Below are 72,089 nucleotides of genomic sequence, written 5' to 3'. Positions count from 1 at the left end.
AGATTGAGTGACACTGACATAGGAAGCAGCTTCTACCCACTTGGTGAAATAATCGATGGCTACAAGGATGAAACAATGACCATTCGAAGCCTTCGGATGGATTTGCCCAATAACATCCATGCCCCACATGGAGAAAGGCCATGGTGATGTCATGACATGAAGCGGATGAGGTGGAACATTTATTTTATCTCCGTAAATCTGACATTTATGACATTTTCTAGCATAGTTGATGCAATCACCTTCCAGTGTGGACAAGAAATATCCGCATCTCATTACTTGTCTCGACATCATATGTCCATTTGCATGTGCTCCACAAACTCCGTCATGTACTTCTTCCATTATCATTTTTGCCTCTTCAGCATCGACGCATCTTAACAGAACTTGACTATGGCTTTTCTTGTATAAGACCTCCCCATCAAGAACGTAACAGAACTTGACTATGGCTTTTCTTGTATAAGACCTCCCCATCAAGAACGTACCCAGCTGCCATCCTTCTAATGGTTCTTTTATCGATTTCAGTGGCTTCATCTGGATAACTTCGATGCTTGATATACTGCAAAATGTCGTAGTACCAAGGCTTAGTGTCTTTTGTTTCTTCAATCTGGTAGCAATGAGCAGGGTACTCATATGACTGCATCTCGATTGGCATCATTTCAGATTCCCCGCCAAGTTTGAATGCGGCTGCCAAGGTAGCCAAAGCATCAGCCATTTGATTTTCTTCTCTTGGCACATAGTGGAAAGTGACTTCATCGAATTCTTCGAGCAAATCCAACATTAACTTCCGGTATTCTATCAATTTTGTATCTTTGGTTTCCCATTCTCCTCGGAGCTGATAGATTACTAATGCTGAATCTCCGTACACCCGCAAGGTCTTTATACTTTTCCCCAGCGCAGCTCGAATTCCTAAGACACAAGCTTCGTATTCTGCCATATTGTTGGTACAATCGAAGTTCAGTCTGCTGGTAAATGGGTAGTGACTTCCTTCCGGAGAGATCAATATTGCCCCAATACCATGTCCTAATGCATTGGATGCCCCATCGAAGTACATTCTCCAGGAACTGTCTGTTGAAGTAATTGTTTCCTCTAAAGATAAAGCCATCAAGTCCTCATCTGGGAAATCAAAGTCTAGTGGCTCATAATTCTCGTCGATTCTGCTTGCTAAGAAATCCGATATGACACTTCCTTTTATGGATTTCTGGCTCACGTACTCAATGTCGAATTCAGACAATAACATCTGCCATCGGGCTAACCTTCCAGACAGAGTAGGTATACCCATCATGTATTTTAAAGGATCTAACTTGGAAATCAACCAAGTGGTGTGATACAACATGTATTGTCTGAGTCTTTTTGTAGCCTAAATTAAAGCATAACAAACTTTCTCGATAGGCGGATATCTGACCTCGCAATCAGTGAACTTCTTGCTCATATAGTAGATGGCTCTTTCTTTTCTTCCAGACTCGTCATGTTGGCCCAGGACACAACCCATTGAGTTCTCGAATATGGAAAGGTACAAGAATAAAGGTTTGCCTGGGATGAGAGACATTAAAATAGGGGTATGAGATAAGTATTCTTTCACCTTCTCGAATGCGATCTGACAGTTTTCATTCCATGCCCCAGGGCTGTTCTTTCGGAGAAGTCGAAAGATTGGATCACACTTATCGGTTAACTGAGATATGAACCGTGCTATGTAATTTAATCTACCCAGAAAACCTCGGACCTCCTTTTGTGTTCGAGGTGGAGGTAGATTCTGGATAGCCTTAACTTTGTCAGGATCAACCTCAATGCCTTCTCTGCTGACCACGAAACCTAACAGTTTCCCGGATGTTACCCCAAAAGTACACTTGTTAGGGTTCAGTCGAAGCTGGAACTTCCTTAGTCTCTGGAAGAGCTTTCTCAAATGTTCGACATGTTCGTTTTCGGTTTGTGCCTTGACAGTCATGTCGTCGACATAAACCTCAATTTCTTTGTGCATCATGTCATAGAACAGGGTTACCATGGCTCTCTGATATGTTGCCCCAGCATTCTTTAATCCGAAAGGCATCACTTTGTAACAGAAAGTTCCCCACATTGTGACAAAAGTGGTCTTCTCCATGCCCTCAGGGTGCATCTTGATCTGATTGTATCCCAAAAATCCATCCATGAATAAAAAGTAGTTTCTCCCGGCTGTATTGTCCACAAGAGTGTCTATGTGTGGCAGAGGAAAGTTGTCTTTGGGACTTGCCTTGTTAAGGTCCCGGTAATCGACACACATGCATACCTTCCCATCCTTCTTCGGCACAGGCACTATGTTGGCCACCCACTCTAGATATTTGGCCACTTGAAGAAATCCGGCATCAAATTGTTTCTTGACTTCTTCCTTGATCTTGAGGAGCATTTCTGGCCGCATCCTTCTCATTTTCTACTGTACTGGTTTGCATTATGGTTTAATTGGAAGTTTGTGGACCACCATATCTGTGTCTAGTCTAGGCATGTCTTGATATGACCAGGCGAACACCTCTTTGTACTCCTGAAGTAAATCTATCAAGTTTTGTCTTGCTTCAGTCGAAAGAGTTGTACCGATTTTAACCTCTTTTCGATCTTCCTCAGTGCCCAGATTCAAGATTTCGATTGTCTCTTTATGGGGCAGTATTTGTTTATCTTCTCTTTCTACCATTCTCAACAATTCAGTAGGCAAGTTGCACTCCTCTTCAGTGTTGTGTTCATCAAATTCCCTGAGACAAATGGCCGATTCAAAATCCACCTCCGGATCAGGATCATTAGTGCCTACATTATCGTTATCTGGGGATCTGAAAGATGGGAAAATGTGCATGTGTGAGAGGAAAATATCCCACACGAAATAATCAAGAATTAAGTTTTTAGGGAAAGTGGAAATGAGGTTTTGAAATAAAGAGGATAGATAATGAATTCAAAAGGAACTAAAGGAAAATTTGTTTGCCATGAAAAGAGGAAAAAATGCATCTTTTATTGAACTTAAACCTAATATTTATTCACCCTTACAAAAGATCACCTATTACCCCGGGTATAGGCAAATAGGGACAGTTCGAATATTACTCTGAAAAATTCTTGTAAAACACAGGTAGTTCTTCGACCGTCCAACTGCTAGGCACGAACCCAGGTGGTAAAGGGCATATCCCAGATCTAACGACGTCGTCAGCATTTCCAGTGGTTACGACATTGATGCTCAGTTCTTCCAAATCCACCTCTAAATCTGCTGGGGTGGTTTCAAACACATATCCACCTGTCTTGAATGTGTGGCAAAGAGGCGGGAATGTCATGGGCTCCCATTGAAGTTCACTTCCAGTCAACCTGGCTAGTCTTCTTTCTCAGTTCTTCTGAACTTCTTTCCTCCTTTCATGGTAACTAGGCTGAAAGCCGAGCCCAAACCGGTCTGGCTTTGAAATGGGAAGGAGTGGATCAATCCTCCCTTGCAGAAATTTCCCAAAACCTCTTCCAGTCTTGGCACATTATCCCAATGTTTGCATGATCTCCATTCTGGTACACTTAGAAAGTCGGGGTCTAGGAATCGTTTTTCCTTCTGCTACAAAGGTGGCATTCACAAATTCCAAGGAGCGGAATGAACACTCAACCGCTTTCTCATCCACCTCGATGTATGGGGCCTCCGTGGTCACACTTGCCACAATATCTTCCTCAGCATTGATAATTACTAAGGCCCCGTCAATAACAAATTTAACCTTCTGGTGCAGTGTGGATGGTACTGCACCAGCTTGATGAATCCATTGCCTTCCTAAAAGACAGTTGTAAGAAAGCATAATATCTATCACCAGAAACTCAATGTTATAGGTGGCTGGTCCGATGGTCAATGGCACCTCGATCTTGCCAATTACCTCTCTTTTGGTTCCGTCAAATGCTCGGACCACGTTCTGGCATGCCCTTATATGAGAGGTATATATTGGCAGCCTTTTCAAAGTGGCTAAAGGCATTACGTTCAGAGCTGAGCCATTTTCAATCAATACACTTGGCAGAGCATGCCCCTTGCAGTAGGTAGTGATGTGCAATGCCTTTTTTCGGCCTCTTCCTTCGGATGTAATCTCATCATCTGAAAACGAGATGAGATTATCAGCTTGAATATTATTCACCAGTCGATCTATCTTACTGACTGGTATGTCCTGTGGCACGAATGTTTGATTCAAGACTTTCAACAGTGCCTCCCTATGTTCTCCCGAGCTTAATAACAGTGCCAACATTGAAGTGCGTGTCGGCAAGTTGTGGAGCTGTTCTACAACACTGTACTCACTATGCTTTAGAAATTTGAGGAACTCTTTAGCTTCTTCCTCCTTGATAGTTTTATTGATAATCAATACATCTTCCTTGAAGGGCTCTAGTTGTCTTTGCCCCACATTGTTGTCACATCCTTCGGAAGTACTCACTTGGCATCCGTACTTCCATGGCACTTGCCGATTGTCTTTGTACTCAAAAGGTCGAGGGGCCGTAATCACCACCTTTGTTTGTGGAACTACTGTTGACATCTTCGCCTTAGGGGTAATGATCAAAGGACTACCCCTGCCGAATCTCTTGTCTGATGCTCCTTCAGTAGCACAAATGTCTGCTTCCGGGGAATCCTGAACTTCTTCGTAAAACTCCAGCTCCTTATGGTCCATCATGAGCTGGACTAGTGTCCGAAACTCGGAACATCCTTGCACTTTATGCCCCTCTTCATCGTGGTAGCAACAATAATTACCACCTTCGTTCCTTGTTGGACATGACTGCGGTGTAAGAAGCCCTGCCTTCACCATTTGGTTCCATACCCAGGCCAAAGGAGTTTTGACTTCTGAAACATTGGTTTTGACTCTCCTGCCATCCCGGTGGTGATTGCATTAATTACAGTCTCTAGGTGATTAGGCAAGGGATTCTGGGCGACGTTCGGTGTTTCAGAGTTGAAAGTGATCAAATTTTTGTTCCGCATTCGTTGTACAAGCCTCTTGAATACGAGACAACCTTCGATCGAATGTCATTGCACACTGCCATGGTATTCACAGTTTGCATTCTCGTCATACCATCTCGGATATGGGGGTTTCATCGGATCCATTGGGTAAGGCGACACCGTATGAGTATCAAAGAGTTGTTGATATAACTCTTTATATGTCATGGGAATGGGATCGAACTGCTCTCTTTCCCTTTCTTTCCTTGGTTCTCTCTGAGCTTGATTAGAAGTACCAGATGGTGCAGCTGTAGTGGTTTTTGAGCTTGAGACCGTAACGCCTTTGTTGACGTTATAGGTGTTGACATTGTTGACCTCTCGATCTTTGTTCTTCATGGGAGGCTTTTTACTAGGGTCTCCTCTCTCAATTTTCCCTTGTTTAATGGCCAACTCAATCATTTCGCCATCCATAACTAGATCTGAAAAACCTCCTGATGTAATTGCCACCAGGTGCCCGAAGTAAGGTGTCTTCAGAGTTTGTACAAACAACTTTCTAGTCTCTTTTTCATCCAAGGGTGGATGAACCTGCACAGACAAATCCCTCCACCGCTGTGCATATTGTCGGAAACTCTCGTTGTGCTTCTTCTCCAGGCCTTGTAGCATAACCCGGTCTTGTCTCATATCGTTGATGTACTTGTACTGCCCCAGGAATGACTTAGCTAAGTCTCTCCATGTCTTGATATGAGTTTGGCTGAGCTGGTTGTACCACCGGACAGCCGAACCGGACAAGCTCTCCTGAAAACAGTGAATCAGGAGTTGGTCATTCCCTCCATACCCTGTCATCTTCTGACAGAACATAGTGATATGGGCTGATGGGCAGCTGTTCCTATCGAACTTCTCAAACTCAGGAATTTTAAACTTTGGCGGAAGCACCAAATCTGGAACTAGGTTCAGCTCTCTTGCGTCCACTCCATAAAAGTCATGGTCTCCCTGGACCAACTTCACTCGATCTTCTAACATCCTGATCTTTTCTTCTATCTTTTTCACTTTGTCATCTTCATCGAAATCTGGGATACCGTAATCATCTGGATGATTATCAGGATTAGTTGTGGAAGTTTGCACCTTTACAGCAGATGGTGTTTTTCTTTTGACAGCAGAAGAGTTCTCTTGTGGTATTGGTATGATCTTGGATGAGATAACCACCTGTGGGGCTGGTGATATGATTACCCCTCCGGAGGAACCTCCCTCTACTGCACTAGCTTGCTGTAATCCAGATAACTTGGCCACAATTTGATCAACCAATGATTCCTGGTTCTTCTTGATGGACTCCAGGGTGCTTTGACTATTTTGAGCCATCTTGTCTTCCAATTCTTTTTGCAGTCTCGTTATGTTCTCTTCGAGTTTTTCCATTCTGGCCTCCATTTGTCTCTTCTTTGCTCGGGTATTATGTGGATGCTGCGTATTTAATGTCTGTAGTGGTAGACTTGATGTTTTCTCTTTCGCTTTCTGAGACATGTTCTGTTTGTTAATACGAATGTAAAAACATGGAAAATATAAAAATAAACATGAAATATAGAATGCAAAATATGCAATGCATGATGTATGCAGCTTAAAGGCACTGATCCAAAAAAAAGTGTTCATTATTATAAATAATCTTTATTCAGACAAAAATATATTATCTTGTAAGAGACATAAAAACAATCAAAGGTACACTCGGACTAAATCCTCTAAACCCGTAATACTTTCTAGTAGAGTGACAAGTCTTCTGCCTTCATCCGTCACTGGTTGAATACCTTGTCGAACCACTCCGGCTTCCCTTGCCAGGCCATGAAGATGACAGGCTGCCTTCTGTACTTGATCTAGGAAGTCTCGGATGACTGCGTCTCTGGCCTTCACCCTTTGTTGTGCTTGCTCCCAACGAAAACGCCACTGCAGACCTCCATCAAAGGGCACTATCTGAAGCTCGGCTGCTTGCTTTTTGAATCCATCTACGATAGCTTCTAACTCACCTATTGTTTTTCCATCTCTCTCACGCTGTTTCTCCAGATCAGTCATCTGGGTTCTCAAGAATTGGTTTTGATGTTGATTGTCTGCTAAGCGTTTCTGAGCAATCTTCATCTTTTCCTTCCAGGCTCTCTCATCAGGCCCCTCAAACTTCCTTTTCAAGCTGTGAGCTTCGTCTTTCCAGTACTCAGAGGATACTTTCAACTTGGAGTTATCCTTGACAGCATCTTGATACCCTTTTCTTAAGTCTTCAAGCTCGAAACGGACTCTTTTATGTTCCTTTTCCAGTTTGTCTACTTTATCTTTCTGAGAGTCGGTATCCAACTTCCACTGATAGCGCTCAGCCTCAAGTTCTTTTATCCTCTGCCTCAGCTCATTATTCACAGCTTCAAACTATGTCTTGGCTATCTCAAGTTCAGAAGGGACAAGCCTGAGATGTTCTTCCATAGTTCGGGTGTCCTCACAGTCTGGCACCGGAATATTGTCATTTTTCCTCAATCTTCGCCATTCCACATAATCCGGGGTAAGCATGTTCTTGGCAGCTACAATGTCCATTCGGAATATTTTTTTCCAAGAATCGGCTGCTTTCTTGATCATCTTCTTATAGCTGTTACCGTGATACCTAAACTCTGATCCAGATAGTTTGCATGTTATTGGGACAAACTGACGTGCCCCATACTGTCTCAGTGCTAACAATGGAGCATACCCAACTGCACCCCAAAGTCCTAGTAAGGTCATCGTGTCAGAGCCCTCACACCGGAAAAGAACATCACTGAGGAACAACCAGGGGGCTCTCCAGGCAATATCTCGGTCCTGAAGATGAGTGAAGACTTTCATCCACTTCTCTTTTGAAGCACCTTCATGCCATTTCATGGTGATGAACTCTCCCAAAGGTGAATAGGTAGTGCTAAATCGACGGTAGGCAACCCCGTTGGTCTTCCAGAAATGGCTGTGAATCCATACTTGAAGGAGCTGAACACACCCAATGAATCTTTCTCCACCAACTCTTCTGCAATGATTAAGAGAACGAAAGGTTTCTGCTAAGATGGCTGGTGCTGGGTTGACTTGTTTCGGTAGTTGTTCAAATAATTCCACCACGGCTGCGTCAATGTACTCCAAAGCCTTCGGAAAAATAATCAAATCGTACAGACCTAGTGCGAAAAGGTCTATAGTCTTCCACTCATCAGTGTGGTTCTTCATTAATTGCCTTATGTGGATCCATTCAATTCCTTCCCCGCTGCCTCTATGCTGAGTCTGATCATTTACCCATTTCTCGTATACTCCCGCGACTCTGGCCAGTGTACTCTTGAAAGGATGACTTTTGGTGTGCTTAATGTAGACTCGCCCTAGTTTGATGTTTTCACAGTGTAGCAGTGTAGTGTATTCTTCGATAGTAGGCACCATGTCCTCCCAGTTAAAAGTGAAACAACTATATCCCGGGTTCCAGAATTGGACCATGGCTCTGATCAAGGGCTCATCAGTCTTAACATGAAGTAAAAGCGTAATGTCACTGTACCGTTGGCTGAACTTCTGTTTCCGATCATCCTTTCAACTGTCCCAGATATCTCGAAGCTCCTGCACATTGTTCTTTTTTAGGCTGATAGATGCGTAGCTAACCAGCTCTGACACATAGCTTCCTTGAAGGTTATCTCCCTTTTCTTTCTGAGTCTTCTCGGACCATAGTTGTACCTCAGGGTTCTTAGTCTCTTGTATTACAACACCTTTGTCAATAAATTCAGATTATTTTGTGTAATAAACACCTTTTCAGGGATCAGTAACCTCTTATTATGATGCAAAATGCTATAAAACAAATACAAAGGCAAAAAGGTTAGTAAAATAATAATATAAAAATAAATAAGTAAAATACATGAAAAAGACAAAAACAACAAGGTTAAAAAAAATGCCATAGGTTTCAGAATGTGGTTTCGAGGTAGGCTTAATTTCTTCATAGTCTCCCAGGTTAGGTTCTAAAAAACGGTACCCGAGTTCTCCTTACTGGTGCTCCCTTGGGCCTGCCAAACCCTTAGTCCTAAACCCGTCACAGGCTTGTGTGGACTAAGTTAAACTCGGGAGGATACATTCCCTTATGCCCATACGGAGAATAAATTCACACGAAGGCATAAGGTATATGAATCCCGAAGGCTACTTGCTAGGCTCATACGGTGAATAAATTCACACGAATGCATCGCTTTCACCCCCACTTAAAACGGGTTTGGAGCTCGGGTTTAGAGCCTTAGATGAAGAATCTTTAGGGGCTGAAATCATTAGAAAACGGTTAGTACAACTATTTACTCGAAAAAAAATAATCAAAAGTAAGCAATAAGGATCGAAATGTTACCTTAAAATTTAAACTTACCCTTTTCGTTAAAAAGACAACTGGAAATTACCTTAGTCTGACTCACTTACCTGTGTCCCCAGCAGAGTCGCCAAGCTGTCGAATCCGTATTTCGGTTGGGCCCCGGAATTGGGCTTCGACTTAAAAAATATGGATTAGAGTCGCCACCGATTATTTATTTAAAAAAAATAAATAGGTTAATCGGATACCTTATATCTTACCTGATCCGTGTCTTACCAGAAATATGTCGGGCTCGGGGGTCGGTTACGGTCAAAGAAGGATTAGCACCCTTGAACCGCCCTTTCGGTACTACGTAATTTCCAATTGTCTTAATTAAGGAAATTGTAATTTTAAATTAAAAGGTAAAATATCGACCCAAAGTGCTTACCTCTGATTGATCGAAAATATACACTTTAAAAAGTCAAAAATATGTTAGGAAAAAAATGAAAATAAATAATAAAGAAAATACAAAGCCGAATGAAATAAATAAAAAAATAAAATAAAGAAACCCGATGACAAAAAGAAACAAGGTAAGGGTAAAAATGAATACAACGGATAAAGCTAATAATAATAATATACATATAGATACACATGATAGATATAAATAAAATAAAATAATGCACATATAATAATATAAAAGAAATATATAATAATATGCATTAAAAAAATCAATTTAAAAACTTATATATATCTATATAATGGTAATAATATAAATAAATAAAATGACTACGAAAAAAATAAAGGACTAATATAAAAGAAAAAATAAATATTGGGGCCAAATTCAGAATAAAACGGAGGAATTATATTGATTTAGGGACTGAATTGCATAGTTTAAAACCTAGAGTACCAAAACGCGAATCTTCCTCTTCTTGTTAAAAAAACACGCGGGTTAGGAGATGACGTGGATCGGGTCGCACGGGTTACACGGTTTTAGTATTTAAGTTAATTTTTTTTATGAAATTCATTTCTCTCTTCTTTTCTATGCGAAATCCTCATCTCTCTCAACTTTCTCTGTATTTTTCATGCGTGTTCTTCAGAAATGAAGAACACGCCGCCGCATAAACCCAAAAATGGTTGCCGGCCGCCGTTCATCGGCGGCAAAGTATGATTTTTTTTGTTTTTAGAAAGCCCGTTTCATAATTGTTTTAAAAATCTGAATGATTTTTCAAAAACACACGTCTCGAGGGCTAGATCTACAGAAGTAGATCTCGAAAATGCCCTGTGTTCATCGGCTAAAAATGCCTCCTTTGAGTTTTGATTCAAACCGCAATGATGAGGAAATATGCATGCAAGGTAGAATGAGAAATGTACGAAATTTTACCTTCTGTCGCTTTCAATAATATTGAAAAGATGCTTCGATTTCAACCCAATATTGCTCGTAGACTCTATGAAATTTGTGTTTGTATTTCGTATTAATCCCGAATGTGCTACTAGAAGAAAATAATCTCTGCAAAAGTTTACTGGTATTTCGTATATATTCCGAATGTGTTACAATGTTAAAGATTACATCTTTTTATAGCCTTAGATCCGGCTGTTTTCGAGTTCTATTTGGACTCAACAACTCCTATTCTTTTAACATTTGATTCCTACTAAAACATTGCTTGCTAATGGGTTTATTTTTGTGGCCGAGGGTCTTGGTTGCTGGAGGCGAAACGTACGGCGTTGGGGCTTGCTTGGCGTGAAGACTCCTCAGCAGGGAAGGCTTGCGGCGCCGTGGAGACTTGGAACTCTAGGGTTCTGGAAATGTGGCGCTAGGGTTTCAACGTTTGGGCTGTGTATTTGGGTGCTGGGCCACTGGTCACTCGGTTCTCATATATTGGTCATTTGAAGAACAAAATTTAGTGTCTTCAACATGCACATAATAAAAAGAATAAAAGACACTTGTTATATATATATATATTATTATTTAAATATTATAACATATATTTATAATGGAACGTATATGCATATATATATACATACATAAGGTATAATTATAAAAGATCTCGATGTAACAAGTGCAAACATAGCCACTGAAATGAAAATTGCAGCAAATAAAAGGGCACAATGTCAATAATGAAAAATTAAAGTACATTAAACTGTAGGACTAAAACAAAATAAAACAGTAAGTAAGTTGCATATATAAAATATAAGGGAAATTAAATTTTAGAATTTTAAAGATTAAAGGACCAAAATAAAACAAAACAAAGTTGATATGCCGAATTCAAAATAAAAATAGGAAATTAGTGACCAAACAGTAAATAACCGGCAAAGATAGGGGATCAAAGAGGAGATATAAACAAAAATGGGAATAATTAGGGAAACAGTCCCTAATAGTGACTATTTTGCAAAAACGTGGGAAAGCTTGGGAGACCAAAGAGTAATTAACCCTTAACTTTGGCGCCAAAAACATGAAACATACTCAAAATGGAGGACTTGAAGCATGATTTACACAAAATATAAAATAAGAACTTCTTTTCTCTCCCAATCTCCATTCTGCCCGAAAATTCCTAACTTCCCATCTCTTCTCTTCTTCCCCTTTTTCCTTGCTTATCACTCCCACGACGGCTGAATCACCGATAAAACAGAGTCGCCTCGCCTCGGTCACCCTATATGGGTGGCCATTCTACTCCGGCTGAGACCTACAAGATGTGGGAAGCACTACTAAATCCAACATCACCACCTACGACACTTCCCTCCTTGAGCGAGAATCAAGCACCAGACCACCATACGCGATGACCATTCGACCTCAAATCAACACCGACCATTCGACCCCTCCCCGACGACACTGCTACCCCGACGAAACCCAACAGAAGCAAGGTACTCTCTCCCCTTTCCTTTATTTATTTTGATTTAGAAACCGTAAAAAATGCATGAAAATAAAGAACAAAATTACAAACTAGACTATGTTTTGGTTACATACCAAGAAATTTACAAATAAACAAAGCACGTAAAAAAGCTAGAATACCTTTGAACATTTTGCTTTCGATTCTAGTTTTGGATTGCTAAAAAATTGTTTTTCATTCTTATTGATAAAAATTTGTTTTCTCTTTTACACTGATTTGGGGTTTTTATAAAACCCATTACATATAAAAAAATTAATTTGTTGTTGGTGGATGTGTTGGAGCAACAGGGTATGGGCAGCTCAGTTGGGAATGGTGGAGGCATGGGCACGGTATGGTTGCTGCAGCAGTGGTTGCAGGGTATGGGTATAATAAAAACCATGTTTGGATCGGGTGGTGCTTACAAAAACCCCTAAAACTTTCGAGTTTATTTGCGTTAAACCCCCTGAAACTTTTCCATGTTTTTGCAGTTTGGTCCCTATAGGGACCAAAACTACTATTTTACCTTTATTCTATGCATGCTTTAATTTTTTGGTTTATTCATTGTTTAGTTCCTCTTATTTCAATTTTTACATTTTAGTCCTATATGAATTGTTTTGTTATTTATCCCTTTTTATGATTTTTTTTATTTTTTAGGGTTAATTTTCTTTAGGTCCCTATAAGTTAGGCATGTTTTTTTACATTTTAGTCATGTATAGTGACTATTTTTTTAAAGATATGTGGATCGATCCTATAATTTTACCTTTTTATTTAACATACTACTTTTTAGGCTTATTAAAAATGAAAAAATTACTCTTAGGTCCTTGTAGATTACGCGTGTTTTGTATTTCAGTCTCTTAGGTCCTTGTAGATTACGCGTGTTTTGTATTTCAGTCACTAGTTTGTTTGTTTTTATTTTATTTTAAATTAAGCTTTAAGTTTTAATTTATTTTAATTTAGCCCCTTACATGTTTAATTTTAGTTTATTAATTTAAAATGTATGCAATTAGGTCCTTGTACTTTTGTTTTTTTTTTACTTTTTTTTATTCATTGTTATTTTATTATTTTTTAATTATGTTTATTAATTATTTTGATATTTCATAGCTTTATTTCATATATTTAGTTTTAAATTATTTTAGCATTCGAATCAAGCTTAGCAATTAGGACGACACTCTAGTTTAATTAGGGAGCAATTCAAGTCGAGTTTTCGCATAAGATGCCAGATTACTCTAATCGATTGTTCGATTCTAAAATCAATTAATAATTAACTTTTTCTAAAAAAACTAAGTTTAGTAATTTAGATAATAATTCGGTTTTTAATTAGCCCCTTAACTTTAGAAATTATCAATTTAGGTCCTTAGACTTTTAAATCTTTTAGAAAATGATATTTTTAGAATTAGACCCTTTTAGTCCTTGAACTTCGATTAATGTTTTAATTTTGACATAATTAAATAGGTTAAATAGAGCCTCCACTTTTAGATAGATTTTAATATAGCCCCCTAATTTAGGGAATTATCCGAGTCGGCGCCCGCATAAATGCTCAAGGGACCACCTTGGTTATTCAATTCAATAGTCGGTTTAAAAATTAAATATGGTTAATATTAGAACCTACACTTCTAGGTTTGAGCCTTTAGGTCCTTTAACTTTCATAATTTGACACTTTAAGCTTGAAAAAGTCTTAATTTAATTTTAGTTTAATTAGGATAAATAAAATTTGTTTGATCGCATTTTATTTTTAACCCTATGGTAATGTTCACTTATTAAGGAATTAATAGTATATCTTCCACAATCGTGCTTAGGGAGTGACTACTGGTGATTCTCGAAATAAGTCGACATCCTTTTCAAAACCACATCATGATTTTTAAAATTAAGGCAATGTCCAGTTATTAGTCACAATAGCTGATCTCCCGCGTTTATGCTAGGGGTGAATACTATCGGCCTTAATAAACGAATACCCTTTTCAACTTTGTGTGGGTCTGATAAAGTACCTCTGGAAAGCATCCTAAGTTGTCTATCCAGATATCAAATCCGAGGTACGCTTTTAGTGGTGTGATCCCCTGAGCTGAACCCGATTCACAAGTCTATAATGGGCCAGAATCGGGATCAACCTTAGAAAGTTGTAAAAATTGCTCAGGAACATTTGCTAGAACCTTGCCACATATGGAGAATTTAGTAAACCTACCCCCTAGAGTCATGTGGATAACCTAGAAGAACTAGAGAACATGCGGTTAAGATTTTAATTTTCTTTGATTATTTTACATCTTATTCTTTAAATTTTTGCTATTTATTATTTTACTTTTTATGAATTATTCTAATGTTACTAACTTGTCGCTTTATTTCTTGATTGTATGATCATTTTCATATCATTGCATAGAAGGTATTGATTCCTATATTACCTAGTTATTGTAAAAAGAGCTTAAGGCAACAATATCTTCCGATGAGACTGAGAACGTGATAAATGTTCAGACCTGGTCTGAGTATGGGCAGACACGATTTGGGGACATTATTACCACTACCAAAGAGTTAGTTTTTCCAGAGAAAGTGATTGTTAGTGTCAAGCAGATGCATTAGTTTGAGTTATCGAGAATTTGGGCCAGCTGGGATGATAATGAAAAGATACTGTTCAGAGAGGTATATAGTGACATCGTCAAGTTGCTGAGGGTACAGATAGATGCAGTGGTGGTTCGAGCCTTGGCCGAGTGTTAGAATCCGGCTTACCGTTGTTTCATTTTCAGTAAGGTGGACATTACCCCTATTATGGAAGAATATACAGCGCTATTGAACATCCCAAATGTTAGGAGGCATTCCCTTTACACCAAGGTAATCTGACCTAAGGGGTTCACAACCAAGATGATCACACTAATGGGAAAGACCAATGAATAAGTTGTCTAAAGAAGCAACAACCTTGACGGTTTTCGTAATCCCAAAATTAGGGAAAGAGCGACATATTATAGGGTTAATGATAAAGCTCGAGAAATTAGGAAATAGGGCTAGATATTATATTTAGTTCCTTGTGGATGTACTCTCTTTGCCTAAGTGCTTAGGCATTGTTTGTTATGAAAACTTTTTGTAGGAACTTAGTTGTTTTGGAATCAATATCGGTTGCATTTGCATTTTCATGTTTTTCTAATATTTAAATCTTAATGCTTGCATTAAAACAATTCATTCATTTAATAATTTACCAACTAATAAAATACAATTTTTGATCATTTGTAGTGATCCTGGCATACACCTCACACCCATACGGTACTCGTAAGTCAACCAAGAAAATGGAAGAAAGATTAGCTCGAATTGAATAAGACCAAAGAGAAGCACAAGGGGAAATGAGGGAAAGATTAAGGTGGTGTTTGTTTTTGCAGAGGTAAAAGGTTTGCAGTCTGCGGACCACATCTACAGACATCTACAGCAGAAGAGGTGGACCAAAAGTCTGCAATCTGCAAGAAGAAGACTGTTTTTTTAACGTCTGCAGACTGCTAAAATAAACTGATTTTTTAAACTATACTCAAATAACCATTTTTGCTATTAATTTTTTAAAAATTATAAAATGTCATTAAATTTAATGAATTATTTCAAAATAGTCACTATAATGTTGTAATAAATTATAAAAGTTCGATAATATAATAATTATTTTATAGTATTTAGATAAATTTATTAATAATTTAATAATCTTTTAATAAGTATTTTATAATTTTTTAAACTTTATTGACGAAAATGATCATTTGTATATAACTCAACGATATCTAATATACTTTATTTGAATAAATATATTAAATATATCAATACTCGATTTTATAATATCATTTAAATCATCTTAATTTATTCGAGTGGTACAATCCGATTCTAGTAACATCAAAAAATATATATATAATATATACTCCATATAATATACATCAATTAGTATTTTTCTATTTAGAAAAAATATATTATTTGTTTTTTATTTATTTATTATGTATAAAGGGACTTTCGTACTTTACCAGAATTAAATGATAAGAATCATATTTTTCAATAGTGTGAATATGTTTTATTAAAACATTTATTTTGTCTTTTAATGCTAATAATTGTATGTCCCCGTGATTTTTTAAGTTTTTATATAAAAAAAAAGTTTACTAAGTTTAATTGTATAATATTTTTTACTAAGTTTAATATATTTTTTCAAATAAAGTATATTAGATATCGTTGAGTTATATACAAATGATCATTTTCGTCAATAAAGTTTAAAAAATTATAAAATACTTATTAAATTTATTAAAAGATTATAAAATTATTAATAAATTTATATAAATACTATAAAATAATTATTATATTATCAAACTTTTATAATTTATTACAACATTATAGTGACTATTTTGTAATAATTCATTAAATTTAATGACATTTTATAATTTTTAAAAACATAATAGCAAAAATGGTTCTTTGAAGAGGTTAGAAGAGCTTTGAAGACATAAGTCCATGTCTGCACCAAGAAGAGGACGCACAGACGTTAGAATAGCTTTTGTCTTCTAAAAAACAATTGGTCTGCGAAGCCCAAAGTCTGTGCTTGGTCTGCGCGACACATACATAAGAGCTTTGAAGACCTTAAACAGTGAAAACAAACACCACCTAAGTAAAATAGAAGCGAAAATGACAAGCTCACAACTCGGTCTACTGCAAAAAGATCGAAGACATATTCAAAAAGCATTATATGACTGGAAAGGCTACGGTTGACCAGCCAGTTTCATCTGAGCAAGAGTCCTCGCATCCCCCAGGTTTTGGACCTGGATCGTCGCATCCTGCTGGGTTTACATCCGATCCCAAGCACCCACCGGGATTTACACCGGACCCCTCGCATCATCCCGGTTTCACACCAGTGCACATTTCTGCTAGATCACCATCTCCACAAGAAACTTGCCTTGGAATCTACATGGCTAATCAACAACACCACACCGAGCCTGCATTCCAAATGAATTAACCATATGTTGCTAGGGTAAGGCCTATCGAATCAGGCGTGGAGGAGCTTCCACCCGACTTTCATGAGATAGCAGAAAATGAAAATGCTAATAGCGAGATAACCTAGCAGTTGAAAAGTCCAGAGGAGAGGGTGAGGTTAGTAGAAGTGGAGCTTTTTTACGGAATGGACGTAAGGGAGCTAAGTTTGGTTCCTAATCTCATACTATTGGGCCACGATGCATACAAATTGTGTCTATTACGTAAGAAGATAACATAAATGCCAGATATATGCAGATAAAATTCAAGCACCGCCTTCACCTTTGCACGTCATGAGCTCACCCTGAATGTTCTCTATGTGGGGCATGGATGTCATTGGGGCAATCACACCGAAAGCTTCAAATGGGCATCGATTCATCTTAGTAGCGATCGATTACTTCACAAAATGGGTAGAAGTTGCTTCCTATTCCAGTACCACGAGATCTACAGTTTGCATATTCATAAAGAGGGAAATAATCTGCTGATTTGGATTGCCGGAAAGAATCATCACAGATAATGCTACTAATATGAACAACAAGATGATGGATGAACTCTGTGCGCAGTTCAAAATAAAGCATGCTAACTCTGTTACCTATCGCCCGAAAATGAATGGGGCAGTAAAAGCAACAAACAAGAACATCAAAAGGATCATTACAAAGACTACAAAGACTTACAGAGATTGGCACGAGAAATTACTCTTTGCCCTATATGAATATAGAACGACCGTGCGTACATCGACAGGGGCTGGTATATGGAACAGAGGCAGTCGTACCCATTAAGGTTGAAATTCCATCACTTCAAGTCTTACAAGAAGTAGAATTGGATGAAGTAGAATGGATTCAGTCTCAGCTTGATCAACTGAATCTTATTCAAGAGAAAAGGTTGAGTGCTATATGTCATGGGCAAATGTATCAAAAGAGGATGATAAGAGCCCACGACAAGAAAGTATGCCCAAGAGAGTTTCGAGAGGGGGATCTAGTATTGAAGAAGATTTTTCCAATCCAGAAAGATTTCCGCGAAAAATGGATGCCCAATTGGAAGGGGCCTTATGTTGTCAAAAAGGTCTTCTCCGGGACTATATTTACTATGTTCAATTGCGGCAGTTGTGGCTGCAACATATGATTTTGTATTTGGTTTCTTAAAGAATATAAATGAATGGTACTATATTCAATTGCAGCAGTTATGGCTGCAACATAATACCGTTCATTTATATTCTTTAAGAAACCAAATACAAAAACATATGTTGCAGAACAACTGCTGCAATTGAACATACCAAATCTAGTCCCATTTTGTTTTTCTCTTTGCTCTCTCGATACGCATTTTCTGGGGTTCAATGTTCTTCCTTTTATACACGCAAATTGCCATATGTAAGTACCTATTTTTTCTAGACAAAAGTTTGACGCTGAATTTGGAAAATTGCATAGAATATAAATAAAGAAATATACAAGTAATTTCTTCAACGACGCAAATCACATTAAAATCATGTTATATTTTTTCTTATTTTTAAAGATGAGCATATATCGACTTTAAAAAATTGAATTTTTTTATTTCATTCGATATTAAAAAAATTTATTCGATTTGATTTGAGTCGTGATTTTATAAATTCGATTCAACTCAAAAAAAAATTAAATTTGAGTTGAGTTGAGTTATAAAATAGAACTCGAATAACTCAATTTTCTTTTAATAATTAGATGATTAATTTTTAAGTTTAAGTTGAATCTCTTAACTCAGCATGATACATATATGTTAATCACATATAAAGAAATGCACTCCTCTAGTATTTTCTCCCTATCATTCAAAAAGGTTAATACACACTCTATATATTTACAAAATCAAATATTTGACCATCAAGAAACCTTATTCCATAGTCTTATCTAATATAAATATTCAAGAAAACTTTATAATTATATAAGATTCTACTTAATTATTTATTAGAATTTGGATCAATATATACTGATAAAAATTTAATATTGAATTCGAACAATCTTAATTTTTTCTTTTAATATCAAAATAACTACATTTGTAAAGTAACATCAACAAATTCAAGCTTGTGAAGACTGTTATTTATTTATTTATGTGATTATCATTTTACATGTATATGACGTTAAAATCGATCAAATAGATTATTAAAAAAATTATGTATATGTTGTATTTTTGAGACTATTCTCTCAAATAGGATACTTTGAATAGTAATACAGAAAAGACGTGTGGAGTAGTAGGCAGTTTCTGCATAGCTTGAGGAAGATGCATTTTCTGCATAGCTTGAGGAAGACGCACGGAACAATAGACGTCTTTTACGTGGCATGAGAAGATATGGATGCACACCGACTATGGGAGCATGGGAAAGATTTGGATCTTCCATATATCTTTATGAAGACACAAAGTGATTTGATCGTCTTCCTCGTATACTATTCATTTCACCTAGTTGAAAAAATAATTTCTCATATATCTCAAATGAACCATTTTTCTTTTTTGGGGGTGATTTTGCCCGTATGTGACTGTAAAACCGAAATGAAGTAAGAATTGGAAACAATCATTAAGATTAAGAGCCCTCAATTTAATGCTATTTTGACATGCATGGGATAGTGTCGTGGGTTTACTGCAACTATTAATTCAACATTGAAAAAGATGGAACAAGTAGAATAATAAATAATTTGGTTTATCGCCTAAGTTCAATAGTGCATAGTCTAAAGTATTGAGTGTACCTCTTTCTTTCAAATTTGGTTAACGGAAAATGGGTTTCCCATTGCGTGGACTTGGAAGAACTGGCGACTTTGCGGTCTTGCTTAAGTTAATGCTACACTTCATCGTCAAACGTCTTAAATGCTTCTTGGAGGGTTTTCTGTGTGGAATTTCGTTGACTGCAACTCTTGATTGTTTAAATTATAATATTTGTAAGTGATTGAAATTGTCTAACTTCTTGATTTAATAACCAAGTCTTCATATTTTGTGCCATGTAATTATTGATATTGTTGATGAGAACAAATTTAATTTTTCGGGTGTTAGTGGTTCATTTTTTTATTTGAGTTGAGAGTCGCATACGATAGAGATTTGGTCAATGATCGATATTTTTTTTTTGTGAGAGAGATGAAGAATAAAGGAAGAATATAGAAATGAATGAGAAAAAAGTGGAGAGGATCCCCTTTTCTGTCGTGACTAAATGTATTTATAGTGATCTTAGCGATGGTGTCAGATATAGTGATATTAGGTTGTTTGTAGATCAACAGACTAAATAGATTTGATCGTCAGATCTTGAATTTCGCTCTGATAGATCATGTTGGCCTATCAGAGGTCTTGTCTATGCACTGTAAATGGTTTGGATGATATGAATTTTTTGGAAGCTACAGTAAACAGAGAGATCATTCCGAAGGTCTTAACTGATGGAGAATTGACAATTTTTTAAAGTCATATTAAAAAATATAACATATATAATTATATTTTCACAGGAGATGTCAAAAATAAATGAAGAGTTATAAAAATAAAATAATTTTGAATCATTTTCTTTACATGAATAGATTTAAATGAATTAATTTTTAATTTTATGTGGACCCATCAAGTGACCCTAGTGATAAAAGGGAACATTGTTATTTTTAGAGATCATAGGCTTGAGCAGCTACGTCTAAAGGGTGTGTGTACGTTGTCAATGGGTCAAAAAATTCTAAACATATTATCTTATAGTCACTTTAAATTATTAAAAAATGTTAATTTTATGGTATCATTATTATTCTTATACAAGATTTCTTGATCGTATTGTCTCTGTCTTCCAAAACATTCATATTTCTTTTAAATTCAAAGCATCGAACTCTAAGTTGTTTTATTATTACTAAAATATTGTTTTTTTTTTCAATTGTGAGATTGTTTTAAAATATTCTACAACGAGTTTTAGTAAAAGAAAGTTACAACCTCTTGATTCTCTTAAACTATAATACTCTTAAGTAGTTGACACTAAAAGCTCGAGCCAACGTTCCACGTGAGATATACACATTTTCTTCCCTTGTTAATATTGATTAAAATATATAAATTGCATGGTAAATAGGCTTAAATAATTGCTGGATGTGACTAATAAGTTGATCAAATGTTTGAAAATGAGACAAACTAAAATTGAGAAGACTGAATAAATGCACTGCGTTGACTAAAACAAAAAGGTGCTTGCTGGTGGAGGATATTAGTCCAAGAGGAAAAGAAAGATATTCTCTCCCAGGATATTCATGATTTTGTGTTGATATATGTTTGTACCCAGAAAACATATTGAGTTCTATTGTTCGTCTTTTTTTTATGTTTTTTCATATTTAAAATTTCCTGATATTTGGGTACGCCTTGGGTTTGGGCGGGTAGTACGTCTCTTAAATCACATGTGCTTAAGTTAAGATAAAATCAATTTATCAATGTATTATCATGTTCTATTGTTATGTTATTATTATTATTATTATTTGCTCAGCAAGGCAATAGTATTGTTATGTTAATTTTAATTATATTTATATTTATAATCGATAACTATATTTCTTTTGCATCTTTTATTTTATGGAATTGTTTGACTGGGTTTTTTAATCTTTCCCTCTTATGTTATATTTTTATGGAAGGAATGAATTAGATTTATACAGAGAAACAATGATTTTAAGTTTTGAACCCTTCTAGGAAGCCTGGTTATACGATAGTGCACCTGACCCAAAACTGTTGATGAACTCAAACCCAAATGATTATTAAGCAGAACAAAGGACTAGCATCTTTGATTTGAAGTTTTTGGACCATTTTTCTTTTGTGTAGTTCATGGAATTGAATGGGTAAAAATATTTTGGAATACTTGCTGATTTAGTGGAGATCCACTCACCACTGATTTATGATACGAAGGCATGGACACGAATCAAACGATCTAAATAATTAAGGAATTCATTGTTGTTTCTTGAGGTTTTAAGTTCGAGTATCACGTATGTAGGGTATAAGCATCCATTATCAAAAGGATGAAAGTCTTTGAACATATATTATCTTGTATTTATCCCAAATTTATAAAATAACTGATATGAATGCATGGATCATATATATTTAATATCTTATTTTTTTCTCATCAGGAGTTTTAGCAGCTGTTATTCATTTTACAAAATAACTTTCACAAGTGTACTGTTTGTCAGCATTTGGATTTGTTCATTCCAATACATGCTGATTAGCAGACATATTAGAAAGAAGCAAAACAACAAATGGTTTCATTGTTTTCTGGTAAATTCCAACACAAACTAGCAAAATCGTTGGTAGTGGTAACATAGTCAGTTGCTTTGTCTGCATGTTGATCTTACTTTTGCCAGTTTCTAAGGAGTGGGATAAAACCCTAGTTAATACATCTTCATTGGTTTCCTTCATCATCACAATCACTTATAAGTGGAAGGTAAGCCAAAGTGAAAAGTGAATGCAAAAGTGAAGAGTCATTACAGAGATTTAAATTATTTTCCTGGAAAATGCTGAGAGAGACCACTAGGATATGATCATGATGTTAACTAATCAGATGATAAAGTAAAAAAATTATACAAAAGTGAATCAGAAATAATTCTTTCTCTGATGTATTAATATGATTGAGCATTGAAGAACACGATGAAAACAAAAATGAGTTAAAAATAGTAGGCATAATGACAAACTTACTCCCAATGTTTGTATAAATGGTCACTTTATATCCTTTTTCTTTTTTCTTTTTTTTTAGTATTTTACCCTCTAACATTTTAATTTTTGTCAAAACAGACATTGTTGGGTGGAAACCGTTAGTTTACTAACGGTCAATTCATGCTACCGATGTGACATTTTTACATGTATCTAATTCCTAACATATCTCATGTCACATTATCATTTTTGACAACGTGACACATGCTACGTCAATCAAGAAAACCATCACTTAACTTCTCTAGATATTCAAAAAGATATTATACATGTCTCTGCAATAGAAATAACAAATTCAATAGTTGAAACTCTTGGAGATGAGTTATTTTCTTTATTAGTAGATGAGTCACGTGATGTATCAAATAAATAACATATGAGGATTATGCTATGATATGTAGATGAAAGGGGATGTATTTTTGAAAGATTTTGGGAATTGTTCTTGTCAGAGATACTATTGCATTATCACTTTGTAGACACCCATTTTCATCCAATGTTATTGTATGGCGTTTATATGTTAATGTGATATTATTTATGGTATATAATGTATATGTATTGTATTATATAATAAATACATACTATTTTATATACTATAATTAAATAACACATATTATATTATGCATACATATCAATTCATTTTCTTTTTTACAGAATTAGGCCCAAAGCCCGGTTACACAATGGGCAGCAACCCAGAGGCCCAGCATCACATGCGTGACCCAACAAGTGACATGGACCCACAAACCCGTCTGAAGTAACCCCACTTGCAACTCGTGAACCGGTCCGGCCCGAGACTGGACCCGATAGAATTAGGATTTCCAACCCTAATCCTTTCCTCCAGCACCGCAACTGTTCGAAGCACCTACATCTGGAGTCCTCGTGCCACACGTAGCTAACCGGCCGAGTTTCTCGGTGTTGTGGTTTCATGGAAATAACGAAGTCAACAAAAACAAGTTAGTCCCATGGGACTCTCAACAAACCGGAACTAGAGAGCAATTTTTATGCAACTAGGACTCCGAAAAATAGGATATTTTGTGTACTATAAATCAATGTAATCAACACCCCATTGTGGACATAGGGATGATACTAAATACAAACAGAGATTACGAGTAACATTCGGATTAAAACCGAAGCATTTTATTTCAAAATTTGCGAAAAGAATAAGGTAAAGTTCATACCTTTTACTTTCTTTATGCTTGCATGTTTGCTATCGTTGTGTTTTTGACTCGAAACCACTCGTAGGAGTGTTTGACCGAGGATTGGGGAGGGGTTATTTTCAAAACTATTTTTTAGATCTACCCCTCCTGAGGCGTTTTTTCGAAAAATCATTCGGATTTTTAAGCAAAGGAGAAGGAAAGCTTTTTAAAAATATAATCTTTTTGGTAGGCCACCACCGATGATCGACGGCCGACGTCGATCTACAGTGGCCGGTGAGGCGATGGCCACTGTTTTCTAAAAACAAGCGGCGATGTGTTCATCATTCGGATGAACAAACGAGAGAATTTGAAGAACAAAAGGGGCTCTTGGCTTAAAATGATATAGGTGAGATTTAAAAAAAATGGGCTTTATACTTAGCCCGTGCCCGACTCGCGACCTGACCCAACTGAAGGGATCCGTACGTTTTTTATTTTAAAAGGGTAAATTATGCTTTTGATCCTCGCGCCTTTGAAAAGGCTTATTTGAACCCTAAATTCGATTCTGAACCCGAATTTCTTCTCAAATTGATCCTTGAATTTGACTCTCCTTTCAATTTAATCCTTTTTATTATTATTATTTACTATTTTTTTATTTTATTTTATTACTTATATTTTTATATACTTTGTTTATACGTTATTATATATATATAATTTTTATAACTATCATTATGACTATTATTATTATTATTATTTTATTAATGTATATATTTTACTGTTTTACTTTTTTATTTATTGTTTTTTCCTTTTATTTCTTCTATTCTCTTTATTTTTTGTAATTTTATATTTTTGTTTTTGTTTTCTTTATCCTTACTTATTTTCTATTTCCTTTATATTTATTTTGTTTCTTATTTATTTTTATTTATTTTTATTTTATTTTATTTATTTATTATATTATTATTAGGTTCTTTGTTTATTTTTACTTTTATTCCTTTTATTTTCTTATTTTTTATCTCATCTTGTTTATTTTTTTTTCTTTTTATTCTCTTTTTTATTTACTTTTATTACCTTTTTCCTCTAACGCGTTTCTCGAATTTTTAAGGGTACACTTTCGAATCGATCGGAGGTAAGTAATTTGGGATTGTATTTTTACCTTTTAATTTAAACTTTCAATTTTCTTAATTAAAGACAACTGGAAATTACGTAGTACCAAAAGGGAAGTTTAAGGGTGCTTGTAACACCCTCAACTCTTTTCCGACCCGGATACGAGTCCAGGATGTCACATTGACTAAACAAAACAATACTTAAAAAACCGATAAAACATTCGAACTTATTTTATTAAAATACAATAATATACATATATTAATACAAGTTTATAAAAAAACTCAGAGCATACACAACTTAACCCTTTAGTTATATGCCAACATCCATTTACATAACAAAATGACCTACTGATTAAGTTGCTTCTGATATGATAGTTGCAGGAGTAATGTTGTCCAGCTGCTTAACCTCAATCGTCTACTTTATCGGATCCTACGTGTGAAACACTCACACGCTAAGTCATCGACTTAGTGAGGCAATATAATAATATCAATAAAATATAAAGGAATTGCCAAAATGAGATGGGTTGCAATGATAAGATGTATGTAAACAATGCAATAACCATAACCATGTTTCTTACACATATACTTATCAAATTCACATTCATAAGTTCACCTTATTAAGTTCATTAGCCCATGGTACCATACTGAGAACCTAAGGTATGTGAGTATTGTGAGGTTGTGCACTATGCTACCACCACAGCTCGTATAATTGCATCGAAGTGCCACGTAGAATTGCACCGGAGTGCCTCGTAGAATTGCACCGGAGTGCCACGTAGAATTGCACCGTAGTGCCATATAATAATGTTCATAAGGACCACATATCATTCCTTAAGAATCATATACATATACTAGGGATCAATTATGTGTCTCACAAGACTTCACACATGTTCCAAAGAATATATATATATCCCGAAGGACCGCGTAGACCCTCTACCCTTGGCATGCCAACTATACCTATAGTTCTCATCTACATAACATGGGCTTTAACAATTCATATAATTTGTATCACGTAGACATATTATTTTCATACCTTTATCACATAACTCATATAACTTTTTCTTGCATATTCATGTCACATAATGCATATGGTATGAATTCATGTCATGTATCATAATATGAAATGCGATCATGTATCAAAATATTGAATCAAGACTTATCACAAGTCTAGAACTGAATAGAATACATATTCATGCTATGCATATGCACTCACCTAGATTTCTTTGTCTTTCTCTCAATCAATCCTACTTGTCGATTGTTCCAGAACTCGTTTAGGCTCGATATCTTCATAGTAATTCATTGATACTTATCAGTATACTAATTAGTATATTCTAAACTATCATTTCTTAGGCTAAAAGAAAATTCATTTTCATTTTTTAATGGAGGTATGCATTGATGCACTACACCATACATCGATGCATAAATCCTATTCGATGTTTGTATTTAATGGGGTGCATCGATGCACTCCTTATGCATCGATGGCATTCGATGTTTGTATTTTAAAAGAGTGCATCGATGCACTTCATGTGCATCGGTACACCTTGAACAATTTCTGAGATTTATCCTTGATGCATCGGTGCACATTGAATGTGCATCGATGCACATTGCCCAGAAATGTCTTTTAAGCACTAAAAACTCTTCTTAATCTTCTCAACACTTTATATATCCCCTCTTTTTATATCCCTAACTTGCATACTCTTACTTAAACTAATTATTATCCATTTTATACCTCTAAAACTTAGAAATCCAATTCTCCATATAGAATTTAAGAATCTAACCCAAATTCCAACATGTTCTAATTTGAATTCTAACACCTCATACTTCTTAGTTAGCTTTATAACAAGTCAAATCCCACTTCAAATTCTTATTAGGAACTCTAATCCAAGATTTCACTTTTCTACTTCCTTTCTTTAATTCTTCATATACTCCTCATCTTATGGTTTTAAGATAATCTAAGCTTTCCTTAAGCTTAGTTATCATCTAAGGATCAATAAGCAACCTTAAATTCATCAAGAATTTAATCAACAAGAAAACTCACCTTTAGCTTGGTCTCTCGATGGAGAAGAAGAAGTGAAGAAGAAGAGAAATCTGGAAACTTTTGTTCTCTTCATTTGCCTTCCATGTGGATATAAATATCCTCATCTAATATTTAATTATTTCCCCTATTAAAAGACTTCTTTACCCCTTTAGTTCCTCCTTCTTTGTTAATTGATCCTACACAAAACATTCCCATTAAATCTTTCAACTATTCAATTTATCTACTTTGGTCACTAAATTTTATAATTTCACAATTTGATCACTAACCCGGTATGGAGGATGTTACAAATCTCCCTCCCTTAAGAAAATTCGTCCTCAAATTTTCATTGTACGAACAGATGGGGATATTGAAGTCGCATATGTAACACCCCCAACCCGTACCCAACCCAGATACGAGTACGAGGTGTCACATTGACTTTTCAAACTTTGACTCATGACAAAACTCGAGAAATTTTAAAACTTTCATTAAAATCACAGCTGTTTGTTTAACTCAATCAATTAGTACATGTCAACTATATTCAATATACATAATATATCTAATTCAAGACATCTTTTCTGATCTGATCTTCGGTAAGAAGTAACTGACCAGTCTTGCTCCTCTTCACTTTTCTTTTAGCTTTTTGGAACCTACGTGTGAAACACTCACACGCTGAGTTGATGACTCCAAATCTCTTAATTTAACCAGTTGAAATTAAACTTACCTTTGCCATGGAGCTTACGGGAAGAGAAGAAGAAGAAGGTTGAACCAAAGTCTCCAGACTTTTCTATTTTTCATCCCTTTCCACGTGCCATCTCCTATATAAAGGAGAAATAAAAATATTTCTTATGGAATTACAATTATACCCTTCAAACTTTCCAAAAATTACCATTTAATCTAACACTGAAATTTTTCTATTTAAATCCATGAACTTTTAACTTGTTTCGAAACTGAGCATATAGTTTTCAAAATTTATAATTTAGTCACTGACCCTGATTTGGGATATTACAAATCTCCCCTCCTTTTAAGAAAATTCGTCCTCGAATTTTCACTACATACCTTTATAATATCATGCCTTCTAATATTTTCATGTTGCTTCCCTTTCTTAATCTTTCCTGTTACCGCTAGCAAACTTACCAATTTCCCTAAACTCAAATCTTCATATACATCCACATCTTTATAAGTCCATATAATATTATTCATTATATAGACAGCAACCCCAATTCCTTAATCCTCACTATTATAGATCAATTGATCTTTTCCATCATTCTCTATGTGCTTTGCACATAAATCAAGCTTTTGCTCATTTCTTAATCATTGTATGTATTACTATACACACAATCTTTTCATATAACCCTTACGTATTTGTTCAAAGAATAATCATCAATTCTCTTTCTTTTAATAATTGAAAATTGTATCATTTCAATATCAAACTTATAACTTATATCTCAAAATACCTCTTGTCAGACTGGATCTTTTAAACTCCATCTTTGTCTTTTCCTATCCCTTTTATTCTTTCATTCCATCAAAATCAAAATCTCCATATAACATAGATCACATCTTTTCTTCAGGCTCTCATACTCTTTTCATATTGTTTATACTTATCCCTGATTACTGATCTTCATCGCATCTTCATAACTTTGATAATCCGCTTTACTTATACAGAACCTCATTCTTTACCATCTCTTGTACTTGTATTTTCTTCCTCAAAGCTCCTTTTTAAACATACAAATACTTATTTCCTTGCCTACATCATATCTATATGATCAAAACCATATCCAAATCCACATCATACTTGATTAACTTAACTTTATCTTTTCTTCAAATCTTATAATTCTATTATCCATACTATTACAATTAATCAATAACAATGCTTCAATTTAGGGCATAAGCCCTAATCAAACTACTCATATTCATCTTCTCAGTTGAAATCCAACCAGTGCAATTTACTTACTTATCAAATCCACATTTATTCTCATACACCATACAATTTCTGTTGTTCTAACACAACCTTCTAATTCCTTTATCTTATAAACTGATCACTGATGTTCCCATTCTTAAACTCTTCTTATCAATCCTTATCTTTACTCAAACATATGAATCCTCACCTTCTTCACTATATCACATTATTATGATCAAAATATACAACTGTATCCAGATCCACTTCATATTTGGTTATCTTATCCTGACAATATCTCAAAATCTTATAATTACAATACATTTTCCATCACCTCATCTGGTTAGCCAACGCTAACTCTTTCCATCTAGAATGCAAGCCCTTATAATAGCCACACTCTTGCTTATACACGGTACTATCTCTTTGTTTCAACCTCATAAGCTCTGACTCTATATGTCTTATACGCTTGTCACTGATGCACTTATTCTTGAATTCTCCTAACTAATAACCGCATCCATGAATCTTCTATCATTCTTATGTTAACATCTGTTCACTATACTTCAACTTCTCCACATAGTAACTAAACTACTTCATCTAACTTCTTCACTTCAAAACAGTGGAAACTCTTTAGCGTTCATATAGTGACACTTGTTCACCACATTCTATCTTATCCACGTAATGATAAAACTACTCCATATCATGTTTCTGATTCAAAACAATGAAAACTTTCTATCATTATTCAGATATGATTTCAGCTTTCTGAAATCAACTTTTGATCTTACTAGGCATTTCCTGAGGTGTCCGCTCTTCATCCTGCCTGGTCAGGGCAGATGAATAGCTATAACAATCAGGAATATCACCTTTCCCTTTATTTCAGAATTATCACGATCAGATTTCTACTATATTAAATTAATCTTATTCTATTAGCAAGAAAACACACTCCTTACACTATCAGATCAGAAATTTTCACTCTATGTTGGCATGTACACATCTTTAAAACTCCTTTGACTTTGGTTTAAGCCTAGAATCGGCTAAACCTTAGCTCTGATACCATTAAATATAATACCCCAACCCGTACCCGACCCGGATACGAGTCTGAGGTGTCACATTGACTTTTCAAACTTTGACTCATGACAAAACTCGAGAAAATTTAAAACTATCATTAAAATCACAGCGGTTTGTTTAACTCAATCAATTAGTGCATGCCAACTATATTCAATATACATAATACATCTAATTCAAGACATCTTTTCTGATCTGATCTTCGGTAAGAAGTAACTGACCGGTCTTGCTCCTCTTCACTTTTCTTCTAGCTTTCCGGAACCTACGTGTGAAACACTCACACGCTAAGTCGATGACTTAGTGAGGCATAAAAATATATAACCACTACTAATGCATTCATAATCTATACTTATTATATCATACAAAATCATACATTCTGTCATGCAACCACTATCCACTTGTACACACACATCATTCACATATTCTTATAACATGTTTCATAGCACAAAACATGTAAATCATATGTAAGGTATTTATTATTATCTCTTTATTAGTCTTATTTTCGTTCTTTATCTTTTTGTCATATGTTCTTGCATCAATTCCTCTTAACCAAACTATATACACATCATCATATCACATATATCACTTCACACCATAAAGATTACAAACCAATCACATACTATCATGCAAGGTTCTTTTATATTATTTCCTTTATTATCCTATGTACACATGTGAGAACCATAGATATGTGAGTCTATAGAGGTTGTGCACTAATGTTGTCACCACAACTCGTATAATTGCACCGAAGTGCCACGTAGAATTACACCGGAGTACCGCGTAGAATTGCACCGTAGTGCCATATAATAATGTCCATAAGGACCACATATCATTCCTTAAGAATCATATACATATACTAGGGATCAAGTATATGTCTCACAAAACTTCACACATGTTCCAAAGAATATATATATATCCCAAAGGACCGCGTAGACCCTCGACTCTTGGCATGCCAACTATACCCCAAAGCTCTCAAGACACATAACATGGCATTAATATTTATATTAACATACATTTACATATACAAATAGTCTCATAGTTCTTTCACATAGCTCATTGTTATATAAATCACATATCACATATACATATAGACACATGATTCACTTACGCGTAGAACATTTTCATATGATTCACATATCACAAAGCTTATCACATATAATTGTATTCTTTTCCATATAATCACATAATCATATAATATTTCATATGACATATACTTTCTCTTTCATATATCTCATGTCAAGTATCATATCTTGTAATCATGTAATCATGTTACTTATCATCACATAACTTCTACTCATACGGTTCAACATCATTAAACTTAGTTCACTTTTTCATATTATCATACATTTATATAACCTTATATGTCCTATCAATAACCTATAAACTTACTCATATACTCATATATACTCTTTAATATAATTTGCATAACAATGCTCTATAATTGTATCATATAATGAGTTTACCTAAGTCTTCCTTTATAAAGTTTATACTACAAGTTCAAATAGTCTCATTCTATCCTATACATAGTTTCTACTTATCATATCTCACTTCCCCTTTAACTCACATAAATCATCTATATACTAGTTTTATTTATTTATTTAATTCAATTTCCATGACTTCTATAATACTCTTTCATAAAGTTTTGTAATTCTTCACTTTATAATTCATAAACTGTAGTTTCCTTTAAGTATATAAATCTTCCCTATAAAACTTATGTATCATTACTTATGTTTATGCCCTCAAATTTATACTATCCTCGTAGAGTCTCTTAACCTTTCGCATGTAATCACTTATACCATATAATATGACTTATACTTGGTTATCTTATATTCATATATATATGTCAATGATTCATTAACTTGATTCATTAACTTGTTATTCTATTATTACATAATAGTGTTTTACACAAATCATATAATATATATAAAGCGTATCAATATCTTTAGTCATGCATGCATACATACAATTAATGTAATACATATAATCACATATAATCATAACAAACACATAATCATGTTCATGACTTCATGCATATTACTCTACTCATCGCAAGTCTTATTTCTATTAAACACTACATGTTACTAGTATGCACTCACCTGGCCTCGCTAGTCAATAAAAATCTCTTATCTTTCCCTTTTATCGATCTTACTTGACAATGATTCTGAAACTCGTTCAGGCTCTGAATCTACATAATTATACATTTTCAAGACAATTATTAGATACCTACATCTTGTAATTTGATACTTACAACTTAAACGAACTTAATTAACCAATATTCTTTTCTTTCTTTAGGGGGGAATCGGTTCCCTCCTGTGGGGGTATCGGTTCCCCCATGACATTCTGTAAATTCTGGTTCGTTTAAGAGGGGATCGGTTCCCCTTGAATGGGTACCGATTCCCCTAGCCCAGAAATCACATGTTGAGCTCGAAAATCACTTCATTTTAAGCTCAACACTTCATATTTCACTACCTTTAATATTCCTAACTTTCATAGACATACTTAAACTAATTAATTTTCATTCAATACCTCTTTAACTTAAAAATTCACTCCTCCACATAGCATTCAAGAATCATACCAAATTTTCTGTATGTTCTAAATCCAATTCTATCACTCCAAATCTCTTAATTTAACCATTGACAAGTCAAATTCAACTTCACAATATATTAACTCCCTCTATTTTAAAAATTCACTTAAAAACTCTTCACATTTAACCTTCATAACTCATTCATTTTGGAGTTTCAACATGCTTTAATCTCTAAATAATATTTCTTATCACCCCAAGAATCAAAACTAAGTTTAAAACTCAAGAATTAACCAGTTGAAATTAAACTTACCTTTGCCAAGGAGCTTACGGGAAGAGAAGAAGAAGAAGGTTGAACCAAAGTCTCCAGACTTTTCTATTTTTCATCCCTTTTCCACGTGCCATCTCCTATATAAAGGAGAAATAAAAATCTTTCTTATGGAATTACAATTATACCCTTCAAACTTTCCAAAAATTACCATTTAATCTAACACTGAAATTTTTCTATTTAAATCCTTGAACTTTTAACTTGTTTCAAAACCGAGCATATAGTTTTCAAAATTTGCAATTTAGTCACTGACCCTGATTTGGGATATTACAGCATATCTTCTTCACGTTCCCACGTGGCTTCTTCTACCTTGTGATTTCTCTAAAGAACCTTAACCAACGAAACTGTCTTACTCCTTAACTGTTTGACTTCATAAGCCAATATTCTCACTGGTTCTTCTTCATATGTCAGATCCGATTGGACTTTTACTTGTTCTGGTGCAACGATGTGAGAGGGATCGGACCTATATCTTCGTAACATGGACACATGGAAGACGTTATGGATCTTCTCCATTTCCGGTGGAAAGGATAACTAATATTCCATGAGTCCTATCCTCTTAACAACTTTATATGGCCCAATGAATCTAGGACTTAACTTTTCTTTCCGACCAAAACGTAATACTTTCCTCCAGGGAGATACTTTAAGGAAAACTTTATCTCCAACCTCGAATTCAATCTCTTTTCTTTTAAGATCAGAATAGGACTTTTGCCAATCAGAGGCTACTTTGAGGTTATGTTGAATTTCTCGATCTTTCTTTTCTACATCTTGAATTAAATCCGGACCAAGAACACTTCGATCTTTGAGTTCATACCAATTTAATGGAGTACGACATTTCCTCCCATATAATGCCTCATATGGGGCTATTTTTATACTGGACTGATAACTATTGTTGTAAGCGAACTCTGCCAGTGGTAAATACTTTTCCCATGATCCTTTGAATTCCATTACGCATGCTCTCAACATATCTTCCAATATCTGAATAGTTCTCTCTGATTGCCCGTTAGTCTAAGGATGAAAAGCGATACTAAAGTTTAAACGAGTTCCCAACGCTCCATGCAAAGATTTCCAGAATCTTGAAGTGAATCGAGGGTCTCGATCAGAGACTATGGAAACAGGCACTCCATGTAATCTAATAATTTCTTTAATATACAGCTCAGTGTACTTTTCCATAGAGAAATATGTTCTAACCGGAAGGAAATGCGCTGATTTAGTTAATCGATCAACAATTACCCAGATTGATTCTCTTTTGTTCGGAGTCAAGGGTAACCCCAAAACAAAATCCATCATAACATTTCCCCATTTCCATTGAGGAATCTAAAGCGGTTGTAATAATCCTGACGAAACTTGATGCTCAGCTTTGACTTGTTGACATATCAAACACTTAGACACAAATTCGGTGATGCTTCGTTTCATCCCTGGCCACCAAAATCGATCCTTCAAATCCATATACATCTTGGTTCCACCCGGGTGCATTGTTAATGGACTGCAATGAGCCTCTATTAATATTTCTTTCTTTGAGTCTTCATTGTCGGGTATCACAATTCTTCCTTTACAATACAGATTTCCATCTGACTTAACCTCAAAGTCTTTAATCTCTTTGCTCTTTGCTTGCTTAATTCTTTTCAAACACGTTTCATCTTTACTTTACAATTCTCCTATTCGTTCCAACTATGCTGGTTTAAGTTTTAACTCTACACAAAGACCACCATCTCCAGTTAAAGATAATCTTGCATCCATAGCTCGTAATGCTGCAAACGTTTTCCTGCTTAAGGCATCTGCTACCAAGTTAGCCTTTCCGGGATGATAGTCAATTATCACATCATAATCTCTCAAAAACTCCATCCATCTCCTTTGTCTCAAATTAAGCTCTTTTTTAAGTCATCAGGTATTTCAAGCTCTTATGATCCGTATACAAATAACATCGTTCTCCATACAGATAATGACGCCAAATCTTGAGGGCGAACACCACTGCAGCCATTTCTAAATCATGGGTAGGGTAATTCTTTTCATGTGGTTTCAACTGCCTAGATGCATACGCTACCACCTTCCCTTCTTGCATTAATACACACCCCAACCCATTATGGGACGCGTCACTGTATACTACAAAATTCTTGCCAGATTCCGGTTGAACCAATATAGGAGTTTCTGTCAGAATTCTCTTTAAAGCTTCAAAACTTTCTTGACATTCAGAAGTCCAAACAAACGGTACATTCTTTCTCATCATCTTCGTTAAAGGCAGCACTATCATCGAAAAATTCTTAATGAATCTTCGATAATAACCGGCAAATCCAAGAAAACTCTGAACTTCAGATACATTCTTTGGAACTTCCCAGTCCATTATAGCTTTAACCTTCTGAGGGTCCACTCTAATCCCATCTGCCGAGATCACATGCCCCAAGAAAATTACATCGTTTAGCCAAAATTCACATTTGGACAATTTCGCATAAAGATTCTTATCCCTGAGAATTTGCAAAACTAGCCTCAGATGTACGCTGTGCTCTTCAACGGATTTCGAGTACACCAGTATGTCATCAATAAAGACAACAAAAACTGGTCCAAATAGGGCTAAAAAATCCTATTCATAAGATCCATGAAAGCAGCAGGTGCATTCGTTACTCCGAATGGCATTACAATGAATTCATAATGACCATATCTTGTTCTGAAAGTCATCTTCAGAATATCTTTCTCCTAAATCTTCAATTGATGATAACCCAAACGTAGATCGATCTTCGAAAATACCGAAGCTCTTTTTAGTTGATCAAAAAAGTCATCAATGCGCGGAAGGGGACACTTATTCTTGATGGTCACTTTATTAAGCTGTCGATAATCAATGCAGAGACGCATTGATCCATCATTCTTCTTAACAAATAACACCGGAGCTCCCCAAGGTGACACACTTGGTCGAATAAATCCCTTTTCTAACAACTCTTGCAATTGATTCTTTTACTCTTGCAATTCTTTCAGAACCATCCGATAAGGTGTCATTGAAATTGGAGTGGTTCCTGGCATTACTTCAATTTGAAATTCTACCTCTCTATCTGGAGGTAATCCTGGCAACTCATCTGGGAAAACATCAGGGAATTCTTGAACTATTAAAATCTCATTCAATCCTTTTTCTTTAGCTCTTGAATCTATCACATTTGCAAGAAATCCTTAACATCCCTTTAGCAACAGCTTCTTAGCTGACATTACTGATATTACATTTGCTAATGGGTTAAACCTTTCACTATTCATACTTATCTATGTTCCTCCTGGACTTTTCAAGGTTACCTTTTTCGATCTGCAATTAACATCTCCATAGTAACGGAACAACCAATCCATTCCCAGAATCACTTCAAACTCATCAAAGGGTAATTCCATCAGATTAACAGGGAATTTAATTCCCTAAATCTTTATGGGACACCCCTTACAGACTTTGTTCACCTGAGCACTATGGCCTAAATGATTAGTTACTATAATCTCAGTACTCGTAGCTTCTAAAGGAATCCTTAATTCCTTTACTAACTTACTCGTAATGTAAGAATAATTAGAGCCTGGATCAATCAGTACCAATACTAATTTATCGTACAACTGAAAAGTACATGCTATAATATCAGGGTCATCACGGTCTTCACTTGTTTTTAGATTATACACCCGTGCGGTTGACCGAACTTCAGGTTGAGCAGATGATTCAGACTGGTTTCTTCCTCTGCCTCTTCCTCGTCCTCTTTGTGAGGCAGAACCAACTCTTTCAGATGGTGCAGGCTCACCAACCATCAATGGACAATCTCGGATAAAATGTCCGGCATCTTCGCATCAAAAACAAGTCCCAGCATCCATCCGACAAGCCCCAAATGGTTTTTCCCATAGTGCTGACATTGTCTCACTTGACTCGGAGTAGATCTCCCAACACCAGATTCCACTGACTGCGTCTGTCTAGGTCTTGCCTGACTTGCTCCCCTAGCAGATGATGCAATTGATTCTGATCTAGCTTGTGATCGAAATCTTGAGTCTCTTCCTCTTTTTGATGGTGCTGAGCTAGAAGAAGCATCCGTTCTCTTTGATGTTTGAACTCTAAAATCCCCGAATCTCTTATTCTGAGCTCTTTCAAGAGCCTTGGCACGATTGATCACCTTTTGGAATGAGAACAAATTCAATACTATCAGCATCTCTTTCAATTTAGGGCGTAAGCCCTCCACAAACCATTCACAAGCCTCTTTTTCAGTAGGCACAAGCTCATATGCAAACCTACTCAGCTTGTTGAACTCACATTCATACTCATATACAGAGCGGTTCATCTGTTTCAAATTCAAAAACTTCTGCTTCATCTGCCGAATAAATTGATCTCCAATGTACTTGTTTTTAAATTCATCTAAGAACAAAGACCAAGTCAACTGGTCACTGGACATCCTCATGGTGAGGTTCGTCCACCATATCATCGCTTGACCCCTCAGCAACGAGACAACTCCATCTAACTTCTCCACTTCAGAACAGTGGAGACCATCCAACATGATTTTCAAATCATTTAACCAAAGATCCTCCGTAACCGGACCTTCCTCGGCTTATCCCTTAAATTCGGGAGCTCCTAAACCTCTCAACTCTTTTGCTATATTCATCCTTTGAGTTGGTGGAGCAGGAGGTTGAAGAAGCATCAGAATAACATCCAACGTCCTGAAGAAAGTATCTGGATCTTATACAGGCACTCCCTGAGATGCATGTCCTTCACCTTGCCTGGCCAGGGCAGGTGAATTACTGCTTTGAGTAGGCCTATCTTCTACCGCTTCACTTCGGGAGCTACTATGTCCGGACATCTAATAAAATAAACACATTATTCTAATAGAAAACAACATACTCATACTATACCAGCTCAGAAGTTCTCACTATTTGTTGGCATGTATTCCATTTAAAGACTCTATAGACTCTGGTTTATGCCTAGAATCGACTAAACCATAGCTCTGATGCCATTAAATATAACACCTTCAACTATTTTCCGACCCGGATACGAGTTCAGGATGTCACATTGACTAAACAAAACAATACTTAAAAAATCGATAAAACATTCGAACTTATTTTATTAAAATACAATAATATACATATATTAATACAAGTTTATCAAAATACTTAGAGCATACACAACTTAACCCTTTAGTTACATGCTAACATCCATTTACATAACAAAATGACCTACTGATTAAGTTGTTTCTGATCTGATAGTTGCAGGAGTAATATTGTCAAGTTGCTTAACCTCGATCGTCTACCTTATCGGATCCTACGTGTGAAACACTCACACACTAAGTCATCGACTTAGTGAGACAATATAATAATATCAATAAAATATAAAGGAATTGCCAAAATGAGATGGGTTGCAATGATAAGATGTATGTAAACAATGCAATAAACATAACCATGTTTCTTACACATATATTTATCAAATTCAGATTCATAAGTTCACCTTATCACGTTCATTAGCCCATGGTACCATACTGAGAACCTAAGGTATGTGAGTATTGTGAGGTTGTGCACTATGCTGTCACCACAGCTCGTATAATTGCACCGAAGTGCCACGTAGAATTACACCGAAGTGCTGTGTAGAATTGCACCGTAGTGCCATATAATAATGTCCATAAGGACCACATATCATTCTTTAAGAATCCTATACATACACTAGGGATCAATTATGTGTCTCACAAGACTTCACACATGTTCCAAAGAATATATATATATCCCGAAGGACCGCGTAGACCCTCTACCCTTGGTATGCCAACTATACCTATAGTTCTCATCTACATAACATGGGCTTTCACAATTCACATAATTTGTATCACGTAAACATATTATTTTCATACCTTTATCACATAACTCATATAACTTTTTCTTCATATTCATGTCACATAATGCATATGGTATGAATTCATGTCATGTATTATAATATGAAATGCAATCATGTATCAAAATATTGAATCTAGACTTATCACAAGTCTAGAACTGAATAGAATACATATTCATGCTATGCATATGCACTCACCTAGATTTATTTGTCTTTCCCTCGATCAATCCTACTTGTCGATTGTTCCAGAACTAATTAGTATATTTTAAACTATCATTCCTTAGGCTAAAAGAAAAGCCATTTTCATTATTTTAATGGAGGTATGCATCGATGCACTACACCATGCATCGATGCATAAATCCTATTCGATGTTTGTATTTAATGGGGTGTATCGATACACTCCTTATGCATCGATGGCATTCGATGTTTGTATTTTAAAAGAGTGCATCGATGCACTTCATGTGCATCGGTACACCTTGAACAATTTCTGAGATTTATCCTTGATGCATCGGTGCACATTGAATGTGCACCGATGCACATTGCCCAGAAATGTCTTTTAAGCACTAAAAACTCTTCTTAATCTTCTCAACACTTTATATATCCCCTCTTTTTATATCCCTAACTTGCATACTCTTTAAACTAATTATTATCCATTTTATACCTCTAAAACTTAGAAATCCAATTCTCCATATAGAATTTAAGAATCTAACCCAAATTCCAACATGTTCTAATTTGAATTCTAACACCTCATACTTCTTAGTTAGCTTTATAACAAGTCAAATCTCACTTCAAATTCTTATTAGGAACTCTAATCCAAGATTTCACTTTTCTACTTCCTTTCTTTAATTCTTCATATACTCCTCATCTTATGGTTTTAAGATAATCTAAGCTTTCCTTAAGCTTAGTTATCATCTAAGGATCAATAAGCAACCTTAAATTCATCAAGAATTTAATCAACAAGAAAACTCACATTTAGCTTGGTCTCTCGATGGAGAAGAAGAAGTGAAGAAGAAGATAAATCTGGAAACTTTTGTTCTCTTCATTTGCCTTCCACGTGGATTTAAATATCCTCATCTAATATTTAATTATTTGTCCTATTAAAAGACTCCTTTACCCCTTTAGTTCCTCCTTCTTTGTTAATTGATCCTATACAAAACATTCCCATTAAATCTTTCAACTATTCAATTTATCTACTTTGGTCACTAAATTTTATAATTTCACAATTTGATCACTAACCCGGTATGGAGGATGTTACAGTGCTAACCCTTCATTGACTGTAACCGACTCCCGAATCCGATACATCTTTGGTAAGACGCATATCAGGTAAGAAATAAGGTATCCGATCGACCCATTTTTTTAAAATAAATTATCGGTGGTGACTCCAATTCATTTAATTCAAGTCGAGGCCCAATTCCGGATACAACCGAAAGACGGTTCCGACACACTTAAAGTAAAAATTGATGCATTTTTAGCTAAATCTTGATTAAGCATATCAAGAATTCGAGGACAAAGTTATGATGGTACTAGTAACATACAATGGGAGTTTAATGATTTGAAAAGTTTAATTTTAAGAGAAAATTCATCAGCTTTTTACATTAATTGTTCCTCATATCAACTTCAATTGAAATTAGTTGCAGTAACGATAAATGATATTATTAATCTGTTTTTAGCTTGATAGGTTCCTTAATAAATGTTGAATTCAATAGTTTATATTCTTGAAATTATAATAGATGATGAATTAAGATTCGAACAAAAAATAAAAGCTAGTATTTTGTTAGATTTTGATAGAATCATTTGAATTTGTTTTTCCTTGCATTTAATGAGACCGGTGTTAGAAATTACAAATGAATTGTCAAAAGCACTTCAAAGAAAAGATTAAGATATTGTTAGTGCAATGTCATTGGTAATAATTTCAAAAGAACAATTATAGAAGGTTCAAAAATATTGATGGACGTCATTGCTTCTAGAAGTATCATCATTTTGTCAAAAACATAAGATTGATGTCTCTAATCTGGATGATGCAGTTATTATCAAAGGAATGTCACGAAGAAAAGCTCACAAGATAACAAATATGTACCATTATCGCGTAAAATTATTTTATATTGATATAAATATTCAACTTCAAGAGCTTAACAATCATTTTAGTGAATCAAACAAAGAATTATTGTTATATGTATTTTGTTTATGCCCAAATGATGATTTTGCATCTTCTAATAAAAAGAAGTTGATTTATTTTGATGAAATTTATTCCTCTGATTTTCTATCATAGAAGTTCTTACTCTGGATAACCAATTAGAGATATACATCATTGATATGCGTTCAAACCAGAAGTTCTCAAATTAAAAAGGGATAAGACCTTGCTATGAAGAGCTTGATACAAAAAATAATATTGTTTATCTTTTGGTGAAGCTTGCATTGATTTTGTCGGTTGTTATGACAAGTGCGGAAAGAAATTTTTTACAATGAAGATTGTGTAAGAGGTTGAGTCTTCCTCATGGTGAAAAAGCAGGTAAAATCCATGGATATCATTAAAAACAAAAAATAGAAGCAAAATGGAGGGCACCACACAGCTGCAAACAAACCGTGTGTTAGAAAAATGGTGGATTAAATCAGGTCACTGTCTGCCTCAATCATTGATCAATTATTTTCTAAAATAAATGGATAGTCCCATTAATTCGGTAACGATGGTGATGCTTTTTTTCTTTTTAATTTAAAATAAGTGGAATATGACTCTTTGGGAGCAACGTTAAACTTATTATAAGTTGGCGAAATGACCGTGTCTGTAAATGATAATCTACACTTTGTTCATTTATAAATATTAAAATTAACCTATTAAAAATGATTTCTTTTAGAATACTCGAATTTGAATAGTTACCTCTATAAAGTACGTGTACATTTTCAATAGGCTAAAGAAATTATGAACATATATTATCTTATAATTACGTACACTAGACTATTCAATATTATATATATATATATATATATACGTACATATTTATTAAAATCAAAACAACTTTTGATCTGTGAAAGAATATGAGTGTAAGATTTAGGGTTTGTTGAATGATATGTTAGTACATGGGACAGAATACGAGGAATCGCATTTCAACATCAGATATCGCCTTGCGTTTCACCGACTGTGTTGGTGGATTTGTGAGCTAAACAGAAAGTTTTTGTGTTTAGTAATTAAGAAACGAGAAATAGTAGTCGGCACTACCACGGCTTGGATAGTGACACACTTGTTGTCATTTACCTATATATCTATATTCACTGGAGTGCTGCTAATGGAGTCCCCACATTTTCATTTAGAAAAGAAGGGTATGGAACAAATGTAAGGTCATGCCCTTTAAACTTACACCATCAATATTCCAATACACTTGATAAATTTAAGAAATCTTATCAAATTTAAATTTACTTGACTGATGGTTACATTTAACTAGTTTATCGGTTTATAGATAATAATCATAATTTTAAATTTAACATTAACACATATAGAGGGTTAATATATATATGCCCATCCATGTATAAATGTGACCTGTGACAATTTTGGGGGCCTCTCGTTCAAGTACAACCTTTATATCCTAAGGACATTTTCGTTCGAATGGTTAATAAACTTTTGTTTGGTTTCGGGAAAATGACAGAGAAATTTACAAATAAAGATTTTGACAATATCTTTAATTGTTTTTCATGATGGATTTAATAAAAAGATCTTGTAAATCTTTCGTAATTTTAAATTTAATAAATTAATCTTTATTATAAAATATTTTAAAAACTTCATTTTAACATAGAATCTGCACATCATTCATGAATATATAATCCCCTAGACACATGAGAAAACGGGCTCTTGGATGGCATACTGTCGGATATTTTACGTTGACTGGAGTTATATATTTTCTTGTTAACCAAAAGAATCCAGGGGAAAAGGACAAAATGCTGCTATATCGAGAGAGATCCTTACTCTGAGTGAAAGGTAGCATTGGATAGCATTATTTCTTTTGTGAGGTCATATCCTCTCCCATTAGAATATTTGTGAATGAAGAAGAAGTAATTATGCATTGGAAAAGAATAAAATACAAAGCATATTAAGAGAGGGAATGTTTTGATTAGCAACTTGAGGTTGTAAAAGTCTTAAAAGAAGTTGTATTATTGCCAAATAATTCTACCAATAAATCATTTCAGTTTGGTATCAAGAATTTTACATTCCCTCGTACCAACCATATGGGGTGAAACTATAGCGTTTTCGAGTTGTAAAATCAGATTTTGATGCGTAAGAATCATATCCTTGATAATAATTAAATTAAGTGGAAGGCGCATCAAAAGTACGTCTTTATTAATTAATTTATAAATAACGTTGTTAGAATTTATTTAATGGATTCCGTCGTAAAAGAGAATGTTGTTCTCCTAAAAATTATAGATTTAAGTAACTACGTCTGCATGGTATATGCATTGTCAATTAATTTAAAAACATTACGTTAATGGATCATGCATCAATTAGGATGGAAAAATGCCTATTTTAAAATATAAATTTCTTCCCGTTTGTTATTTATTTTATCAGTTATATTCATCTTAAATATACTCACTTTTATATTATTAATATATACATTTCTATTTTTAAATATGTCGACGTAACACGGAGGAGACACTTAGTTTCCCTTTACTAAATTTGGAGTTGAAAGGTAGCCACGGAGTTTTGGAAAACCATTAAAGACAACTGTCTTAAATCTGTCAAAAACCAAATCAATAGTCCAACAAGAGACACATAATGGATATTGGAAAGTGACTCCATTTTGTTGATCTGAACTATTCGACAACAACCTATCAAGTATTCTCAATAATTAAAGAGGATTTTATTTTTTTGTTAAAATTCTGGATTTGAATAGTTATCATTGTATCTATAAGATGTGTGTGCATTATCAATGATTAAAAAAAATTATGAATATATATTAAAATACAACCTCCCCAATTCCATCACTATCCTAGCTCAAACAATTTGCATCTTATGGTATATAAATGATTGGCCCATGTGGGTTTCCCATGCAATATCCACCATTGGAATCAACTTCCCCACCCTCTATTTATACACCTTCCTTCCTCCTCCCCCACTTCATATTGTTTCTTTCACCACCTGCTCTCTCATCTTCTACACAAAAAGCTCTCTCTTTTTTGTTAAGAAACACCAATGGCTTGCGTAGAGGTGTGTAAGGAGGTGAGTAAGGGCATATAGGAGCCCGTTTTTCTTTTCATTTTGTATTCCATTGCCTTTTAAAATATATATATATATATATATATATTTGAATTAGTTTTCATTTTGTATGAAAATGATAAAACAGGAGAAGTTGAAAGAGAGAGAATACAGTAAAGATGGAAGTATTGATTGGCATGGACGCCCTGCTATCAAAGCAAAGTCTGGAAAATGGACTGCTGGAACTATCATTCTCCGTAAGCTCTTTCTTATAGTTTTCATCTTACAAACACATTTACATTTGGGAACGTAATAGAACCCAACACAAAATGTTCAACTTGTCTTCTTCTATCTTGCATGTTGCATTTATATATACACACGTATAGGTGCAAGATCCGAGGCTAAGATTAATGGTAAGAAATGATAAGATATTCATTAAAAAAACAAATAATTTATCTCATCCTTTGATTTTCATCGTCTAACGATCTTAAAAAAAGTGTAAAACTAAGAGTTTTACGTATGGTGTAAGTGATTCCTAACTCTACACATATATATAAAGGAAGACATAAATTAAGTGAAAGAGATAGGAAGAGCATGCAATTTAGGGGAGACGAGAGACGTAATTACTCTAAGTAGCGTATGTAGAAATATTTTTTAGATTGAATATATATATATATATAATTTGGGTAAATTACACGTTTAATATTTCAACTATTATTTTGTTATATTTTGGTCATACAATTTGTATTTTAAAATTATACCTAACGTTACGTTTTGTTTTTATTTTGATCACCTACTGTTAAAAAATTAATAGTAATATTGACGTGCCACCATAAGATAATACTATGTCATCATTGAATTTTTTAGAAAAATGTCAGGTTTCCAATTTTGTTAATTTTTTAACTACAATTGACCAAAATGAAACCAAAACATAAAACTAATTATGATTTTGTAAAAGATAATAGTTGGATGACCAAAACAAAACAAAAATGATAGTTAAAATATTAAACATATAATTTACCTTAAAATATTTATAAGAATGAGCACAAATAAAATTTTGAAATAAATATAAACAGTAAAATAACTAATTAAAAAAAACCGGATTCCAAAATAAGCATTTACTCACCCTCACGTGTTAGGGGATCCGCCACTAATCATCGTTCCACCATCGTGAGTTATGCATGACATGGGTTCTTTCCACGTGACAAATTCTACTAAGTTACACAATCTCCCAATGAAAATCCTCAGCTGCCCTTAAAAGAGCACCTAAAATAATACAATCCAATTATTTCTTGACAAATAAAAATCACTCATTTTTTTAATCGTAAAGTGCATCCAATCTGTGAATAGTAAAGAAAAACGTTATAGTTTTGTTCTCAAATTATTAATATCTTTTCATTTTAATCCTTCTATTAATATATTATTAATTTTATAAGTTAAAAAATTAATATAGTTTTAGATGTTCTGAGAATTGAACCCATAGGATTAACGATATGTTAATCAAAAGATTAAACTAGAGAATCCATTTGACAACTCGGATATCCCCACAAGTGGCGTGTTCTAACTCAAAAACGACTAACAATCATCTCTTTAACATTTGAGATCGTTTGATTTGTACTAATTTATCTACTATTTTTTAATAATCATTTTCCTTTTATCACCATAATTGTATTATATATATATATATATATAAAAAGAGATGCTGTATTTTTTAATCAAAATATTTATCACATAATTGATTTTAATATCACCCTGGTCCTATATCATTTTAACGTATGTATTTATGATGAACATGGTCATGTTTCTTGTTATTGCTTTGTTTTCCTTTTTGTTATATGAACTAAATGCACATGAAGATCGAAAAAACATTATCAAATAGAAAGCATCAAATAGTTTCAGCAATAAGAAAAAGTCATTAATTCTAGAGATTATATGTTTAAACAACTTCTTCTATAAGGTTTATATGCATTGTCAACAAAAATTAAACATATATTATATTATAATCACCAAAACTATTCGAAAAAGAAAAAACATTATCAAACAAGCTCGTAATCAAACCTTACTTCTGGGCGGAAATATAAAGAGAGCCAATACTTCACATGCAGAGAAAACGAGACGTCACCCATCATATAATTTAGTTGGGTGTTTGATCTTGACATTGCCTGCTGTATATCTGACTAATAATAATTGATTGCTAATATACAAGACGTGATGGAAAGCAACTTTTCGATGGTTCCTATGGTTTCAGGTCTTCCCTAACCTTTTGTTTTGTGAATGATTAAACCAGTGAATCAAGGTCTGGCAACCCTAGCGTTCTTTGGGGTAGGGGTGAACTTGGTGCTTTTCCTGACAAGAGTATTAGGCCAAAACAATGCTGATGCTGCTAATAATGTCAGCAAATGGACCGGCACTGTGTATATTTTTGCACTGGTTGGTGCTTTCCTCAGTGATTCCTACTGGGGAAGATACAAAACATGTGCCATTTTCCAACTCGTCTTTGTTATTGTAAGCAATTCAGCTCTCATAGTAATCTGGATGTCTGCTTAAATTTTCAAGCTGGAGTTGTTCTAAATGTGTTTGCCTGTCTGATTCAGGGTTTGGTGTCCTTGTCACTGTCAACATACCTTTTCTTGATTGCACCAAAAGGCTGTGGGAATCAAGAACTGCCGTGTGGTTCACATTCAAGCTTGGAGATTACTTTGTTTTACCTCTCAATCTACTTGGTTGCACTAGGGAATGGAGGGTATCAGCCTAACATTGCTACCTTTGGGGCTGATCAGTTTGATGAAGAAGACCCTAAGGAAGGGCACTCTAAGGTTGCCTTCTTTAGCTACTTTTACCTAGCATTGAACCTGGGATCCCTTCTCTCCAACACCATTTTGGGGTATTTTGAGGACGAAGGGATGTGGGCGCTTGGATTCTGGGTGTCCACTGGCTCAGCCTTGGCAGCACTTGTTTTGTTTCTGGCAGGAACCACTAGGTACAGGCACTTCAAACCAAGCGGGAACCCACTCTCCAGGTTCTCTCAAGTCCTAATAGCTGCAATTAGGAAATGCAGTGTTGATACGCCACCGGATGCCGATGAATTGTACGATGTCGATGGAAACGACTCGTCCATGAATGGCATTAGAAAGATTCTCCACACTGAAGAATTCAAGTAAATATCGAAGCATAATATGATCTCGAAATTAACAAATAATTACATGATAGATTAAGTAACATTAATCATTAATTGATGATGTTTTTGTAGGTTCTTGGACAGAGCAGCATACATAAGTACGGGGGATGTTGATGAGCAGAAGAAAGGGATTCAAAGCACATGGCGTCTCTGCCCCGTTACTCAAGTAGAAGAAGTTAAATGCATGCTAAGACTACTCCCCATTTGGCTTTGCACCATTATTTACTCCGTCGTCTTCACACAAATGGCCTCCCTATTCGTCGAGCAAGGGTCTGCAATGAAAACTACTGTCTCGAGTTTCCGGATTCCACCAGCAAGCATGTCTAGCTTTGATATTCTCAGTGTGGCACTTTTCATATTTCTTTACCGACGAGTTCTTGATCCATTGGCGGCAAGTATTCGGAAAAAGGGTTCCAGGGGACTCACCGAACTTCAGAGGATGGGTATTGGCCTTGTCATAGCCGTATTAGCAATGGTTTCGGCCGCAATTGTGGAATGCTATAGACTAAAGTATGCCAACAAAGACTGCATGCATTGTGAAGGCTCAAGCTCCTTGAGCATCTTTTGGCAAGTTCCCCAATACGCATTGATAGGAGCATCCGAAGTTTCATGTATGTCGGTCAGCTTGAGTTCTTCAACGCGCAGACGCCGGACGGACTGAAAAGCTTCGGTAGCGCACTTTGCATGACATCGATATCACTAGGGAACTACGTGAGCAGCTTGCTAGTAACAATGGTTATGAAGATCTCAACCGAAGATCACATGCCAGGATGGATACCGGGCAACCTCAACAAGGGTCACCTAGATCGGTTTTACTTCCTCTTAGCTGGTCTAACATCACTTGACTTGATTGTCTACATAGCATGCGCCCGATGGTACAAGAATATCAAGTTGGAAGGAAAAACAGCAGAAAATATTGATGATCAATCCAGCTTTAAACTGTGAGATCTTATAATCCATTCTAAAACATATGAATAACAGTATAGATTGAAAGAATAATGAGGGAAATGGGTAGAAAAGGGTTAACCACCAACGTCTTGTCGAAAGAAAAGTGAGGTATTCTGAGAGAGAAATCATTTTTCTTCTCAACTCTCTTGAATTCCCTTCACTTTAACACAGTTTTCTTAATGATTAGAATGGTTGTAAATTGCAGTATGTTATCTGCTTCAAAGAGCTATTCTCTTGGACTTTAATCAAACGTGTCATTTTCCTCTTTTGTGCGAATAAAATGGCCAAAATAGTCAGGGAATACGAGTATATGACAGTGGACAGTTGACACGATCCGCTTATCCTTTTTCTGTGGTGTACATTGACTTGACACAGTGCAATGATGAATCGCGCGCTGGACTCGTTCCTTGGAACATGAGTCTCCTACAATCTTGTCTTGCCAGAAGGCCCAAACCAATCAAATTCATCGGTTTAATCATCACTCTTTCTTCAAAAACCAACGAACACAAACAGAAATAGAGAGAATCAAAAGAAATGAAGTTATCTTTGAAGATCCAAGATGAGAAGAACCCAGTGTTGAAAGCAAGAATACCGATTTCTATATTTAGCCAACCATTCGTTTCTAGTCTCACCACCCCCACAAACGTCAATGGCAACAGCAGCAACAAGTCCTCTCAAAACACCCCCTTTTCTCTCTGCACAAATTTCCCTTCTGGCCCTTGTCTCAAACTCTCTTACGCTCCCTCAACTTCCCCTTCCACCACTATCCCTTTCTTTCTTTCTCTGAAATCTGGTCTCGGTCTCTTTGGCTCACCAAAAGACTCCTCTGTTGTTTTCTCTGCTCAGTTTTCTATTTCATCTGCTAACCCTGGAACCATAATTCCGGCTTTCTCTCTCCATTTCAAACCCCAATTTGACAACTTTTCTTTTTACAAGGCTACATTGTCTAAACCAAGCTTGGAATCAGATTCTGGGTCTCATCATTCCATTTCAGCACAATCTGCTTCACCCTCGGCTTCAGTTTGGCAAGATGTGAAATTGGAACAAGGTAATGGAGCTGATGATGTGCTTGATACCCCAAAGTTTGGCTATGAGAATGGTTTATATTCAAAAGATGGGTTTGGTACGGGGAGATCACTGGTGAGGAAAGATGACAAGAAAGCTGGGATTTTTTGTGGAATCTCTGTCAGAGCAAGAACGATGTTTCCTGTGACAAAAAGCGCTGTGGTGAACCTAAGGTGGACCGTGAACTTGCCATCGGACGTGGGGTCAAAAATGCCTTATTTGACAATAAACAAGATTGGGATAGAGAAGCTTGATGAGGTGAAGTGAAGGAAGAGAAAAACAAGAGTGTTGCAAGTAATGAAGAAGATGATCTCGAATTGCTCAAAAGTATGTACGCATGGATTCGAAGAGATTTGAAGATGTTGGAGACTGAGAATAGGGAAATGAAGGAGTGTATGGAAGATATGAGACATGGGGTTTCAGCTAGGAGGGAAAATGAGAATTCAAATGACTTGGAGCTATGGAGGAACAAGAAGAGTTGTGCTGAAGACAATGGTGGAAGAGAAGGGAAGAAGAATGAAAACAAGACGAGTGAGGTGGAGAGTGAATTGCAAAAAGCTATCAAAGTTGCACCCACTTGATCAGGCTGAAATTCATGTTTCCTTTTCTATGATCCTGCTCTATCCTTTAGAATGTGTATATAGTGAAGGATAGTTGAGCTTATTTATGATCATGCTGCACTGTTGAATTTCATGATTTCTTCCATTTATGGTATACTAATAAATTTCATGTTTCCCGTGTTAATATGTTAATGGTACTTTTTAGATATCATCACTGGTAATAATTTCATGATAATATATAGACACCGATAAGTATAGCTGTTCGAAATTAAATCTTATAAAAAGAATATTATTCTATTTTATTATTGAGGTCATGTAAGAAAGCAACCATGTAGGTTGAAAGTGACAAACGGCCTGCGGCCGGGGTTGATGAATGTGAACAAGGACGAAACGATGTATATCCCCAAGGAACCACTACCTCCTAATTTTGTTATTATTAAAAGAATATACAAAAAAATCTATTGATATATTTTAATTTTATTCCTTTTTAACTGTCCCGGGTGGAAGAGGATTGAACAAAACAAAGAAAATTACAATGGATTACAAAACATGCCCTTAACACAATGCATCAATAGGGTTATATGCTTGTTTTAAAAACAAAATAGCCTTATACTTCTAATAATATGCTAACAAACATAAAAAATTTCTTTAAAATCTAGTAATATTTCAGTTTCTCATAACAGGTTACTAAATAAATTTTCATAAATTTATAATTATTATTCGTCAAGTTTATTTAAAAAAACGAATTTGTAATATAATAATATGAAGCGTCATTCCTAAATCACAATGTTTAGCTTCACAACCCTCCTAAAAATTCCAAATATATAGACATATAAATATAATTTAAAAGTGTAACATTAAAAGCATTACAATAAAAACATGAAAAAGTGTATCATTAAATACATTATACACCTTATTAAACAATTTTAAAAAAATTATTTAAACATTTACTTTTAAATTTAATCTTATTTTTAATCTATATTGATAAATAAAATCCATTTTATTGTAAAATAATCCAAAGTAGTAGGCAATACATCTGAGTTGAATTGCTAAACAAAATGAGGTTTCCAAAGAAATTGGGCATCAGATCTCCAAGATGATTTAGCATCAAAGACATGCTAATTCAGACGCAAATTACCCATAAGAATGAGATTCATCACATGCCCATAACAGATTTCAGTAAAAACAAGTTGAAAACATGAAATACTTTTTTCCTGAAAATTACGGAAAAATAAAAAGAAGCGATCAGAACCTGTCGGAACTTCAAATTAACATCAAACTTTAATATCAGTGGATTCGCATACCACTGAATTTCTATCATCACGTCGCTTTACTTCTTCTTTGTTTTAAGAACTCGAGAAAAAAAAATTAAATTCGAAACGAAAGTGGGAAAAGAATAAGCTCAGAACTTCTTAGAGGGATTGTGCAACCAACATAGGAGACTCCTCTGGTACACAGTAATATTCATCATTGCATTTACTTTAACAATAGAAAACCAAAATTGAAACACAAACGCCTGTCGAGGAACAAGAGCGGCTAATGAAACATAGCGAAAAGAGTATTTATAGAAACAGAAAGAAACCCTAGTAACCGCTTAAAAATGTGCGGCGAATTAGGGCTTATAAAATAGGGTAAATTACATCATTTTTCATTGAATTATATTTTCTCTCCTATTTTACTAATTGTACTTTTAATTTTTCTAGTTTACTCACTGAACTTTCGAATTACTCTTGTTTTGATCACTCTGAATTATTTTATTATTATTTCTGTATGACTTGGAATTTTCTATCATTATTTAATATAAAATAAAAACATAAGGTGGTCGGATGCCACCGCCAACCACTGTAGATGGTGGTCGTTCGGTCTCAAATTCATAGGTCGCTTCGCCTCTACACCCCGAGTCTGAATCCGCTCTCCATATTTTACTGAAACTTGCTCTAAACTCGAATAATTAGATATCAAAAGTGAGGAAGCCAAAGTAATTCAATCGAGTTTCATGAGTTTTTGGACATTTTTTAGTGAAGCAACCACTGGATTCTGATTCAGGGTGTCGAGACGAGCTGACCCATGAAATTTGGACCGAACTACCACCATCTACGGCGGTGGCGTCTGGCCACCTTCTTTTTTATTTTATATTTTCAGTTATTTTATATTAAATAATAATAAGAAATGTCACGTCATACAAAAAAATGATAAAATAATTCAGAGTGATCAAAACATGAGCAATTTAAAAATTTAGTAAGTAAATTAGAAAAGTTAAAAGTATGATGATTAAAATAAGAGAAAGTAAAGTTTAGTGAGGAATGGTGTATTTTACCCTATAAAATATTTGGAGTCTAGTTATTAAAATATCTTTGGATATTGATACAATGAAAAAAAATACTAAACTGTGTATTTAATCATTAATTATTCTTATCATTCTGTTTTGGTCGTCCGCCATCAGAGATGGCAAACGGGTCATTAGAATCGAATTCGAGTCAGATCACTTCGGGTTTAGACTTGATTTTGATCAGGTTCAATTTAGGTCGGGTTATTTAGGGTTTAGATTTATTTGAGTCTATGATAAGTTAGATCGGGTCAAGTCAATATCAGATCAATATCAGATCAGTTGTTCTTTTATTTGAGTCATTATCGAATCGATTGATTTTTTTAGTCGATTCAAATCAGATGGGTTAACTTTTCGGGTAGAATCAATATCGAATCAATCATTTTCGATTCGATCCAACATTGATCTTCAAGTCAATTCAAGTTGAGTCGGGTATAAGTCATATCATATATATATATATATATATATATATATATTGATACATCTTTGTAAAAAAAACATTTTTTTTGTAAATCTTATTTATTTATGTTTAATTTCATTCAAATTCAGTCATCATTTAGGGATGATAATTTAATCCGAACTTGACCTTGAGACGTGTTTTGTCGAGTCAAGCAGATGTATTTTGTTCTTAGTCTACATGATGTTAGCTTTGTTTGTTTTGCTCGGTTTGTCTATGTTGGTTCTAGAGAAGATGTTTGTGTCAAGTCTTTTAGAGTATCAGTTGAAGGTGCTGCTGTTGCACAAAGGTTGTTGTTTGTTGTAATGTTGAAATGTTCTCAGCCTTGTCTTTGGTCTAGGGGCTTCAAAATTTGAAGGGGCATCTTCATGTGTTTTGTATTTTGTTTCGTTTGTACCGTTTGGAGTTGTATTTTGTTCCTAGTCAAGAGTACTCTTTTCCTCCACTTAGTTTAAGGAGGTTTTTAACGAGACTCTTGACTCGGGCTATTTAATAAAAATAACTTTATTTTGCCGAGCAAAAGAAATGATATAAATGTGATACATTAATTAATAGTTTTTTAACTATCGTTATGGTGTAGTTATTTTAAAGTGTAACATTAAAATTGTTAATACATTTAGGTACCAAATATTAATAAAAAGCATGTTTATACGCTTATTTTTGTATTTAGCCTAAAAACTAATAAGAAAGAAAATGGCAGCAGTGAAACGTTTTTACGAAATAATTTTGTATCAAGTTAACTGAGATTACAATTTAAAGCTTCATTTGATCCAGCAATCCTTTTCCATCAAGTTTGCTGCTTATTGTCAATCTCAGGAACTCCTCATGCGGTATAGTCCTATACTTTGCTTCGCTTGTCTTCGCCTTCACAAGATCTTGCAGTGGACCAATCTTGGTACTTATATTTGGACTGTGAAATGCTGCAATTGACATTCGTTCTTTCTCTGGATTAACCACTGCTCTATGCTCAATGCTTTTATATTCTCCATTGCTCATTATCTGCATTTTTCAGATGATTGAGAAAGTAGTAACCATGCAAATTCATGAAGGCTACTGTTGTTTAGCAACTAATAGATTTGTATTAGCATGTTACCTCTATCACATCTCCTATGTTGACGATAAATGCACCGGAGATTGGTTTAACGGGTATCCATTTCCCATTTTTCTTGATTTGTAGTCCTCCAACTTCATTCACTTGAATCAAGAGCGTCAAGCCAGTTGAATCAGAGTGTGGTGCTAGACCAATTACCCTGCTTGCCTGTGCACATGGTGGGTAGTAGTTCATCCTTACTCCCTGTGTTCCATCCTCGAAGAAGCTTGTGAACATCTCGGGGTCGGTCCCCAGGTTCTTTGCCACCAGTTTCATGAGATGAATTGTAACCTTTTGTAACTCCATTGAGTACTTATCCAATGTTGTTCTGAAATTCAAGATTTATAAGTTGCTTGCTTGTGTAGATTATGAATAGTATGCACAGGATGTATTACCTGAATGAAGGTGGAGTAGTTGGCCAGAGTCTCATGTTTCTTAAGGGAACAGGAAGGGGAAGAAGGAAAAGCATGTCACCCCAATCAAGCTTCTGGTCTTCCGACACAACGAAAGCTTGGCCGTAGCCTTCGATGTCATTCGGAATCTGTGCACAAGCCAGCTTCTCATGCAATGGTAACTTAAAGAACTCTTGTATGTCCATCTTCATTTTCTCAATCACTTCATCCCCTACCCCATGATTGATTAACTGTTTCATCATCAATAGAAAAACTAATAGGTTTGATTGATGTAAAAGTTAAACAATAGCTAAAACCTTTTGTTTTAGATTTGGTACCTGGAAGAAGCCCCAGTTTTTGCAGGCCAAATGGAGTTTTTGCTGTTCATCATCATGGCCTAATTTGCTCATATCAATCACTGGAATTCGAAAGGATTCATCGATGGAAACTATATCGAACTCGACCTCTTCCCTGATATACCTGGATGGGATGTCTTTCAAGTTCTTGGTTGCAAGTGATTGGACATTTTCAACGGGTAAAGAACCACCAAATCCGTTTCTGCTAAGCTCATCCGTCTTCATTTTTGTGAAGCTGTCCAATGTTCAAATCTAACAAAAGTCTGATTTCTGATCATATGCTAAATACTAGAGCCAGTTGGTCACATTGTTTGGTAATTTCTAAGCGTCGTTTGCTTGTCCGTCCTTTTCACGACCGAACCAAAGTTTTTGAGTTTTTACGTATATTCCTTTTTCCCCCGTCCTACCAGATGCCATTATTGGCTATTTGGCTTGTAGAGATACTTCATCAGTTACATCTAACTTTTGCAATCAATTTTAGGTAAACTGAGATTAGACTAGGTAACAATATCATCTATATTTTTGGAAAACTTAGACAAAAATATCTGACTGTTTACACAAGCAAGTCATGTCTCGGGTTGAATTTCTTGCTTTAATCCAGTATAGATTGCATAAATAACAGATGTTCAAGTTTTGTTTACTCGTGAGCCGGAATTGTTTGCTGTTGATCTGTATCGAGGACAGATGAGATAATGGTATGCCGTATAATTTCATACACATCGTAATTACGCTTGTGCTCAGCTCTCTCCTGGCCGAATGTCAAATGAGAACACTCAAAGCATTCCTGCTCTAGAAAAGGGTCATACTAACCCCGGATTTAAATAATGGTCTAATATCGGAATAGTGATTATTATATAACAGTAAAGGTGTCATCCGAAACTGTTATTATATAACCGTAATATTTATAATGACCGCAATAACATCCGTTATTATTGCAATTGTGATAAATACTACACAACAAAAAATACAATCGTAATCACAATTTAAATTCTTGATGCAACATATCCCTACAAAAGCACAAGCCATCTAGGCATTCAATAATAATAGAGCAGCCACTTTCAGCAATTGATGGGTGTTAATGGTATAATGTCATACAATTTTTTTTATATATAAATTTAAGGTGAATATAAGATAATATATGTTTAAAAGCTTTTAACCCTCTAATAATAAATATTTATGTCCCTACATATGCGATACTCGAATACGAGATCTCAAATAACCTTAAATATTGCAACACATCAAAATATGGAGGGCATTGATTTCATCAATCTGAAAACAAAAGCAAAAGAAGTACGAAGTCAAATCAAAATGCATTTTTGAAAATATGATAAAACGAAAATGTTTAACCGACAAGGATAGCTATTACAGAAAGGGAGTTTGTTGACGAAATTAAAGAGCTTGATCTTGTTTTCCTTTTTTTATCCTTTTCTATTCCTTATTGTTTTCTCAATAATTTTAGGGTTGGATCTTAGGACTTACCTTTTTTTTCTTTAGAATTGGATCTTAAGACACAGTCCTACAATTAGGGACTGTGTTTTTAGTTTAAACCCAAACAATAGACTAAATCAACTCATTTGGTTTACTTGTTTCTTTAATTACTCTGTTTAGACAGATTTTTCTAATTATAAAATTAATTGTATTGATTATTTCAGTTGATTATTAAATTTTAAAATTAATTTAACTAACAAAAAATTATATATTTTTAAATGATTAAGGGCGGTAGTATTAATATATGTTCAAAACATTTCTTAATCATTAACATTAGACAACATAAACATACCGACACAGTTGTTCGAATCTAAAACCTTAAAAAAGAAAAATAACACTCTCTTTAACCCCATTTGATAGATTCAAAATAAATTATAAGTTAATTTCTATGATTATAAATCTATACTAAATCATGTACGAACCGACTGACCTATTTCTCTCACGATGAACCGAATTAACCTATTAAGGTAATACTATGACCCAATCATCACCGTCCAATGCAACTCTAGTATCAAATCCAAATATTAAACAACAATAAAACAAAACAAAGGGTGTTATGTGTCATGTTATAAATTATTTTCAACCACATTTCTAAATTGTGGTGGAAAATCAGATCTACTCCATCCATTTTGTCACCTTATAAGCACTTCATCTCTTCACTGTGCCATTAAACTGCCAAGCCTTGCTCTTCCTTTGTTTTCTTCGTTTGGCATGAGCTCCACGACAACGCGCTTCGAAGGTGCGTTCTCTTCAAACGTTGAAACAGTTGGAAGTGCACGCTGCGATGCTAGGAAGTGTCCAAACTCCGAACATGTCAATGACGTAAAATTAGCAGCATAATGGTGGGACCGAGTAATCTAGAGCCACGTCATCAGGAAGTAGAGCCGTTGATGTGAGGAGGATGGTGGAGATGCCTTGTCTAGAGAGCTCAGCTAGCACACTATCAGTAGAAGGCGGCTTGAGGCCTAAAGGTAAGGGTAACCATGGCTTGTTTATCGCTTCTTTCATCACCTCGTCAATTACTTCCTCTGACTGCAATCCATTCAAACACACAAGTCATTACTGTAATCCCTTTAACGAAAATACAAGTGTATGATCAGAAAAATTGTGCCATTTGCGTGTCTGGGTTAGAGCAGCTACATCAAGTTGTGTGTTAACAACAGACTAAGAAAATTCTGACATATATTGCATTGCAATCACCCTACACTACTAAAAAGAATGAATATGTACTTTAACAAACATGTTAGTTACCGGGGATGTTGGACAGAACGTTGAGGCATGCCACTACTCTTGTCCATGGTGCTAGACAAATGAAATCCATTTGCATTCTGCATATTCTTGAAAAGCAGAATACCAGAAACAGGTTTAAAGCGCATTCATATTGTAACACCCTTAACCCGTATCCGACCCGGATACTAGTTCGAGGTGTCACATTACCTTTTTAAAACACATTTCTTACAAAATCACAACATTTGAACTTATATTAAGAAAATACGATAATATACATATATTAATACACTTTCACCAAAATACTCAGAGCATACACAACTTAACCCTTTAGTTACATGCCAACATCCATTTACATAACAAAATGACCTGCTGATTGAGTTGCTTCTGATCTGATAGTTGCAGGAGTAATGTTGTCCAGCTTAACCTCGATCGTCTACTTTATCGGATCCTACGTGTGAAAAACTCACACACTAAGTCATCGACTTAGTGAGGCAATATAATAATATCAATAAAATATAAAGGAATTGCCAAAATGAGATGGGTTGAAATGATAATATGTATGTAAACAATCCAATAACCATAACCATGTTTCTTACCCATAGATTTATCAAACTCACATTCATAAGTTCACATTATTAAGTTCATTAGCCCATGATACCATATTAAGAACCTAAGGTATGTGAGTATTGTGAGGTTGTGCACTATGTTGTCACCACAGCTCGTATAATTGCACCGAAGTGCCACGTAGAATTGCACCGGAGTGCCGCGTAGAATTGCACCGGAGTGCCGCGTAGAATTGCACCGTAGTGCCATATAATAATGTCCATAAGGACCACATATCATTCCTTAAGAATCATATACGTATACTAGGGATCAATTATGTGTCTCACAAGACTTCATACATGTTTCAAAGAATATATATATATCCCGAAGGACCGCGTAGACCCTCTACCCTTCGCATGCCAGCTATACCTATAGTTCTCATCTACATAACATGAGCTTTCACAATTCACATAATTTGTATCACGTAGACATATTATTTTCCTACCTTTATCACATAGACATATCATTTCCATACATTTATCACATAACTCATATAACTTTTTTTGCATATTCATATCACATAATGCGTATGATATAAACTCATATCATGTTTCATAATATGGATGTAATCATGTATCAAAATATTGAATCTAGACTTATCATAAGTCTAGAACTGATTATGATACTATATTCATGCTATGCATATGTACTCACCTAGATTTTTTGTCTTTCTCTCGATCAATTCTACTTGTCGATTGTTCCAGAACTAGGCTCGATATCTACATAGTAATTATTGATACTTATCAGTTATAATGAATGTATTCTAACTATCATTTCTTGGCTAAAAGAAAAGTCATTTTCATCTTTTAATGAAGGTATGCATCGATGCACCACACCATGATCGATGCATAAATCCTATTCGATGTTTGTATTTTAAAGTGTGCATCGATGCACTTCATGGCATCGGTACACCTTGAACAATTTTTGGGATTATCCTTGATGCATCGGTGCACATTGAATGTGCATCGATGCACATAGCCCAGAAAATGTCATTTTAAGCACGAAAATCTCTTTATAATTCTTACACTTTATTTCACTCCTTTATACCTAACTTGCATACTCTTACTTAAACTAATTATATCCATTTCATACCTCTAAACTTAGAAATCCAATTCTCTATGTAGAATTAAGAATCTAACCCAAATTCCAACATATTCTAATTTGAATTCTAACACCACATACTCTTAGTTAGCTTTATGACAAGTCAATCCCACTTCTAATTCTTATATGAACTCTAATCCAAGATTTCACTTTTCTACTTCCTTTTTTTAATTCTCATACTTCTCATCTTATGGTTTTAAGATAATCTAAGCTTTCCTTAAGCTTAATTATCATCTAAGGATCAATAAGAAATTAATTTCATCAAGAATTTGATAAACAAGAAAATTCACCTTTAGCTTGGTCTCACGATGGAGAAGAAGAAGTGAAGAAGAAGAGAAATCTGGAAACTTTTGTTCTCTTCATTTGCCTTCCACGTGGATTTAAATACCATCATATAATATTTAATTATTTCCCCTATTAAAAGACTCATTTACCCCTTTAGTTCCTCCTTCTTTGTTAATTGATCCTACACAAACATTCCCATTAAATCTTTCAACTATTAAATTTATCTACTTTGATCACTAAATTTTGAAATTTCACAATTTGATCACTAACCCGGTATGGAGGATGTTACACATATACTCTAATCTTATTAAAGACTAGCAAGAATTTTTCAATTCTCTGAAAATTACATGTTTATTTTACTACATTAATCTTTGAAAAAGAAAAGAAGAAAGAATCAGTATTGCAGCAATCATAGAGCTAATTACTCACTTGAGTGAATGTCGAGTAATTTCCCTGAGGTATGGGCATAACACGGCAACCCCATGCATCAGGTTGCACCTGAAACGAAAAACATATCGTACACTATCTCTCTCTAACACACACATATCTAAAATATGTAGGTAGATTTGTTTTCTGCTAGCATAAGAACACTAAACTTACCCCTGGATAGGGCTTCCAATGCCAAGTTTCAGTTGGTTGCCAAGGGTAGTAACCTTGCGAGCCATGTCTGGATGCTGGCTGGATGAGGTGTTCCCCACATGGGATAGAGTGGACCAAATGGGACAACATGATTAGAGACGGCCGTGACTGGTTTATGTCGATAACAACTCCTTTGTGTTTGATCTCTTCTTGGCCATCGCCGATCATCTTCCTTCGGCAAAATTTGTCTCCTTTGCATTCAATATTTCTGCTTCACAAACAATTGTTGTTGGGTTATTTTCTCAGAGCAAGAAAAAAACTTTGCTACATTTAACAAGTAATTGTTATTCTGAAACAAAAACTTAACATAGATCGAATTTTAAACGAGGACACGCACACTTATAAGGGGAAAAACGAAAAATTATGCGAAATATGCAAGAATGCATGATGTATAAAATGTTCGAGGCATTGATCCAAAAATGGTACGTTATTATAAATAATCCTTATTGGGGACAAAAGTGTTACGTCTTAGGAGACAAGAAACATTTTAAAGGTATAGGACTCGAACAGCTTCTGACGGACTGATTCATCCTCCGCATTTGTCACCAGTTGAATGTCCTATCGAATCGTTCCGGCTCCTCTGGCTAAACTGTGCAAGTAACGGTTTGCTTGCTCGAATGACTGTATCTCTGGCTTTCACTCTCTGCTGAGCTTGTTCCTAACGAAAGCGCCATTGGAGCCCTCCATCTGAAGTTTATTTGCTTTTCAACAATGGTCTCCAGCTTAGTTAGGGTTCCGTCATCTTGTTCTTGTTGTCTTTAAAGGGATTCTCCAGGTTAGCAACTTTTTCTTGTCTGCCCCTACAAATTTCGCCAACTCAAAAAGTTGACTTTTGGTGTGTTCGTCGTGAATCCCGGTCTATTCTGAGTATTCTCTGACAATAGTCGTACTTCTGAGCTTTTCATCTCTTATATTATAACACCGTTTTCTATTAATGCAAATTATTTTGTTTAACAGATACGTTTTTTTTGTGGATCAACGCCTTTTTTGAATGATGCAAATGATAAAAATAAAACGAAGTAAAAGAAAATAAAAATTAAAGGAAAAAGTTTCAGAACACCTAGGGTTTGCAATGAGGTTTTGGGGTAGGCTCTAACTCCTTGTAGTCTCCGGTTTAGGTTCTAAAGAAGATACCCGAGTTCTCCTGCTGGTGCCCTCTTGGGCTTCCAGACCCTTAGTCCTAAGCCCATTACAAGCTTATGTGGACTAAGTTAAACTTGAGATGAAACATTCCCTTATGTCTGTGCGGTGAATAAATTCACACGAGACATAAGGTATATGAATCCCGAAAGGTACTTGCTAGGCCTGTGCGGAGAATAAATTCTCACGAATGTGTCGCTTTCACCCCCACTTAAACGGTTTGAAACTCGGGTATAGAGCCAGAGAAAGAAACTTTTCAAAATCTGAAATCATTGAAAAAATGTCAGTACAACTATTTATTTGAAAATAATCAAAAGTAAATAATTGAAATCTAATAAATAAATTAAATTTTAAATTATCATTTTCGCTTAAAAAGACAATCGAAAATTAATTTCGGCCTAACTCACTTACCTTTCCCCAACAGAATCGCCAAGCTGTCGCGATCGTCTTTCGGTTGGGACCGAAATTGGGCTTTGACTTGAAATAATGAGTTCGAATTGCCACGATCATTTAAAACGAATTTATGTTGATCCGAATCTTACATGATCTACGTTTTACATAAATATGTTGGGTTCGAGAGTTGGTTACGGTCAAAAATTGAAATTGAAATTTAATTTGAGTTTTACCAATTAATTTGTCGGCTGTCTTTAATTGTGAAAAATTGAAATTGAAATTGAAATTTAAAAACTCGATTCGAATTAATTACCTTTGGTCGATTGAAAGGTCCCTAAAAAGTCAAAAGTGTTAGATTGTAAAAATGAAATAAACATGAGAAAATAAAAAATATAATATAATAGTATTAATATAATAAAATAAAATAAAAGATAAAAGATAAAAGATATATATATATATATATATATAAACAATGTAAAAAGGAAAAAAATTAAATTAGAAGAAATAAAAAAACTATATATAAAGTGAAAATGTAAATGATCAATTAATAATTAACCCGATACCCCGTAGTGACTAAAAAAAATAATTATAATACTATGACCAAATTTGAAAACTAATAAAAGTGAAACAACTGACCAAATAAGGACTAAAATGAAGTCCCCCAAAATGTACTACTGAAATATAAATAGACTAAAACATAATGACCTAGGCTTTAAATAAATCATAAAAGCATTCCAAAATGAACAAGGACCAAATTGCAGTTTATACGAAACAAGAGATAAAAATAAAAATAAGTTGCATTAATGGTTAAAATAGCAAGGTACAAAGTGCAAATGACTGAAGCTGATATTTACCCATACGCAACAAATGCGCAGAAGCCCCCTAGCAAAACGGCATAGTTTTGCTTTTAGTATATTCCAAAAAATGGGTTTTCCCCTTCATATTCCTCATTTGCCTCTCTCTCATAGAAAATGAAGAGAGAGAACGTTGAGAATTCTCTCAACATCCCTCATTGGAGGGAGACCGGGCCCCAAGCCGACCATCGCACCATGCCGACCATCATTTGGCCGCCACTTCTGGCGACCGAAAAAACCCGAATCTCAACCAAAATGCACTCATCTACCCTAGAACCCAAATACCTTGAAAACCATCCACCAATCGTAGATCTAGGCCACAAGGTTCGGGTTTTTTACCTTTATGACGGTGAATCCTTCGTTTTCCGATGTGCTCCTCTCGTTTTGACGTGCACTGGTTTTTACTTTTTGTGTTATATTTGCATGTGGGTTTTGAATGGTTTTGCTTGACTTGTGTTTGTGGTTTTTCTCTTATTTTTCGATTTATGGTTCATTATGTTAATGGACTCTCTGTGTTTTGGTTGTTCAATGGCTTTGGTGGTTTTGTGGTTTGATCTTGATTGTTTCGGTTTTCCCGTTGGTACTCCCTTTCTAGATGTCGTCGATGATGTTATTTATATAGTCCCAATGGGGCTGTCCCAGACTATTTTTTGGGGTCGATCCCGGATATTCCCGGTCGTTCCCGAACTTGTTCGCATTCTGTTAGGCATTGTGGAATGTTTGTGGTTGACCATCTATCTCGGGATAGGTCAGTCCCGGGATTTTAGGTCAGCCGTTTCGCCCATTGACTGCTCGTCTTTCCCTGTGCGGCGCTGTTAATTCGTTGGCCTGTCTTGCTAGGGTTTTGCATACCCTAATTTGCACTGGGCTAGATCAGGCCCCAAACCTATTAGATTACTATTGGACCCGACAGTGGACTCACTTGGACCCAATTTTGGATCTGGAAAAAAAAAAATAAATTAAATTAAATAAAATGAGATAAATAATTGTATAATATACTAATAATAATATGATATAAAACTATAATATATATATTTCTAAAATATTTTTTAAACTATATATTATATTTTTAAAAAAGTTTCAAAACTATATATTATAGTATTCAAAAATGATTTTAAAAATATTATATATGTTTTAAGAAAATGTTTTTAAAATTTTATTTATATAATTTTTTCAAAAAATGTTTTTAAAAATATTTATAAGTTTTTCAAATATTTTAAAAACCATATATTATATCAGTTTTCAAAGTGTTTTAAAAGACTATATATTATAATTTCAAAATGATTTCAAACTATAATATATATATAAAAATAAAATAGAATAGAATAGGAAAAATCGGACGAAAATGAGTGTCTACAACTATCTTATAATTATTTTATATTATTAAAAAATACTTAATATAAAATGCCCAAACTATATCTTTTTTCTCATTTAGGTATCTAAATTATTTTCGGTTAATCCAGTTGCCTAAAGTTTCAAACATTACACATTGTGGTGTATAGATCGACACTACTATAAATTCCACCGTTAAATGACATTATAAAATTATAAAATAAAAAATATTATTAAAAAGTAAAAAACACTAGAAAAAGCTCCGCCAACCCGCGTATCCCATCTCTTTAAGGTTTTTTTTCTCAAACGATCAACTGATGACGATTGATCAATGGAATTTAAGGATTTTATTTAGATTTAAATGTTTAAGATTTTAGTGATTTAAGTCTAGGAATTTTGGGGATTGAGGCGATGATAGGCCATTGGATGAGCGTGACGACTGAGGTAGTGTTCGTCGATGGTGGCAATCAGGGTGGCGGCGCAACAACACGATAGCGGATGTTTGGGGTTTGAAATTAAGATTTTTAATGTTTTAGATTTTCTTTAGATTTAAGAAAATTCAGAGTTTTTTAAAATTAATTTTTAGTTTTATTTTAAATAAAAAATTTAAAATTCTATAAATGTGGCATATGTCATCAAAGGTGAAATATATAAATGCGATATGTATCATTTTAAATTATAAATGTGACATTTAACGGTGACGGTCCATACACCTAAAAATATAACGTTAGAATGTTAGATATTTAAATTAATCTAAAAATAATTTAGACACAAAAATATAATTTAATCGCTTTGTTTAACTCTAAAACAAATCATCTTTTATTAACTCTGGAACTAATGACTATCTTTATATTATGTAGTATAGTATATGTTACAGTGTTTGTTAAAGTTTTATATGTTTTTCTACCTATTTGGAGAATCATATCCCCATTTCTATGTCTGAATATGTGTTAAACACAAGTGATGAATACGAATAATACAAGAAAAATAAAGCGAAGGGTCTCGACGCAGCATAAATTTTATTTCGATTATGTTAGTCAAGCATGTTCTTCATTTTCTTAATTCAAGGTACAATACCTGTTTGTACTTACAAAACGGAGAGTAATTTGAGGTTTCATTCTTTAATGCTAATATGTTTAACAGATTGGTTTCAATAATGGAGTTCCAATCGATGAAGAATTCTTCGTCAAAAATTTTGTGGAAGCACAATCCCGATATAGCCGTTCTTCTCTACCCTGATGATATACCTAGGGGATTAACAGTTTGATAGTAAATACGTTGTCCGGTTGTCTGGATGAAACAGGTTGGTCTCGGAAAATTACAACCGATAAAGGGTCTATACAAATTAACGAAATGGATCGAAGATCGTGGGTTAAAGAGAGCAGCCGTAACTAATGCTCCGAAACCGAATGCTGAACTCATGATCTCAAAAACTCGGCCTCGAAGATTCTTTGATGTTGTTTATTTTAGGAAGTGATTGCGAGCGTGCTAAACCATATCCAGACCCTTACTTGAAAGCACTTGAAGTACTCAAGGTGTCAAAAGGATCAACATTTTGTGAGGTAAGCCTTCTTTCCCAACCACGTTTCCGACATAAAACAAGTTATGAATAAGAACATTATTTGGAAAGCTTGCTATGGTTTTTCGATTGTCCGGGACTCTGTATCGGGGATAAAAGCAGGAGTTGCAGCGGGGATGTCGGTTGTGGGGTTAACTACTAGAAACCCAAAGTTTACTTATGGAAGCTATTCCAACTTCTCTCAAAAAGATTATGAAGAACCAAAGTTATGGGAGGCCTTAGAGGAGCTTGATAAGAGAGGTTGAAGAACATCCGCTTGAATTCCAAAGCCATTTAGGAGGTTTAACTTTGTTGGAATAATAGACCCACAATTTGCCTATTCAGTCAATGAAGGATCTACATCCAACAACTGCTGAAGCTAATGATGATATTATTTACATTACGTCTGTAATGTTTCAATCTATTAATAGAGCTTGTGGTTTGTAAGATACAGTTTGCTTGTGTCTTCAAACAACGAGACATTTTTTTACCTAATGGAATATGAAGTATTCATACTTTTATAAAAAATTAGTGTTATTTTGCACTAAATGTGGTACTTAAACTAAGAAAAGAATAAATTTAGTCTTATGACTTAGTCGAACATTAACTATTACAATACTGATGTGGTAATTCATGATATCGATATTGCAATTTTCGGTAGATGATGACAAGGTAGAGGAACTTAGTTGGTTTTTTTGTTGAATTCAATAGCTTAATTGATTTTCAAAAAGTTCAAGGTATTATTTATTTTAAAAAATAAAAAGTATTTTAATTTTTATATTTAAAATATTTAAAATTAATAAAAAAAACTCAAAATAAAAATAAGTTACTAAAAAATTAAAAAAATATATCAAAGCTATGAAAATGATAAATGATAAATTATTAAAAAAAATATACATAAATATATGCATGTAACATATAGACACAAGATAAATTAATATATTTATATAGTCAAATTAACAAAGCTAGTATGCTTTTAATTGATATGTATATCAATTAACTACAATGTCGTACACTTTTATTTCATGCATGTACCCATATATATATATGGGTTAAAATCTACTTACATAAATATGTTTTAATTTGATACGTGTATCAATGAGAGCATTTGTTGACTGTTAATTTTCAGTTGTCTAGGTGTTATTATAATTACACAATGATTAATTTAACTATTAAATCAACATATTTAGAATTGATTGAAAAACTCATTAACCACATTTAATTCGATCTTTTATGGCCTTTTTTAACTTTCTCCCACCCTAAAATAAGAGCTTTTGTGCTCATTTCAACATCCAAATACAAATCTGTGTATACTTCTCTCAAAGAGTTCTCTCATAATCTCGATTTTCCTCAAAGTTTTTCCATCCTTTTTTCGAGAAGAGCAGCATCATCGGTTTTCATTTTAAATTTTTGGTGTAATTTTTTTGAAGAATCGTGTAAATCTCATGGGACAATATCCATTTTGAAGGTTACACCAATTAAGATGAATTACTTTTAAGACATGGTTCTTTCATGATCGGTCAAATTTTAATCTAATCTACATTATCTTATTTTTTAAAATTTGTGCTAATATTATAAAAACAATAAATACATTTAAATGCGTGAAGAATTAAATATGTAGTTGTACTATTTTAAAAAACAATCATACAATCTTATGTTATTAACATAACATAAATATAGATAAAAAATCAATAGATTTAATAATTATTTTAAAAATTTAACACATCAAATAGAGGATGTTGATAGAATATAACATTATTTAAATGCGTGATGTTGATAGAGGAAAATAAAAGATCAAACTTAATGGACAAATATTTTGAATTTTCTTAAAAAAGAAAATTAAACGTGAGTAGTTATATTAATAAATTTAATAATTTTATTAATATAATAAATCAAAGATGAAATTCACTAATCAAAAGTTTTAATTTTAAAAGTTCAATGAGTGGTTTTTTAAAATTTAATACGAAACAGTAATGGGAAAAAATCTTTTTTTATATAATGATAAGTATAAACTATATTTTGCCATCCAACTATCATTTTGATTTTATTTTGGTCATCCAACTTTTTTAAAAAAAAGTTCAATACCAACGGTACGTTTTGATTTCATTTTAATCATTGTCATTAAAAAATTAAAGATGATGTTGATCTATCATTGTAAGGTAATGTCACATCGTCATTGAAATAATAAAATTGTCGCATAAGTATTTCTATTAATTTTTTAATGACAGAATCAAAATAAAATCAAAACGTAATGTTAATGATTGTTTAAAAATGAGTGATCAAACAGAACTAAACTGATAACTGGATTACTAAAATATGTAATTTACCCTAATAATAAATAGAGAGTTTGATTACAAGTAATTATCACGCATGTAGACTAAATGAAATAATGCGTCGTAACATGTAAACGCATGATGAACACCCTTCAAAATATTGATTAAAGTCATGAACCAACCACATTAAGAGTTTGATACGTTTTTAGTAACAATTTAGAATTTCCTTCATTCATGAGTTTCAACAAAAAAATGCCCCCTTTTCTCTTTTTAAAATAAATTTTTTTGTAAACTCATCAAATGGTATCGGTAATTAAAAAAATATTATATTTTTTGGAGATTTTGAGTTCAAATAGTTACGTCTACGTATGTATGTATATGTGAATGTTAAGAAAGATTATGAATATATATTATATTATAATCACCCTAAACTATTTAAAAAATTATATGTACATGTATTTGGGGACGGAGACAAAAATTTATGTTAAGAGGTGAACTTCTAATATTTTAGAAAGGGACTAACTTATAAAATTTAAAGGATAAAAATAAATTTTTAATAGAAAATAATAGGAAACATTTAATAATTTAAATTTTCAGGGGACGACTGCCTCCACTCGTCCCTTCAGTCCATCCCTACTTGTATTATGTATGAATTATAAAATTATTTTTTTTTTAATTTAAATAATATAAAGATAATATGATTTAAATAAATAACATGCATGCTACCTATTCTCTCTTAAAAGAATTTCAGCCAACGATGTTGGCGCTACATATAATATGCTAACAGGTATTGAGAGGTTTTTCTTTTCTGATAAAATTTTATTCTTCTTTTTTTTCCCATTACTTTCATTATTTTTAGTCCTTATCGGCCCATGCAGTGGTTAAAAATATGGAATACATGTTTGGAAGCTGGTTCAATTACTTTTAGTCGACATATATGAATAATAGAGCCGATGTTTGCATTTTCCAGTTGTCTTCACTGTACAAACGACGACAATTTAAATCATTTTGCTTTTATGTATGGATAGACACAAAAATCTATATTAGGAATAAATTTTTAAAATTTTAGAGATAAATTTAAAAAATTCTAAAGGGATAAAGATAAATTTTTAATAAAACATACATAAAAAAATTAAAATGTATAATAATTTTAAATTTTTAGAAGCAACTAACCACACGTCTCCTCTGTCTATTCCTATTATTACGCAGGAGCCCGTTGTCTCCACTGCTGTGTCTAAACCTTTTGCCTATGATATTTGCTATGGCTTCATCTTGACGACCGACCCTCCTCCACTAACCCAAAATACCATAAAAAAGAGTTCAAAACTTAAATTGCTAATTATCAATAAGATTTCATAGGAAGTTCAGAATCCAAGCAAAACACATGGCATCCAACCAATAAGGTGTTTTTAAATACAACTAGATACATATAAAATTTTATATTGAATGGACAAATTTTACTTATAGTAAAAATAATTATTAATAAAATATTTAATATATATATAATAATTTAAAATTTTAAAAAAATCGATTCGTTTTCATTTTCCATACCTAATCACTGTAGTATTAGCATTTTGCTACGTCGTTTCCTTTTAAGAGATGTGTGAATGGAGAAAAACCTATACACCACGCAATAGAAATTTGGGCACATATATTAATGCTCCCCTGACTATAGAATTTACTTTGTTAGTTATTCAACAATTAAAAGTTATAAAATGAATCCTGACTATAAGGTTTTATTTTATTTAGTCCCCTCGACTATCAAAAGTTATAAAATTGTCACTCGATTATTCATATGTTTTAAATTTATCATTTTCTATTAAAAGATTGACGTTCGTCCAAACTGGATGTTAATGTTTATTGGGTATGATAAATATTTTAATGATATTATTGAGATCGTTGTTGCTTCCCAACACTGATACAACGATAATGTAAATGGAGAGTTTTACACAAATATTGCCCAAACAATTTTGAGATCATATTTATCATATTTAGTCAACATGTTAACGTCAAACACAGAAGATCATTAATTTTTTAACTAAAACGAATTTGAATATATGAATAGTCTGTGATCATTTTATAATTTTAATAATTAAGGGACTCAACAAAATAACATCCTATAACTAATGAACTATTTATAATTTTTAATAATCGATAAACTAATAAAATAGTGTACTATAATGAGAGACCATTTATATTTTTACCCTAAAAATTTTACAAGATTGCTTATAACTTTGTGTTTTTTTTTATTTTATTCGGATATATGTACATGTTTACAGTTTCTCCAGTCACACTGGGTCTCTCCTCCCCCGTCATTTCATTGCGCCTTGATTTCAATCGTTTTATGCACGCCCTTTTCCCTTGGGTAAACTAAATTGATCACTTTAGTTTTGTGATTATTACATTGAAAATTAAATTTTAAAAGAATATTTTAGTCACTTATATTATCAATGTGTAAATTTTAATCATTTAGACGTTAAAATATGTCAGTCCGGTGATGGCACATTAATAGAATATGAATTTTAATCTAATTATCTAATATTTAGATAATATCAATTTAACTCTTAAATTTTTTTAAAAAATCAATTTAATATTTAAATTCAATTAAATCCTCTCCTCTTCCTCCTCGTCATCATCGGTCTTTATTAATCGTCAACATTAACAATCTTTAGAACTCAAAATTTTAGTTTATTCTTTTTTTTTTCCCGAATATGTAATTTTATATATACATACTCATGCACTCTCTAGACAAACAAAACCTTAATTTGTTCTTGAGTTGCAATCACTTATAGAAAACAAAAGAAAATAAGAATCTTTGATCTTTTGAGGTGCAATCACAGAGAAATAGAGAACAAGCAAGATGATGGAACAAGTAAACTTTGACAAAGCAGGCAATAAATTCATGATAATGTCAAAAATAAGTGAATTGGGAATTTTAAGATCTAATAATTATCGATGACGAAGGTTACAATGACCAACGATGATGGTGAGCGGTGGCAGGAGACGTTAGTCGGATTCAATAATTAAATTAATATTTTATATAAAGTTTAAGAAACAAATTAAATTTTATCTAAAATATATGAGTGAAATTAAAATTAACTCTTTTGACTAGTGTATCACATCCTCATAACATTTAACATAATGATCAAAACCTTATAAATCAATAGTAAAAGAATCAAAATGTTATAAATCATAACAAAATGATTAACATATTGTTTTAAAAAATTAAATAATGGGAAGTGAACAAAAATGAAACAAAATAGAGCATTTTGGTAGTTTAGCCCTTTTGTCTCTCCGTGTTGGGTGTCAGGTGCCATACAGCAGAATTTTCCAAAGGTAAACCCCTGTTTCTTTTACTGTCTTGTCTAGGTTTTGCATTTTACTCCGTCTCTTTAGCTTCTCAGCCGGGCATTGATTTTGTTTTACACTAGCTATTCAATCATCCTCATCTACACAGATACTTGTCTATATTTCCCTTTTTCTTCTACATTTTCCCATTGTTTTGCACCTGGTTTTCTGCTTCAATTTTCTCTCTTGTTCCTTATCTGGGTCTTATTTTCCTAGTCCAAAGATTTCAGTTTGAAGCAACAGTTTTAGGGGTTTTAAAACTTAGAAAATGAAGTGTTTTTCTATGTTCAACAAGGAGAAATGGAACAATTAGGCCTCTCTACCAGTAACGGATCTAAAAATTTAAGAATGAGGTCCAAAATTTTAATTTATTTATTAAAAATAATGGGTATACAAATTGTAATTTTTTTCTTTTTTCCTTAATACATAAACTAAATTTAATCATTTTTTTAAAAATAATGGATGCACTTGGCCCCTATGGGCTTTGTGCATCCGCCATTGCTCTCGACGGTCAAGGTGATCCTATTGTTGTTGCTGTTAAGAGGTTCAACAAGCACGGTTTACAGGTACCTGAAACAATATAACTTGTAGAACACGTTAAACCCTTATTGCTGGTTTCTGTTTCTTATGATATTGTGTTAATCTTCTAGGATCATAAGGAATGGCTTGCGGAGATTCAGTTTCTCGGTGTTGTTAGTTACCGGAACCTCGTAAAACTTCTAGGATATTGTTAGGTAGACGGCGAAAGAGGAACACAAAGACTGCTGGTGTATGAATTCATGCCTAATCGGAGCTTAGAAGATCATCTTTTTAACACTACTTCCACGTTGCCTTGGAGAACAAGATTAGAGGTCATGCTTGGTGCAGCTAAAGGACTGGCTTATCTGCATAAAGGATTTGAAGTTAAGGTAATATTCTTTATATGAACCATTGTAAATTATATCAACATGCACTAAATTTACCTACCTGAATATACTGCATTGTGTATTTGAACAAGTGATATATCGAGATTTCAAATCCTCAAATGTGGTCTTGGATGAAAATTTTAGGCCAAACTCTCGGACTTCGGTCTTGCAAGGGAAGGGAAACAGGCGATCGGACTCATGTATCAACGGCGGTGAGTAGATATTGGTTGACCTTCAGCATCTCAAGTGTCTCTCAGGAGTCACAGTTGCCTTTTAAATAGTTTTGAGAGCGATGATGCATTTCCATAACATTTGTTGAATTAAGGGTTGACATTGTGTTTGGTTTCATTTTCATAAAGGTGGTGGGAACTTACGGCTATGCTGCACCAGAGTATGTAGAAACAGGCCATCTCACAATCCAAAGTGATATATGGGCATTCGGAGTGGTACTTTACGAAATGCTCACAGGGAGGCGAACAGTCGAAAGAAACCGCCCGACATCGGAGCAGAAGCTTCTAGACTGGGTTAAACGGTTTCCTCCCGATAGTGGACGATTCGGCATGATATTGGATCCTCGACTTAGAGGCAATTATTCACTCAGTGCAGCCCAAAAATTGGGAAAGTTGGCTAATAGCTGCTAAACAAAAACAAAGAAAGACCAACAATGAGTCAAGTGGTAGAAAGCTTGAAGCAAGTAATACAAGAATCCGACGAGGCAAGTTCCTCGGTTGACAAGTTTTCCGGTATATCTTCCACCCGAAAGGGTGGCGGGCGAAGATGGAATAGATCAGTATAGATGATTCTGTTTTGACAGGTTTTGGAGGTTTGAACTATGAGTTTCTGGATGTCCCATGTTTGCCTTGAGCTGTGCAGCTTAAGGTTTTTAGAAGTTTAGAATCTAAAACTAGTGCCTTGT

General features: G+C 34.3%; 3 protein-coding genes, 3 non-coding genes and 2 pseudogenes across 6 annotated transcripts; 3 read left to right on the top strand and 5 right to left on the bottom strand.

Annotated features, from left to right (window-relative positions):
• The first annotated feature begins 43,561 nt into the window (after window positions 1-43,561).
• Window positions 43,562-48,071, top strand: LOC120162800 (annotated as a pseudogene).
• Window positions 48,072-48,267: 196 nt separating this feature from the next.
• LOC120162782 lies at window positions 48,268-49,454 on the top strand. Its single transcript, XM_039172859.1, has 2 exons — window positions 48,268-49,106; window positions 49,223-49,454. Exons 1-2 carry the CDS (start codon window positions 48,313-48,315, stop codon window positions 49,422-49,424), a joined length of 996 nt encoding a protein of 331 aa, XP_039028790.1. The 5' UTR covers window positions 48,268-48,312; the 3' UTR covers window positions 49,425-49,454.
• Window positions 49,455-50,478: 1,024 nt separating this feature from the next.
• Window positions 50,479-50,572, bottom strand: LOC120162818. The gene has a single exon (XR_005519576.1). It is a non-coding gene; the product is annotated as a small nucleolar RNA Z101 (small nucleolar RNA).
• A 72-nt stretch (window positions 50,573-50,644) lies between these two features.
• LOC120162820 lies at window positions 50,645-50,732 on the bottom strand. The gene has a single exon (XR_005519578.1). It is a non-coding gene; the product is annotated as a small nucleolar RNA snoR14 (small nucleolar RNA).
• A 69-nt stretch (window positions 50,733-50,801) lies between these two features.
• Window positions 50,802-50,879, bottom strand: LOC120162819. The gene has a single exon (XR_005519577.1). It is a non-coding gene; the product is annotated as a small nucleolar RNA U61 (small nucleolar RNA).
• A 1,984-nt stretch (window positions 50,880-52,863) lies between these two features.
• LOC120162806 (S-norcoclaurine synthase 1-like) lies at window positions 52,864-54,270 on the bottom strand. The gene is made up of 4 exons (XM_039172880.1): window positions 54,007-54,270; window positions 53,672-53,919; window positions 53,280-53,604; window positions 52,864-53,185 (listed from the first exon to the last, which is right to left on the bottom strand). The coding sequence occupies exons 1-4, from the start codon at window positions 54,247-54,249 to the stop codon at window positions 52,940-52,942; spliced, it is 1,062 nt and encodes a 353-aa protein (XP_039028811.1). The 5' UTR covers window positions 54,250-54,270; the 3' UTR covers window positions 52,864-52,939.
• Window positions 54,271-56,340: 2,070 nt separating this feature from the next.
• On the bottom strand, window positions 56,341-59,538 carry LOC120162757 (two-component response regulator-like APRR2). Its single transcript, XM_039172843.1, has 4 exons — window positions 59,332-59,538; window positions 59,161-59,229; window positions 56,778-56,849; window positions 56,341-56,544 (listed from the first exon to the last, which is right to left on the bottom strand). The coding sequence occupies exons 1-4, from the start codon at window positions 59,536-59,538 to the stop codon at window positions 56,341-56,343; spliced, it is 552 nt and encodes a 183-aa protein (XP_039028774.1).
• An 11,188-nt stretch (window positions 59,539-70,726) lies between these two features.
• Window positions 70,727-71,969, top strand: LOC120162756 (annotated as a pseudogene).
• Window positions 71,970-72,089: the final 120 nt, after the last annotated feature.

Source organism: Hibiscus syriacus, unplaced genomic scaffold, assembly GCF_006381635.1.
Source record: "Hibiscus syriacus cultivar Baekdansim isolate YM2019G1 unplaced genomic scaffold, ASM638163v2 tig00111408_pilon, whole genome shotgun sequence".
Lineage (NCBI taxonomy): Eukaryota > Viridiplantae > Streptophyta > Magnoliopsida > Malvales > Malvaceae > Hibiscus > Hibiscus syriacus.
The sequence above is the reverse complement of the archived record's forward strand: the minus strand, read 5'-3'. Positions and strand labels throughout refer to the sequence as shown.

Coding starts and splice junctions, on each gene's coding strand:
- LOC120162757 (XM_039172843.1), bottom strand. CDS start 59,538: ATGATCGGCGATGGCCAAGAAGAGATCAAACACAAAGGAGTTGTTATC. Junction 59,230..59,331: donor ATTGGAAGCCCTATCCAGGG/GTAAGTTTAGTG, acceptor TTTTCGTTTCAG/GTGCAACCTGATGCATGGGG. Junction 56,545..56,777: donor GTGGCATGCCTCAACGTTCT/GTCCAACATCCC, acceptor AATGGATTGCAG/TCAGAGGAAGTAATTGACGA.
- LOC120162782 (XM_039172859.1), top strand. CDS start 48,313: ATGAAGTTATCTTTGAAGATCCAAGATGAGAAGAACCCAGTGTTGAAA. Junction 49,107..49,222: donor GAGAAGCTTGATGAGGTGAA/GTGAAGGAAGAG, acceptor GACTGAGAATAG/GGAAATGAAGGAGTGTATGG.
- LOC120162806 (XM_039172880.1), bottom strand. CDS start 54,249: ATGAAGACGGATGAGCTTAGCAGAAACGGATTTGGTGGTTCTTTACCC. Junction 53,605..53,671: donor ACTACTCCACCTTCATTCAG/GTAATACATCCT, acceptor CTTGAATTTCAG/AACAACATTGGATAAGTACT. Junction 53,186..53,279: donor ACATAGGAGATGTGATAGAG/GTAACATGCTAA, acceptor TGAAAAATGCAG/ATAATGAGCAATGGAGAATA.